This window comes from Camelus ferus, chromosome 13, assembly GCF_009834535.1.
Source record: "Camelus ferus isolate YT-003-E chromosome 13, BCGSAC_Cfer_1.0, whole genome shotgun sequence".
In the NCBI taxonomy this organism is placed as follows: Eukaryota; Metazoa; Chordata; class Mammalia; order Artiodactyla; family Camelidae; genus Camelus; species Camelus ferus.
In genome coordinates this window covers 54,293,492-54,365,580 of record NC_045708.1, presented here as the reverse complement: position 1 = coordinate 54,365,580, position 72,089 = coordinate 54,293,492, and the positions used below count along the sequence as shown (strand labels likewise).

At 34.8% G+C, this 72,089-nt stretch overlaps 1 long non-coding RNA gene across 1 annotated transcript; it reads left to right on the top strand.

Moving 5' to 3' along the window:
* The first annotated feature begins 41,049 nt into the window (after window positions 1-41,049).
* LOC116668171 lies at window positions 41,050-65,700 on the top strand. Its single transcript, XR_004325239.1, has 3 exons — window positions 41,050-41,138; window positions 62,699-62,705; window positions 65,689-65,700. It is a non-coding gene; the product is annotated as an uncharacterized LOC116668171 (long non-coding RNA).
* Window positions 65,701-72,089: the final 6,389 nt, after the last annotated feature.

Sequence of the window (72,089 nt, the reverse complement as noted above, 5' to 3'; positions counted from 1 at the left end):
GATTTGTTGCTCAGATCGTCTATATACTTGATGATTTGTTGTCTGCTTTTTCTATCAGTTACTGAGAGAAGTGTATTAAAGTTCCTACTATGGGCATGTGTATCTCTCTCCTTTTAACAGTGTTAATTGTGTTTTATATTTCTGAAGCTATATTATTACATGCATACAGATTTGATATTCAATATTCTATTCTAATAATAATGATAGGTCCTCTATTCCTCTCAGCCCATTTTTTTCTTAAAGTCTATTCTGTCTAATATTAGTATAGACATACCAGATTTTGTGTGCTTGTGAAGAGGGAAAGGGAATTAGGGTGACTGGAGAATGTGTCTTTCCATATTTTTAATTGGAAATTTCCTATGCATTTATTTGGAAGATTTGTTTCTTGTAAAACGTATATTGTTTTATTTACCTTTTGTGACAATCTTTTTTATATCAAATTCAAATACATTTTATACAAATAGTGACAAAATTTAGTTTATATCCAACAGAAGAATTTCTATTTCTGTTCATCCTTCCTGTTTTATGTACCTTTTCTCTCCTTTCTTCTATTTTTTGGACAACTCAGATATATTTTATTATTCTACGTCTCCCTTTTATTTCATAAAATTATTTATTGTAAAAACGACTTGCAGTGGTTATCCTAGAAGTGAAAACATTCCTCTACGTTTTGCACATTATAATACGTATTAGTGCTTTCATCACTGTCCAGACACGTCTGGGACTCTAGAAACATTTAACTCTGCTTGATCCAACCTAACATTTGTGTTTTCATGTATTCTAATTTTGTGACTATTTTAAATGCCAGAATATAATATTCATTTAAAATTTCCCCTCTTCTTCATCATGTCTGTGGTTCTTTATTGTTTGTAACATTTGTGTGCTTCTCTCTGGATATATTCCCCTCCTACTTGAAGATTTCCTATTAATATTTCTCTATGAGAAGGTATGCTAGACAAAACTTAATTCTCTCTCTCTTAATTTGGATGAGTCTTTTTACACCTTCACCTTTAAAGGATATTTTTGTTTGGTATAAAATTCAAGGTAAGCCTTTATATCCTCTCAGTACATTTGAGATGCCATAATATTATCTTATGGACTGTGTAGAGTTCACTGCAACATCAGCATTTACTTATTGATCCTCTGAACAAAACGTGATTTTTTTTTTCATATGGCTGCTTTTAGGTTTTCCTTTTTCTTTTATAATTACAATAGTGTAATTATAAAATATCTACATGTGCTTTTCATTGAAATCACTCTGCTTCAGATGAATAAGGATTTTTAAATCTGGGCTTGGAATTGTTTTTATATGTTTTGTAAAGTTTTGTCACTATATCTTCAAATTTTGCATCTTTCCCATTCCATGTCTCTTTTCAGGACAACCATTACATATATTTAAAACCTTTAGTCTATCCACATTTGCCATGCATGGTTTCCTCTATTCTTCCACCTGTTTTGGACTCTCTGCTTCATTCTGGATACTATGTAATCACCCATTTACAATTCACTATAGATCTGTTTTGTTGTGCCCAACCTGATATTAAACCCATCTACTGACCTATAAGTTTGGTTACTGAGTTGTTCATACACTTAGTTTCTATTTGATATTTTTATATATTCCAAGTGTCTATGAACATTCTACATTGTAACACCAATGTTCTTGAATATGTTAATCACAGTTGTTTTTAAGTATATCTCTATTAATTTCAGAGTCTCTCTGTTCATTTTAGGTTTCTTTTCCTTTTGATTTTTTTTTTCCTATTGGTATGCCTCACAAGTTTTAAAGGAATGCTGATATGTATGATAAAATTTAGAAGATCTGTATGGTACTTAATTCTTCCAAATACGGAAAAATTTATGGAAAAATGCAGATACTACCTCCTTTACAAGCTGAAAACTTTTTTTTCCTGCAATAATAGTGCATTTTTCATTCAACATTAATTGGTTTCCTATTATCCTTGATCATAGAAACAGGAATATAGCAGGAGCTTTTTGTTTGTTTGTTTTAGAGAACACAGTATTTAGTACAGTAGGTAAACATTTAGGCAATTATTTATCATGGATTATGCCAAGTAATAATAAAGCAATGCAAACAAATATGACAGTGGGGAGTTTAGCTCACTGGGAGGCTCAAATCAGGGATGGAGTGTGCAGAAAATCACTGAGACTTCCTTGAGATTAAAAGAATTTTAATGTATCTTAAACATTTAAATATGAGTTAACTAGGCACATGGAGTGTGTGAAGTTGGGTAGAATGGGAGACTCACTCCAAGCAGAAGTGGCAGCTTGCATAAAGGGAAAGGACTGAGTGGTGTATATGGAGAACCACAAAAGTATAACGTAGGAAGTTGTAATGATGGAGTGTGTGAGAGAACGCCTTCCAAACCATGAAAGACCTTGTGGTCATCTCTCTTTTTCTGGAGTATGTGAATGTGTTCGTGGGAAGCCACTGATGTGATTTAGACAAGGACGTGAAAGGATCAAATCTATGCATTAGAAGAATCTCTGCAAAAGCAAAAGGAAGACGAATTATTAGGAGACAATAGTGAAGGCAAGGATGCTGTTCAGGAAGCTGTTGAAGTAGCATGGTAAAATATTGTAACAGGTGACTATTTAGGATTGGAATAAAAGATAAACAGTTGTAGAAAGTAAGGGAATAAATCAACACTGTGAAAGCCAGCTGCCCTCATGAGAGTTGAATGAATGTGCCTTTCTCCTCAGCTATGTTTTCAGTTTCAGCACTTTGATGGCTTGAAATCTGCCATAGTGGGTATTATCTATCCAAAGATGATTGTCAAACACCAAAAAATCAAGCTCTGGTTTTTTTTTCCCCAGAGAACTAGTTGTTAAGCACTTAAAACACACTGCTGGACAGAGTGAATTAGCAAAACATCTAGATGCAAGCTGTAACACTGGATGATTTAGTATATTTGGAAATTGAAGAAATAGATGAGTCAGATTTGTCTGTCAGGCTTTTCACTTGAGTGAACAGATAGATACTATTTCTATCAACTGAAATACAACCTCAGGGTAAGATTTAGGGCAGAGCACTGAGTTGCAGACGTAGGTGAAAACATTCAAGTCAAGGTGTCCAGCAGGTAATAGGATATATGAAGTTTTGAACCATCACCGTGTTTAGGTAGTTAAAATAACTTTACTAGAGGAGATTGTCGAGGGACAGTGTATGTGTCAGAATTTGAGAAGAAAATTCAAAGAAATTCCAAGTGCTAATGGGTGAGATAAAAAAGAATCCATAAGGAGGCAAAGGTGAAGACTCCTACTGGCATGGGGAGAACCAGCATAAACCATTGTTTCTCTGGGGCTGGGGGAACAGGAGTTTTTTCAAACAGAGGGCATGTCAGCAATGCTAAATGCTGCAGAGATGGCCACTGCAATCCTAAAACTGAAAAAATGTGCATCGAGTTGGATAAGTAGGAGATCACTGTTGACCCAATAAATGAAACTGCAGATTTTGAAGGAGTGAATGGGTGATAATGAAGTGAATATAGTAATTGTGATAAAAGATTTAAGTCTTTCTGAATGGATAGAACAGAAAGATGAAGTAAAAGGAAATTGAAATTCAGTCTAACAATGAACATGACTCATTCAGAGAAACTTAAAGAAAGTTGTAGTTGTCTCTTAGTATCCATGGGGTATTTGTTCCAGAAAAACCTTTGGATACCAAAATCTATAGATACTTAAGTCCTTTATATAAAATGGCATAATATTTGGATATAACCTATGCACATCCTCTTGTGTACTTTAAATCAACTCTAGATTGTTTATAATCCCTAATATAATATAAATGCTATGTAAATGGTTGTAAATACAATGGAAATGCTATGCAAATAGTTGAAGGTACATGGAGATTTCAAATTTTGCTTTTTGGAACTTTCTGGAATTTTTTTTTTTTCAAATATTTTTGAACTGCAGATGGTTGAATCTGTGAATGAGAAATTCCTGAATACAAAGGGCCAACTACAACTGTCCCTGTACTCACTTTACCAGACTTCCGTGAAGTGGGATTATGGAGCATGCTAGTAGTAAAACAGAGAGCTTGGTATCCTATCTGGGAGGCGCTGAGCCTCGGTGGGCTCTCTTTAACTGAGAGCTGTTTTTTGACAGTTACCTGAGAAAATGTATGTTACAATACTTAGTGCAGTCCCCAGAAAAAGTCTATGTATACAAGTTTCTTTTACTGCCTTTGGCAGCACAGTTAGTAACTTTGAATCACAATAGGATCAATGTTTGTAGGTTAAATAAGGCATCTGAATGAGAATGTCAAAGATATATACACACTGGCCGTATAAATTCAGTAAGGTTTCTTATTTTTGCTCACAGTTTGTACTGAAGTTTTAACAATGGGACTTCTGCGTGGCCTTGAACATGAGTCCTGGCCTTGTTCCAAAGTTCTGTTATTTAGGTTGCTATTTTTTTGCTCCATGCAAAAGTTCTGATCTTTGCAATCTACAGGTCGCGAGCTTCCTAGGATCTTCTGCATTTATCCCCAGAAGATAACGTATACTCTGTTTCATGGAGCTCTTCTAAATCTTACCTCTTCTTTAAAATCTGATTCAAGTGCCACTGACTACTGAAAACTTTTTTTCTTGATCTTACCTATTGTCAAAAATTTTTTTTCCCTTTTTCCTCAGCCCTAATCATCTTTACCACTCTTGGAATACCTCATATTTTTGTAACCTCTCTTGAATATTTTCATTTAATTCTTAGTTCAAATTTTTTATGTGTTATAAGTCATCTCTTCACCTGGAACGTATGCTCCTTGTGAGGTTATTTCACTTTGTATCCTTCCAAAGAAGCTTGCCATAGTATCATACTTATGATAAAATTACAATAGTTACCTTTTGAATACTGGTCATCTGTTGAATACTGTATGGTTACTTTAAACACAGAATGTATTTATGCTGCTAGTAAATCTTTTGAAAGTGTTCAGACACTGTGGTCACACAGATACTGTATTAAGGATTTTGAAATAATATACGTAAGAGCAACTTGAATCTCAGTCAGATTCTCACCATGGCAACAGCTGCTCATTTCACAAAGCATGAGACTGATTTCCCTTGTAAGAGCTTAATGCTTAGAGTGTTTTGTTTTGTTTTGTTTTTAAAGCAGAGTTACACACACGTACACACAATAGCCCTATTTAAATAAATTGCAAGTGGGAGACTTTGTGAACTAGTTACGTTTAGGACTCATTTTAGAAACATATTTACCCAAAAAGAAAATTATAGCTAAAATCTTCCTTTGCCTTGACAACAGCTCTCTCTGTATTAAGCTGAGGACAGAGGATGTCAAGTTATCCAATAAAAAAGAATTGTTTAACTAGAGATTTACTTGACTCATGGAGTAAAATGAGAGGATAATTTTCAGGGAGCTAAAATGTTAAGAGTTATCAATGCACCCAAAATTATTAATCCACAGGGATGACCTCTTCTATAACAGGTAAACACTTAAAAGATCACATTTTAGGCTCTCTATGACAGTATCTCATTGAAATTTTTATGTTTGTTTTATTTCACTATAGTTTTGTGGTGGTTACCAACTCAGCCTCAACTTAAAAATCTACATTTACAGGCACTCCTAATAATACTGACTTTCTCATACGCATAAGCATAGTCATTTACACTTTTCTTTCTTTCCTGTGAGATATGGTGTAGCTCTAGCCGCCAGGATCCTCCTGGTGACTTCTTTCCAAACTCTTATTCAGCTCAACTCAGTTGAAACCCATTTGTAAGAATTTCAAAGAGATTAGAGAGAAAGAAAAAGAGTTCTTAGTAAGTAAGCACTGGATATATGGCAAATTTTGCAGGAAGTATGGTGTTTTGAATAAGAAGTACGATTATTTATATAATGCCACTTGAAATAAAATGCACTTGTGTTCTTCAATGGCAAGAAATTGTATTTGAAAGTGTAAAAAGAGATTTTGGTCCCCTGATGTCTTATGGTATTCTAAATTCATATCTAAATGTTACAATATTGCATATGTTTTTCAGCACTAAACTATGTTATTAATGATTGAGTTTTGAATACCTTTTCCTAGAAAACCAGATTTCCATTCATGGTAAAATTAATATATAAGAAATAGATTCCTGGGTTTAGACACAGCTGAAGTCTGCTGGTATTTTGGATACCAAAACGTTTTGCTGTTTTTGTTTTGTCAGTTTCACTGCTGAATTACTATTTTGGGGGAAAAACATGTTTTAAAAGAAGATAAATTTGTGTCCATTTAGTCATTCTAAAATGCAGTTTATTTGTAGCAGAGCATAGAGAATTCAATTAATTGAAGTAAACTTTTATTGCTTCTTCTGGTTCCATGTCCTTGCTCTAGATACTCTGGATTCAAAATGAACCAGAAACGTCCACTTCTTCATAAACAGCTTAGGAATACAGAAATAGAAAAAGGAACTATACTATATAATATGAGGAATGTTATGATAGAAATATGCCTCCCTCAAGTAGGAGTGGATTACTGACCATGGAGCTGACCATACTGACCCTTATAATTCCGGGTGGAGAAGGAGTGACAGAAAGAAAACTCAGAAGGAAAAAGTGACATCTCAGCTAGCCTTAGAATGAATAAAGTTTCCCCTGTGAGAAGCAATGCTTTTTTTTTTCACCCTGTATTAGAAATTTTTAAGTCTCTTGCCTAGTAACTTTCACAGGGCCATAAAACTTGTATATATTATACCCCAAGTTCTTACTATAAAACCAATCCCAGATCCTATTTCTATTCCTTAAAAGATGAAAAAAATTCCATGGAAAAATATTCTTCCAATGGTCTTCTTGTTGTTAGAATGCCTACACAGAGAAACAATCCTAAGAAAGTTACAAATACTCTGAGAGGTGCTTTTTATATCTACCTTCTGTATTATCATTAACAAATAAGTAAAACCCAGAATCCATCAAAAATACTAAATTATGATTACCATTGAATTTTCTCTCACCCAGTACTATATACAGCCAGTGTTACCTTGGAAAAACATCTTCAGTTTGTCCTGTCTTTTCTTCCTCCTCAAATCTCTAATGCCTGCTTCTCTATCTGAACGATAACATAGAACCACATAGAAAATAACTTTGGTAAATTCCAATCAACAGAACAATTTACTCCCCTTTATCTGTGCTTTCTCTCTCATTATCATAGACATATGACCTCGCTCCCTATTTGACACCTACCCATGCCAATTACATTGAATCCCACAACTTGCTTAGACTCCTGAGCACATTTACTGCATTATTGCCTATCTTTCTGCCTCCTCATTACTAATTTCTCTATTGATCACTTTCATCAGCATAACAAATGGCTGTTACTTCTCCTATCTGAAAATATAAAAGTAAAAAAATCTCTTGGGACTGCATATAACTCATCAATTACTGGTTATCTGCTCTCATCAGAAAGAAATCTCCTCAAAAGTCAAATTTATATTTGTTGACTTTTTCATTATTCCATTACTTTGATAATTTGAGATCTACTTGATATAAAATAAAATGTTCATTTCTTAAATATAGGATTTGATGAGCTTGACAAATGGATATATGTATGTGGCAGCTATTCACAACAAGACCTAGGACAGCCCCATCACACTAGAAAATTATCTCAAGTTGCAGTCAATTCAGTCTCCTGGCAAAAACAGTGTAGGACATTATGCACAGGTGAGGAGTAATAATTCTTACATGGAAAATATTGAATCAAGAATTAGTTAGATGTTTTAAAAAAGTACCTAGGTGGAACACCAGACTCTAGTGCATATGACAGGACTTGAAGAGTAAACGTCCACATTTACATCCTTGAGATAGAAAACTAAGAGCTACTCACACATGGGGAAAATACTGATCTGAAAATGGATTTTTAAGTTCAAGTCAAAACCTGACTGTGAGTATGGGTGAAAGCAAGGAAGCTGAAATGAATGTGAGGTTAGTCTACAGCAAAACTTACAGGCAATGATTCTTTGTCTTGCTGTTCTCATTAAAGGCCTAGGCATTGTCTCCACAGGTGTACTTTCAACCTATCCTACAGGTGTACTTGCCTGAATTTTACTAAAGGTACAGAAATACAGTTTTTGGAGAAAAGATATAAGAATTTTTGAAAGGGATTCTAATCAAAAGCAAACAACTTTGTTCTTCAATTAAAATTAGAATCTTCTCTAATTGTTTCTTGCTCTAGGCTTGCATGGATATTCATCAGTCATATGCAAAAATGTACTTTTAGATGACAGTATGTTCTCTTTACAAAGCAGAAAAGGGTCATAAATCTCTTCCAGAAATCAAAATTTAGATATCTTCTCTCTGATTGATTTATAACTGTACATTGTGGCGTGGAAAATAAGGACATCTGTTTACATCAACAGAACAGAGTAGAAAATCTTGAAATAAACCCAAGTATATATGATCGATTTATTTTCAATGTAGTTGCAACATGATACATTGGAGGAAAGACAGGCTTTATAAAAAATGGTGATTTAATAATTGAATATATCTATTCAGAAAAATATAAAGCAAAATAATTTTAAGCCTTAACACACACCATTTAGAAAAAAATTAAATTAAATTTGACCTAAATTTTAAAGTATAATATTTATTTAAAACTCAATGGCAATAAATTGACACAATATTGTAAACTGACTATAATTCAAAACACATATATATATGTGTATATATATATATATACACACACAAAAAGCCTCAATGGCACTAACTTGAAAGATTCAATAATATGGAAAATATTATATGCATTTTTCAAAATAAATTCAAGAAGATTGAAAAACTGTTGAACAATAAACCTGAGAGATAATGAAAGAGGAATTTAGTCACAAGTCCAAGATGAAAAAATAAAATCTGACAATAACACAGATTTTTTGGGCTCACATAATTGGAACCAGTAGAGCTGTATGGGGCTATGAGCATAACCACAGCCTTGGGCCTCCAAGACTCACTTTCTGCCTCTTGCCTCGTCTCTGTCTCTGAGTGTCATCAGCTATGCTTTCTCCGCCTTGTCTTTGTGGCCTGGAACCACGGCTTCTCTATAGGCCCGTTTCTTAGAGCATCAGGATCAATGAAGAAAGGGTGTCTCAGGGCATCTTCCTGAGCACACCTTCTAGATAACCACCAGAGGCTGACATGCCAGCACTGGGTAACACGCCCATCCCTAAACCAATGCCTGGATCTAGGAATATGACTTCTACGATCCTGCCGGTAAATGGTGCCTGCTGATTGTCATGCATAGGAGGAAGTAAATTCTTTCCTCAGAAGAATGATAAAGTCACATATGGGAATCATTACACTGGTCCAAATAAGTTTTATAGGTAGTTTCTTTAAAATAACCAAGGAATATGTCCTTCCTCTTGGATTCCTATTAACTGAGCATTTCCTGTACATTATGTGTCTTAGAGGAAGATAAAACATACCTTTCACTGACCTAAAGAAAAAGCCAGAAACATTTTCCTATCCTTTCTTGATTCAAGGTGTGAATGAAAAATACTGCAAACCATACCAGTAAACAAAGAATGCTGAAGTCATCAGCGGCTGCTGCCACCCCTCAAGGAAGACCAGCCTGCAGCCCGGCCTCTGCAGCCACTCACAATGGTGCACCTTGAGGGGACTCAGAATAAGAAAGGGCAGGACACTGGCCCTAGATAGCGAGGTGCTTGTCAAAGGAATGAATTCAATGAGCCCAAACCTTTGCTTCCTCCCATACACAGAAAAGCACTAAATTCTTTAACGTGAGATGCCTGGTTTTCTTCAGTTAACAAGTAATCTTTTAATGTTTCAACTGCTTGGTCTTTGTGGCAGAACACCTGTATACCCCAGCTCCTCCCCTACCTCTTTGGAGCAGTCCCTCAGAGAGATCTGAGAGGCTGTCATCCTGGGCTCGAAGGGGTTTGAGTCCTCAGAAATGTCCACCAAATAAAACAGAACTCTCAACTTTTAGGCTGTGCATCTATTTCAGTCAACAAAGGGCTCAGGCATGTGAAATAGGCTCCACCAATCAGATCCTTCCAACAGACTTGAATTGGAAATTGTCTATTGGGATTTGTTCCTGGGCATAGGAAAAAAGCCCTCTGGTGGTCATTTCAGTTATAGGAAGATAGGGTCCTGAAGATTTTAGAGAAGGGCTAGTGTCAAAATCCTTTGTCTAGTGCAAAAAGTGTAGGTGGTAGTTAAAGATATAAGGACCCAGTGTTTGCAGGTGGTAGCAGAGATTTCCTAACTGAAACAAGTCTGCTGTATGATTCTGAAAGTTGTTCCTGGATTTTCAATTAAAATCTTATTTCTCTAATTCTCCCAGGGGTCATTGAACTGCCCAGTGACTTTTATTAACTACATTATTTGGTAAAATATGTAGGTACTTAAGAAGTTAGTTTCTGTTTCTTGCAACTATATAATTTCACTAGTACTGGAAATATTTTCTCTGAGTTAGTTCAAAATTTCCACTGTGTGTATTTAAGCTATGATATACCTGTTATTAAAAGTCAGCAATCCTATACACACACACACACGTATGGTAAGTCACAATAATAGAGATGTTAAATGTCAATTTAAATACTAGTAAATTTATCATTTAGTTATTAAATAATGAATATGCTTTGACCAAGTAGAATTTATTCTACAAATACACTGATTGAAAATGGAAAATATATTACTGTATTTCAACATATTAATAGCTAAAAGGTAAGAACACTGTAGAGTTATGGCTATCATTGTGAAAAAATATATTTAAATAAATAGGAATATCTAGTAAGGAAAAGCAAAGTTCTTAAAGATATATATGATGAAAGGTGTTTTTAATTTAATTTCAAAAGCATCAATCTCAAAGATCCATCATTATGGATTAGTGACAAAATAATGAAATTTTCTCTAACACCAAGGAGAAGTCAAGGTTGTCTGCTGTAATCATGACTTTTATCCTATATTCCTCTTTGAATCGAAACCAAATACGATAATACAAGAAGTGGGACTTATAAGAAAGGAAAATAAATTATTATCATTAGTAACAGAAGACTTTACTGTCTTTTGGAAAATCTAGAGAAACAATTCATAACTTTTCAGACTTAATTAGAAAATTCAGTGTTCAGTTAAAATATTTTAAAATCAGTAACAAGATCAAGGAAAACTATGTAAAACAGACTTCTGGCAGATGATGGATTTAACTGAAGACAGTGGGCCTCTACACCTTTCTAAGCTTTAGAAATTCTGGGTAAAATACATATAATGTATTTTTAAATTAATTGGTAAAATTATAAATAAAAAATAGCATTCTAAAATCTCAGAAATAAATTAAAACAAGAATGGTAGAGTGAAAGTTGATGCTTTGTTATAACAAAGTAGATTCAGATCAGATTTAGCCCAGAGGCTTGTGAGCTAAGAGATGTTTACATATCAGGGGGCATGGCAGTCAGAGTCAGGAACATTAGAACTTTTTACCCTCTTAACAGGTTGGAACAAAATAAATCCCACCCAGTAGCCTTCAGAAGCAGCAGGGAGCCTTAACTTTCATAATGGCTTTTGAGAAAAGGAAAAAAATATATAAATAAAATACATATACAAACAACAAGAACAGTATATATCCACACAAAGAAAATAAATCGCAGAAAAATTTCAAAATACCGGTATACCATGAAATTTATAAACTATACAATCATATAAAAAGAACTTAGAGCTATTAAAATTCTGGGTGTCAGCTGATGTAATATGGAAGCATTTTCACAATTTAGAACACGTACAATTCACATAGTAGTAGGACATCCCTACTCACAATTGAAGAAAACTGAAAACATGCATGAAGAAGAGCCACTTAACAGAACAAATGAAATAAGTGTCCCCAAAACACAGGATAGTAAGAGCATCATGAAAGGAACTTTTGAAATAAGTACGCTTAAAATAATTAAAGTGACAAAACTGACAGAACGAAAGAAGAGGATCATTTGATATGACAAAAAGGCAAGTTTTACAAGATCCAAATAGGACTTCTCACAATGAAAAAAAAAAGATGCAGAAATAAAATATTTAGTGGATGGGATAAGAAGTATATCAGACACAATAAAGATCAAGTAAGTGATGTAGAAACAGATGTGGAGAATGATGCAGCATGTGTTACAAAGAGACAAAACATGTATATTATGAAGAAGTGCTCAAGAGACATAGGAGAGACATGGGGAATACTATGAGAATTTCTACATTTGTTCTAATAGGAATAAAAAGATGAAAGGATAAATGGAATAATACACATTCCAAACAAGATTTAATGAGAGATTTCCAGAATTGATTAAAGATTTGAATCTCCAGATTCAGAAGGTGTTACAAATCAAAAGCGGAATAATGACAAGTGAACACAGACAAGTATCATGGAGAAACTGCATATTCCAGAAAAACAAAGAAAAGATACCACAATTTCCTCATCTGTAAAATAGTAATAATAATAATAATAATAACAATAATATTTATCTCATAGGGTTATCGGGGAATTAAATGTTAAAAGAATTAAGTTTGTTAACATATTAAATGTGTTAAGAACAGAGTCTGATTCACAGTATGTATTCAGGAAACATTAGCTATTATAGTTTTGGACTCATAGATTTGCCCCAATTTATTATACATCACTAATACACATTTCCCATAATTATCATATATTTTAAGAATTTTAATTTGTATAATTTCAAATAAGAAAGAGGTATACAAACTTGAAAATATTTATTCCAATACATTCAGTACACCAGGATATTAGTCAGTACTGTTCTTACAATCTATTAGTTTAAACAAAGCTGCAGATGATACTAAAAGGCAACTGGTATCCTATAGTATCTCAGGAAGAGCTGAACACCGGGACCTATGAATGTTTGGATGAGGGACTAAAAGCTGCCAGGAGTTTAGGAATTAGTCTCTCCCCATCTTTCTACTTGAGTCTACAGCACGTTTCTTTTCTATTCCTTTGTACTTATTTTCTTTACCTATTTTCTCTCTACAAACTGGCTTTCTCCAGCTTCTTATACACATGCTTGCCCCGTACTCTTAATTTTACATCAGTTTAGTTCCAGCTACAGAAGCTAACTAACTGCAACTTGGTCCAGATTCCAAATTCCTAGGACAAATAACTGAATTGTCTAAACTTGGTTTAGGAATCTGATTTCCTGCAACCAATTACCAGAAGACTGGGGTTAGAGATTACAAACAACTAAGGGTAGATTCTCATAATAGGAGTCTCTGTGGCCTAGGAAGAAATGATAATACCAGATGCTACAATCAGTACCTTGCCTACAAATCTTAAAAGTCACTCTATTATGTATCACTTCATTACACCATAGAATAATTATTTAAAAAATTTAGTTGGTGAGAATCCATGCTGTTTTAGAAAATTACAATTCTAAAAACAACTGAATTAAGTGTCTAGTAATTATTCTGGCCAATAAATACAGCATTATGTTGAAAAAGTCCTTTTAATTTTAATCATTATTATTTACCCTCTCTATATTAAGATAACATAATCTTAAATTTAATAATTATATGTGTCCTTACATATCTTTTCCAAGTTAAAATGCCTCAGTATTTTAGTTCATTTCTAGATTCAACGGACATGAGCTAACATTTATAAATTCACTAAACAGCAGGCTATGATATCCAAACTTGGCTCCCCACAAAGGCCCCAGGAACTCACTGTTGTACACACGTGTCGTCATGTATGCTTCAATCACTGACCAAAGGGAATATATGTTAATATTATCCAATTTTAATTTTGTTCATGTATCAAAATATATGTTTGTTATGGGGAAAAAAAAAAGACACTATTTTGTGGCCCTAACAGTGTTCCAGTCACCCATCTACATGTTTTACATGCATTAATTCATTCAAACCTCATGACAATTATGTGAGATAGGTTTTATCATCATCTCTGTTTTAAAGATGAGAAAACTGATAAGCAGAGGCATTAAGTAATTTGACTGTGTCTCGCAATAACCAGAGCTAGCGTTCAACAGCAAGCAGTGTTGCTTCAAAATCCTTTTTTACTCTCTCTACTGTGTGTGTGCTCACCGACATGCAAATCCGGATGCAGAGGTGGAGAGGGAGATTCTTACACAGGGTGAAAGAAAAGAAAAGAAAAAGATGAGGGAAGCAAAGGGGAAGGAGAGAGAGTAAAAAGGAGATCGATTTTTTTGTTGGCACACCGAAAACTAGAAAACTTGTTAGGTGGTAGGCACCATCTTGATAGACACCCTGTGAGTTTTTCAGGTTTCCTACAGGATATGTATACTGTGACATAGGGTTTGATTTTTGAAATGAATTGCTCCAAATGGTCCTTTAAAGTATTTTCATTATATATATATCAATGAAAGTATAAATGTAAAAATGGCATTAACTTTTAAATATACGAAAGAAAATATTGTTTATTCTAATTTTTACACTGTGTTCTCTATTCCAGGTTTTATAGCAGTTTTGTTTAGATACATTGATTAAGCATTTATTTCTATTTGGTTATTCTTAGAGACATGATATTGAATTAATAAAAACAGAAAGGGCTATGAGTACAATTTGAGAGTGACACTGAAATATATTGCTTGTCAACAACTTTAAGTTTTTTATTTCCAGACTATTATAATGTTAATTAAGTTTTAACTTGAACTAGAGAAATTGGTATGTGTGTCAGTACTAAATTAATAATGCTGTTTAATACTCATTAAATCAACATGGATGGATCATATCAATTTTGTAATAAGAAAGATTCATTTTAACATATGCAATGTTGAATAGAATATTAGACTCATTCAGATATGACATTATATGATATAAATTATAATTACTATTCAGCCATTTTTATTAATTGGATTGTTCTTAGTGAATTAAATCCAATATTTCTATCAACTCTATTCACATCAAAATATTACCAATATACAAGATTTTCTACAATTCATAATAAGAATCATTTTTTTCAATAAGAAACCAATTCAACACCTGAGATACATAAATACAAATAAATACAACAATTTCAATTTAACTTTGCACCAGGCTATATATTATGCTTCTTGACTTTGCCCAAAGCCATGCACATTTGGCCACGCCAATATTTAGGTAGCAGTTTACAGAAGGAATTCAGAAACTACTACTGTCAGTATGGTTGTTTTCTACAAACAAAAAATGAAGTGTGAATTTGTAAAGAATTGTGTCTTCCAAAGGGAAAGTAAAACTGTAAATAATGCAAATTGGCAGGATTATAGAATATAATGATTCCAAAGAATATTCCGAGTTATAATTGGAAATCATATTGAAGGAAACAGGTTACTCTATTTTATGTGTTGCTAAGTGCTGAATATGTAACTTGTTAAGGAATTAGCTATACCAGAGAAAGTGAAAAATATACTGCAATATTGTAGTCATTTAAGAACCATTATTATACCACAAAGCATATGATGCAGCAGTTGAGGAATAACATTTTTTGATGTTTTCAAAGTCTTAACAACATATAAAGTATCTCTTAGCCTGTGGGTTATTTGACTTTCTGGTTGTATTGGATTTAAGAACATATTCAGTAGGTTTAGATAAGGAAATACCCAAACATAACTCATAACTTTAACATCTAGCAACCTGTCGGATGAACTGGAACTAAAAGTGACAAAAACAAATGCAAGTCTTCAGTTGTTTAGCAAACAACAGAGATAGTTAGGGTGGGGGAGTAACCCTCCTCAGAGGCTAGGCATATAAGGTTTCCTTAGCTAAACATACTTGTTAAAAAAACAAAACAAACAAACAAAAAAACCCGACTGTGCTTCACTTCCATCAATTTTGCTACACTTGGAAACCTTCTATGTTTACAAAAAGTGGTTTCTATTGTCCAGTTATGACTGAGGACAACAAGATATCATTTCCAAAGCAAAATGTAAGCATTTGTGATGTACATGCAGAAGTGAGAATGAGTGGCCTTAAAACCAATCAAATTAACAGAATAGTTTGGGGGAAAGAATGGTTCCACCAAGTTCTGAGACAGAGGAAAAGGAGCAAAAAGGCATCAACTTCCTGAAAGGACACCTAAAGAGCAGATAAAGAGCCTCCAGGTAGTTCCCCTCAGAGTGATTTCCAGAGCTGTTGAGACTGGAGACTTGTTCTAATGAAGAGTTCCCAACATGCGCCATCTTGGACTTTCAGCTAAGGTTTGGAATTCTTTTTCTTTATGTGGCTCTTCACTGAACAGAAATGGCTTTGATCTGGTGTCTTCACCAGGTATAGATTACTCTAATGTTCTATGTGAAAAAGTCATGAAAGAAACTGAAACAAGTATGATGAAAACAATGGGAAATATAACACAACATGCAATGAAGAGAGGAGCAGGGCTGCTATCATCTGTCCTTGGAAGCTCAAAAGTAAACGAAAAAAATCTTAGAGTTTACTTTGTTTTAGCCTTTATTTTTTTAATCACCAGCTCACTTTGTTTGCTAAAATTTGAGTAATACTCTGCTATACATAAAAGATAGTAAAGTCAAATTTCCTCACCAGCACCTGCTGAATTGATTTCAGAATATATTGCTTTAGAAACAGAAAAGCAAAAAAGCCAATTTCAATGTTGACTGAACTCAAGACCACGTAGTCTCTACAAAACTGATTATTTCATACTATTGGTAGAATGACCAATATCATCAAATAGCTTCAAGGCTGGAGGAAAGGAAATTTTTATAAAATAATGACCCTGCAATTAAATTAGGTAATTTCAGTCTATCTGTATTTGAGACTGTGAAAACCTATAATTTCAGGTGAAACATTCAGGGGCTTAACAGAAAATATGCACTTTCCTTCTTTTATATGGTTTAAAAATGGTCAGTGCTATATAAATATGAGCTACTTGGAATGCTTATAGTCATGCAAATCGCAATATTTAATTTTTGAAGTAAACTAAAAATCAAAACTGAAATATGCCTTCATATTGATTTAATTTCTCTCTCAAATGTTAAAACAAAGATCCATTTTACTACACTAATTAATATTTTTATAGAAATTGATCTTTTAATTATTTCACATAGATTAATGAACTTCAGAGACGTGAGTTTTTATCTGTTTGCTGTTTTATGCATTACTTAAAAGTTAGCATAATATAATATCCATCTAATTAAAAAGCAAAATAATATGCACCTTTTATCCACTAGATACTGCCCTAAGTCCTTTGCGTATGTTCTGTGATTTTATTTTTCCAAAAATCATTGGAGGGCCTGGAGAGCTATCAATGTCCCAGACCTTCATCTTAGCCTCTTGATTTATTATATCCTTGGGAGTAGCAATAAAACTGGATACTGTGTAAAATCTCTAATTCACTGAGTCTGATTTGAGACTCCAATTCTTTGTGTGTGATAACAACTATAAGCAATGCTTCTAGGAGCATGCTGCTACATTCTCACACGTGTGCAAAATATTCTCTAGGATATATGCTGTAGCAGTGGCTGCCAGTGCTTTCTCAATATGCCTGTGCCTTCACCCTCTTTATCCATGGGGATCCAACTACCACATTAAAGGCTGATGCATACCTTTGCCTGAGGACTGTCTCTGGCTTTTGAAGCAAGCTTTGCCTCTCAGTAGGTCAGAAGTCTTGGGCAACTCATGGCTAAAGGGAGCAGAACTCAATGACTGGTGGAAGCTGGTGCATAAATGCATCCTGCAGCTTCACCCCAGCTCCACCTGACATGGGATAACCCTAGGCCATGTGCGACTTCACAAGTTACCAGTATAACACTCCAGTTGACTGCAGGATTAAGTTGCTTCATAATTTACTTTTGCATTTTTTTTGTAATTAAGGTAACATTGGTTTATAACATTATGTAAATTTAATGTGTAAAAATTGTATTTTTACTCTGTAAACTCTGTCACGTGTTTGTCTTCAGTTTTCAACTTGTAACAAAAAAGTAAAACAGAAAACTAATTTGTTGAGCTCCTAAGCCTTACAAGAGTGTCGCAGGTCTAGTGTGCCCCCCACCCCCAGCAGTAGTTTGCAGACCCCTGCTCCATATGGTCATATATCTTGCGCCCTCACCTCTCATCTCTTCTGAATCTTTGGTCACATGTCATCATGTTAAGGTTTTTTTCCTCAACAACCTGTTTATACTTGAATTTCTTCTCTCCCTAAATACCATGTACTATTTCTCTCTAATCTATTTTTCATCAAGGAGCATATTACTCTTCAATATTATATCGATATTTATCTTTATATCTGTATCTACCTCTTGTTTTGTTTTCCTTTGCTTAGTTTTGCCTTCCTAATCCAACATACACACATATACACACTAGAATGTGATCAACAAATGAATGAAAGAACGAATGGATTATATTTTACATTTATGAAAGTTTTAGTTTGTTATTTTAAACTCTACTGGATCTTGCCTTTTAAAAGACCATTTGACTATTTATTTCTAACTACTTTCTTCATTTATTAAATAATATATTTGTTTTAATTTACCTTTGAAAATTCCTATATTTGAAATCTTGGGAAAATGACTATGTTGAATATTTTTTTTCCTGTTAATTCTTATTCATGATGCCTTGTTTTTTGAAGTTGTCTGGAGGTTATGTATGTACGTAAGTGTGTGTGAGTATGCAATCACACATACATATGTGGGGCATTTTAACACAGTGCACATTTCATCCAATCTCTATCAGATGGAATTTTGTAAGTCTGTATTGGAAAGTTCACTTGTCTAGAGTATTTGTGTAGCATCTATCAAGCCAATAGGGCAATACTAATCAGTATTAAAATAAATTCTGACCTGAAATTTTCCAGATGACACGTGTAATGTGATTTTTGACCACAAATCTGTATATTGGAGGTTACAACTAAAAGAGAAACTTATTTTTTATTCCGTGCATAGTTCTTTTGTGTTCTACAAATGGTCTTTGCAATTTTCAAGTCATTGAGAGTGTAAATAAATATGTTATTTATTGTCTTCATCTTGTAATGGCATTTTCTGTCTTGTGTTTGGTAATGTTCAAATATGTGCGCATATTTTACAAAACTTAATTTTGAGAAACCTTGAGAGACCTGGAATGCGGATTCTTCACTACAGAAAGTATTTACATTTGCTTTTGCCAAGCTCCACATAGGCACTACCAACTTTAAAATAATTTAATTTCTCAACTTGTTTTTGGGCTACATGAGTAATATAAATTAGAATCATATTCCAGTGTGAGCACAGGCTTAGTGTTTCAAATCCCCGTGGTAAACAATTGTTTTTATTATTTCACCTAGAGATGCCATAGAAGAACAGGTTCCCTCAATGGTTCACTTTGTTTCAATTTATAGCCTTTGTATGTTTGCAGATTATTCTAGGGAAATGGCTGCTTTGCATGATCCAGATTTATGCTTTTACGTCAAATTCAGCTCTCTCCCTTTAAATTGACTCAAGGCCTCTTCTGTTGCTCAGCACACAAATGTTAATTCCCAAGGCTATAATTTCCTGAAATTGGCAATAGTGTCCAAGGAAACCCTAGTGATATTTTTTAACCCTCTGGTGTTACTGTAACATTCTTTTTATTATCTCCCACACAAGGCATTTTCTTATTTTTCTTTTAAGCTCAGCATATTTTTCATTGTTCCTGTAAATTATTTTCCATCTACATGTATAAAATGAAAGGTAATTTCAGAATATCTAGTCTGCCTCACTGCCCCTTGTTCCTTTCCCAAACTCCTTGAGAGATTTCTTTAGCTTCATGATTAAGACGTAATCATTTTTTTTCAGTTGCATTTATTCTTCTTTTTAGCCTATTTAAATTTTTATATCCTATTTTTAACTTCTAAGATTTTTGTAGTTGTTTGTCTTTTATTATAGCAATATTTTGTTTTATGGTTTTAGTATTATCTCAAGTCATTCTAAGTTAATTATACTAAATTCAAAATAGTTTTGGATTTGCTACAATCATTATTTTACTATTATTAGTTTTATTTTTAGAGCACGATATGGTAAAAATAATATTGAGCAGAAGGCACGGAGATTTCAAATATATCCCCTTCCCCTACACATACATAGGCATCTCTATTATCAACATCCCCCACCAGAGTGGTAAATTTGTTACATCTGACACACCATTATAACCCAAAGTCAATTATTTACATTGGACTTCACACTTAGGTACATTCTTTGAGTTTGAACAAATATATAATGACATGAACCCACCACTATAGCATCATATAGAGCATTGTCATGACCATAAAATTCCCCTGTGCTCTACCTATTCACTCTCCCTCCCCCTAATCCCCAACAACCAACAATCACTGATTATTTTTTCACTGTTGTCATAGTTTTGACTTCCCAGAATGTCATACAATTAGAATTATGCAGTGTGTAGCCTTTTCAAATTGGCTTCTTTCACTTAGTAATATATATTTGTCTCTTCCATGTCTTCTAATGGCTTTGATAGCTCATTTCTTTTTAGCACTCATTAATATTACATGATCAGGATGTACTACATTTTATTTATCCATTCACCTACTGAAAGATATCTTGGTTGCTTCCAAGTTTTGACAAGTATGTATAAAGCTGCTATAAATATCTGTGTGCATGTTTCTGTGTAGATATAAGTTTTTAACTCCCTTGGGTAAATACTAAGGGGCGTGATTTCTAGGTTGTACAATAAGAGAATGTTTAGCTTCAAAAGAAACTGCCAAACTGTCTTCCAAAATAGCTGTACCATTTTCCATTCCCATTGGCCATCACTGAGAATTTCTGCGTGACGAATTTCCACATCGTCACCAACATGTTTTCAGTGTTCCTGCTTTGGGCATTCGAAAGAGTGTGTGTTATGGTATCTCACTGTTATTTTAATATGCATTCCTCTAATGACATATGTTGTAAAGCATCTTGATTATTGATTTGTCAACTGTATATCTTCTTCGATGAAGTATCTGTTAAGGTCTTTGGCTCATTTTACATTTCGATTTCTTGTTTTCCTTTATTCAGTTTTTTTTAATTGACTTTTGGTCAGTTAACAATATTGAGTTAGTTTCAGTGTACAGCAAAGTGATTTGGATATATATATGTATATATATAATTTTTTATTTTCTGTTTTAGGGTATTACAAGATATTAAATATAGTTCATTGTGCTATATAGTAAATCCTTGTTAATCTATTTGATGTATGGTAGTGTATATCTGCTAATCCTATATTCCTAATTTGTCCCTCCCCCCTCTTCTTTGGTATCCATAAGTTTGTTTTCTATATCTGTGAGTCTGTTTCTGTTTTGTAAATAAGTTCATTTGTACTATTTTTTAGATTCCACATAGAAATGATATCATATAATATTTTTCTCTGATTAATCTCACTTGGTATGATAATCTCTAGGTACATCAAAGGTGCTACAAATGCTATTATTTCATTCTTCTTTATGGTTGAGTAATATATATATATATATATATATACACACATATATATACATACACACACACACACACACACACACACACACACACTCACACACACATACACACATCCATTCTTTACCCATTCATCTGTCAATGGACATTAGGTTGCTCCCATGTCTTGGCTATTGTAAATAATGCTGCTATGAACATTGGGGTGCATGTATCTTTTTGAATTAGAGTTTTCATCTTTTCCAGATATATGCCCAAGAGTGGGAATGCTGGATTACATGGTAACTCTATTTTTAGTTTCTTAAGGACTCTCCATACTGCTTTCCATACTGACTGAACCAATTTACATCCCTACCAACAGTGTAGGAGGGCTCCCTTTGCTCCAAACCCTCTTTAGCATTATTTGAAGACTTTTTCATGAGGACCATCCTAAACAGTGTAAGTTTTTGTATTTGCGTTTCTCGAATAATTAGTAGTTCTGATTTGCATTTCTCTAATAATTAATGATGTTGAGCATCTTTTCACGTGCCTGTGGGCCATATGTATGCCTTCTTTGGAGAAATGTCTGTTTAGCTCTTCTGCTCATTTTTTGATTGGGTTGTTGCTTTTTGATATTGAGTTGTATGAACTGTTTGTATATTTTGGACTTAAGCCCTTGTCAATAGAATTGTTTGCAAATATTGTCTCCCAGTCTGTAGGTTGACTTTTCATTTTGTTGATGGTTTCTTTTCCTGTGCAAAAGCCTGTAAGTTTGATTAAGCCCCATTTGTTTATTTTTCTTTTTATTTCTCTTGCCTTGGGAGACTGACCTGAGAAAACACTGGTACAATTTATGCCCAATAATGTTTTGCCCATCCTCTCTTGTAGGAGTATTACACTGCTATGTCTTATATTTAGGTCTTTAAGCCATTTTGAGTTTATTTTTGTGTGTGGTGTGAGGGCGTGTTCTAACTTCATTGATTTACATGAAGTTGTCCAGCCTTCCCATCACCATTTGCTGAAGAGACTGTCTTTTCCCCATTATATATTCTTGCCTCCTTTTTCAAAGATTAATTGACTGTAAGTGTGTGGGTTTATTTCTAGGATCTCTATTCTGTTCTATTGATCCATATGTCTGTTTTTGTGCCATTACCACACAGTTTTGATTATTGTAGCTTTGTAGTATTGTATGACGTCTGGAAGGGTTATGCGTCCGGCTTTATTCTGTTTCCTCAGGATTGTTTTGGCAATTCTGGGTCTTTTGTACTTCCATATAAATTTTATGATTATTACAGCGTTTTAAATTGTTAGCTCATCTATTGCCATCTTTAATGACCCATTTTTAGGGTGTTGCTTTTCCTCAAACAATTGGTGTACATTTACATCCCTTTAATTGAAAATTTCTGCTTAACTGTCTGTGAATATGAACTCTCAAAAACAGTCTATGACTATGTTTCTGTGGTCTGTAAAATGTTCAGCCATTAGGGGTATAGGGAGTGTATAAACAGCTAATCATCTACATATGAATATTCTAATCCTCCTTGAGGGATCACTAACAGCTGGGCCAGTGAACTCCCTCTCTGATCCCACTACTCTGCCTTGATCTGGGAATAACAGCATTGGTGGGAAAGAAAGGATGAGACTGTTTATATGGCTTTTCTGAATCCAGTTGCCCATAAGTCATCCTAATTCCTGGATCCCCTCTGCTTCCTTCCTTGTTGGTTTGCTTGTTTGTTTGTTTCATCAAGCTGATAGTTCCTCTGAAATTCTTCTATAACATAAGCTTTCTGTTTTTCAGGGATTTGACAATTATCTAGTCAACAGACTAATATTCTGCTTTTCCAACACTTGTTCTATCATTTCAAGGGATTTGCAGACTGTGCAAGAGTAGCTGTATGTTCTCCATCTCCCATCCTGATCTAAAATGTAAATATATCTTTGACCTATTTTAATTTCACCTGCATTCTATCCTGTACTGCAACACTGAACATTTTACCCCCTTGTCTAGTGTGTATAAGTAGTAAAATATTTTCCTCAGGTTTACAGTCCATTGAGAAGTACATGGAATACATTTTAAAAAATAAAAACATAGAATGCTTTAAATTAAGTTTTCCAGTTAAATACAAATAAGAATCTCTTGGGTTAGATATTATCTTTTGGATGTATTTTCAGTGTTCCCCTTCCCATATCCACTTCTCTTTAGGTTGATAAAGATTTGGGTGTGGGTATAAGCATTTCAGTAGCAGCAGTAGAGAAAGGAGCACACGGTGCTCACATTGTCTTGTGGACCTAACCATGAATCTTTCAGTCTCTGAACTACTGAGAGATCAGTGTGACATGTTGTAACTGGCAATAGGTAATGCCATATTGCACCCATGTCTGAAGACTGTCACCCTCAACATTTACTTCTAGTTTAAACCAATGTGTAACATGGTCCATTTATTGTCACCACTGCCCTTTGCTGGCCCATCTGCCCTGTGGTTACCCACTTATTCCTTCACCTGGGCATGTGACTCTCTGGATCCCTTCAATATAATATGCAGAAAGGAGAGACCAGGAGATTACTCCAGGCTGTCTTGTTGACACCCATGTTGGTATGTGGCCACCCTCCATTGCAGTTTATTCACAGATCACCAAATAGATAGATAGATAGATCAACAGATAGATAAATAGATATATAGATAAATTTCTGCTTAATGCTTCTTCACAAAGTAAATACTGTGCTTTCCAACTCTGGTAAGTTTACCCAGAGAGAGGAATTCAGGACATGCATTTAGAGCTTCTTGCTTCCCCATATCCAATTCATTCTCAGACCGCAGTACACAGAACAAAAGGAGAGGGCTTTCCCCAACATCTTGTAGACAGTCTTTCCACTACATCATACCCTGAATTGTTGCCTCAGTTGGCTTTTAGTACTGAGTGGTCAAGTTGGTCCATTTTTGCTTTTGTAATGAGGCAAGTAGGGACTGAATGTTCCTCTGAATAGAAAATTTAGCTTCTCATTTCAAAGTATAATTCCCATTAGATTAAGATTAATAAAAAAACAAAACATGTGTAGTCCCAGCCCACTGTATTCCCAAAGTGCATTATTTCTGAAAGCACTACTAAGGAAAGCAGAAGAAGCAGGGTAAAATGCCTTTAGCTATGTGCCATGAAAGAGTTACCAGATTTATCAAATAAAAATATAAGATCTTCTCAATTAGAGAAATAAAGATTTGTCTTAATCTTCCCTAATACTTTAAAAACACATTAAGCAAGCTCATAAACAATTATTTTAAAAGACAGTTTGGCTAAAGGGTAAAAATGTTCTTGGTTCTAATCTGTCTCTGTTATCATCTAATTGAATAATATCTTACAGAGAAGAGAGGACTTTGGTTTCTTTACTACTAATTAAAAGGATTATAATCAGATTTTTTTTAAAGTTCTTTTGTATCTTTGAAATACTATGATTCAGCTGATTACTATAAATTGCATAGCATGCTGAATATAGATAAGTTTTAGGGAGCTATAAATATTTTTTTAAAAAAGCAGACTTTAGGTCAAAGTTACAGAAAAGCAAAAGGAATTTGCCATCAACCTTTCCGACCCTCCCTTCAATTGCCATCTGAATAGCACACTTCCTTTCCAGTCATCCCTTTGGACCAAAACTTTTGAACAGTCTTGACCAGAGTTACTTATTGTATCTTTCATTGGATGCTCTCATTTACATTTTCTAAAATAGCCCCAAAAGAACGTGTCAAAGAGACTATCTAATATTACATTAAAATGCCTTATCAGGCACATTAGGAAATTGATACTAATGGCACTTCTCTGGAGAGCTGGAACGGTGTTAATGGTCCAGCACTTGTCACCATTTTGGCAAAGTCTAAAATAGTTTCTAAAGGTCCCTATTGGAAACAAAATATGTTTTTAGAATTTTTCACAAGACTCTGCATTGCTTTTTTAATATATCATGCTTTCTCTATTTTGTAAAATATTCATCATGCAGAAGTTGTATAAAAATAAAAGATTTATACAAGATCAAGTCTTTAAAAATAAAAAAGAATGGCTTGTCAGAGACTTAACTTAAGTGACAAAACCTGAACTGATTTAAAAAAAATCTGAGTCTTATCACATAATACATCCTGAAAAGAGCTATCGAATTATAATGTCAAATGAAGTCCCTTTGCCCTAATAAAATGTCTGCTTTGTATAATCATCCACGAGTGAATTGGGACTTAATGTTTGGAAGTGAATAAAGAAAAAAAAAGTAGTCCTTTGTAGCTTTCATCTGCCATCAATGTACCTGTATAAATCTGCTGGCATTTCAGGATATGATATATCAGGTCAGCACTTGTCCAGTGAATAAAGTGCTCCCACAGTGCAAATTAGAGTTTTGGAAGCAGGGCTTCTCTTTCAATCCATTGGGGCATCATTTAGCACATTGAAGTGGCAGTTTATTAAATAGTATCCCTGTGGCCTACAAGAAAGAACATTCCTCCCACATTTCATAGGCTATTTTCTGGGACTAAAGGGATTTTATGATAAGACTTGGCTCATTTTAGTTACTTCTACTGAATAGGTTAGGATATAATAAAATACCAGAGTAATTATTGTCTATAAATTATAATCAATTATGTAAATGCTTTGCAGGGTAATTATTTTAAGGTCCTTCAAATTATTTATGGTACAGTTAATTAATATAGTAAGCCAAACTGAGTAATTAATAAGCTTTGTTAAAAGATGACCTAGGAATTCATGGAAAATCCAGATTCATGTTGGATTATGATGGCATCATACTAATTGGAAAGTACTAAATCATTTCTCAATTCCGTTTTACATATGATACATGCAGTCCTGATTAAGAGATATACTTAGAAGAAGGTACTGTTGTGTAAGTGGAAACAAATTTTCTAATTACATTATAATAAAAGATTGACTTCCTGACAAAGTGTCCAGTGTCTAATATTTTAGATAGAATTAGTAAAGTCATATTTAATTAACATGATATACTTTTATAAAATATATCTATAACTTACAAAGTTTTGTATACATCATCATTTGAGCAGACAAAAATCACATAAAGTATTATTTAACAATAAAGTATATTGTTGAGTGGACAGAGACTGAATTCAGAAAAGGAACCTTGCACACAGCAGAAGAAAAATAAATCAAGTTTGTCAGTGGAAATGAAAACGCAGATATTCTTTTTCTCTGAGAGAGAGAATCTACTACAATTTTCCCTAAAAAATCCAGTGGTGCTTTTTCGAAGTAAGTTTAAAAATCAGCAGATACCACATGATGCAATTGACAATCCTGGTTTTGCTTTTAAGTTTACTTGAATTTCAGGGGGAAAACAAAGTGAAAATAAACTAAATAAAGAACATTTTTAAAATATGTGTCTACCACAAAAGGTAATACTTCATAGTATGGATTAATTTGAACCCAGATCTTGCTGAGTTGTATTTTTTTTTACTTTAATATGTCTTATATTTGCTATTTTTGTTGTTGCTTTCAAATTTTACTGCATTATGATACAAATACATGATTTGTATGATACAGATAATGAAATACATTGAGACTTTTGAGGCCTTGTAAGTAAACTTGGAAAGAACATTTAGCAATTATGATAAACCTCTGTGTGTATATGGAGTAAAAGGGAGGTTAATTACACAGAATCCTCATGAAGTTACTGAATATTAGAGATAGAAGTGGTTCAGTATCCTTGTCTTGCAGATGAGATAACAAGCCTGAAAGTGACTCAATTAGGGTTCATGAGCTTTAGAGACGGATCTGCAAGTCATCTGAAGTCCAGTCTTAAGTTTTCAATACAGCTTCCTGGGTCATAAACTCTAACTGCAGAAATATTTGCAGACCCTGAGAACGCACAAAGAAATCATTATAGAAAATTTTAGCACATATATACTTAGCACACTCTTTAGATTTTTCATTACTTACAACACAAGTGATTTGACCACTTGAAGATTTAGTTTGCACAGTGAAATTGCAAAAGGATTTATACCAGTAGTATTGTTCAGTCATGGCCCTTGAGGTAATGAGTTATTTTTTTCATTATTTATTCCAAAATTTTACCACGCCTTTGGGGAAATTTAGGATTATTGCAAGAGGTCCTTGAATCCACAGACACGTATGCATTTACTTAAGGAAATGTTAGTGGATGTGCGAGTACTGTAAGAAGTGCAGAGACAGTACAATTACTTTCATGAGTTAACATCATGAGTTATAGTAACATATACATGTGTATACATACACATACGTGCACCCACATGTAAACACCCACACACATATATGCATAGGTAGTCTTGAAAGTTTTGAGAAATACTGAAATCTATAACTGCCATGTACTATAAGTGAGAATTTGCTCTATCGTTTTAGTTTTAATAACTTTGTCTTTTTCCCACTTACCAACATCTGTTATATTTTATATCTATTGTTTTAGTCACAGATTTCTGGCTTGCATCCTATATATTTGTAAATATACTTCAAAGATAGTGGCTGTCATGAGAAGAGTTCTGGATCAAGAGGCAGAAGATGTGAATTTGAATTCTGGAACTTTCAATTTTTGACCACAAGTCATCACTTAACTGTTTTTAACTTATTTTTTCACATCTGAAATTAGTTATAGTAATACCAGTCTATTCATGCATCTTGTCACATCCTTGTTACATCTTTACCACTGTTCCACATCTATATCACCTGGAAATTCCATACCCCCAGTTAGACTATAAATTACTCAAAATCAAGAACAATTTTTCAGTGTTTCCAGGCCAACCAGAGTAGCTACCTCATAGTTTGAGTCAGGAATTTATTGGTCAGATCTGAATAACTGGATATCGTTTGGGAAAGTATAAAGCACTTTGCCCATCAGGGTATTTCCATTTTGCCCCAACTACTCTTTTAGGACATACACTTCTTCAGAGCAGAGATGATTCACTGTGCTTTTTCTATCCGCCTCTCAATTTTGTACATGGACTTGGTAGTAGATATTAAATAAAGTATTTTTTGTAAGTAAGTGAATTTTTATGCATCTAGCACTTGTGTCTCAAGTTGATTCCATGTAAAACAAACCTATTAACTCAGTGTATCTCTTCAACAGCTCTCCTTTAAGTAACATAGTTTTATTAACGTATTTTACTGAAGAAAATCTGCCAAGATGCCCAATACGTACCTAAATTCATGAGCTGAAAACACACACAACCTAAATTTAAAGCCAGGTTTTGTGACTCCTACTTTAAATTCTTTTTAAGGATGAGACTCTGCATATTCCCCCACAGAAAACATACACGGGTCATATTTGCTTCTCTGAAATTCTGGCCTAAGGAAATGCCATATGTTGACTCATATGTCAGAAACAACTTCCTTATTAAAAATTTTAATGTTGAATGTGAAGGTCAAGTCATTTTCCTTCCATGTATAACTAAATGTGTGTCAAGACAATTTTTGCGTTTGTTTACATTAGACTGGCCACTCCTCTCCCTCAGTTCCCAGGACACCTGTAAAAGGATTTCAAAGGCTACAAGTAGAAAATACATTTTGGTGTCCAGTTGCTACCCTTTGCTTCAATTCAGTTGGCATTGAGGATTCAGGCAGCAGCTGTGTCCCTTGGTACTTCCAGGTACTAAATACAAAGAGAACAGACACAATTTTCCATGACTGTTGAATTCAAGAATTCGTGCCATTTACATATGTCACAAATATCGTGTTTTAAAACCCCATGCCAGTACAAGTCTTGTGTTCTAATACATTTGGCTTTTTTGATATCTAAGTAATTTCAAATTCTGTTCTGACTCAAAAGGAGCGCAGAAACTCATCTACCTCCCCCAACATCCCTCCTAAATACATTTACGCCTCTGAATATGCTAAACCGGACCTTAAATTTGCTGCCTATGTATATGAGAATGGAAACCAGATGTCCACTGATAATGGTGTTGCTGATGCCGACACTTTGCTAAATGAAAATTCTTGCAGTGCTGCTGAAGCAGCAGAAAACGTAACGTCTCTTATTTGAATGAGTTTTACCTTTTTGTCTGGAAATTCTGTAGAGCTGAGTAAACTCACAGAGAGATAGAAGTATTCCGGGGCTCAGGAAGACTATAAATAGTTGCATAACAGAATTGAAATTATTCTGATGTGGGGTTATGCAACTTCTCATTCTCTAAGATGACGGCCAAGCAAAGGGTATATAACAAGGTAGACCAACATTAGGAAAGGTATTAGTCAAGGCGTGCTGTAATTTCCTTTGGCCATTGGACTATTTTTTTTTTAATTGTTAAAACAGATATTTAAAATGCTTTATACATCCTGTGAAATACATGGCATGCTGAATCATTTTGACCTTTCTGAATTCATCTCAGCTGGCCAGTCATTTTAGATTCTGCAACAGGTTACTGTATTTTTTTAAATAGGAAGAGAAGGGAATGGTAAACTCAAAATCTTGCTTAGACTATTGAAAAGGTCAACAAACTACTGTGGAGGAATTTAAAAATGAGACAACTGAAATCTGATACCTCGTTTTTGCGACAAAGATGTTTGCAAGAATCGAAAATGTCGCAACATGAAGTCAATTTTCAGGAAGAGACTGGGACCCCGCGCAGACAGAATCCATCCTCACCATGCCATGAGCCTGTGATCTCAACTTTCTGATTAAAGAGCTCCCTGCTTTAAAAAAGCAGCTTTTTTCTGGTCTTTTGTAATTTTTAGGAAAGATGTATTCTGTGAGAACACAGAAGAGAAAGGAGCAAAATTCAATGGTTCTGTATCTGATAATCTCTGGAGACATTTTTAATTGTCACAGCTGGGGTTGGAGGTGCTACAGGCACAGTGGAGAGAGGCCAGGTACACTGCTTAAACATCTTACAATGTACAAATCGGCTCTCTACAACAAAGAATGATCTATCCCCAAATGCTGATAGTTCTGCTATTGAGAAACACAGAGCTACAGTAATGTATAGTTTAGCAATATTTTGATCAATTATATGGCCCTGCATCATGAGAACTCCTATTATGTTAAGTTTGAGTCTAGCAAAATCCTTTATATATGGAGGGTGCACAATAAATGTTTATTAGTGCTGCAGTTTTTATATAAAAGTAGAAAATGCATATAACCAAGAATACACATTCAGGTTTTATAAGCCATGCTTTATGAATTACTTTTGAAACAGCTCTTGTAAAACTACTGTTTTCCCCTTAAATCTGTAAAGTAAAATATTTAATAATTAATGGGCAGGAGGCCAGACTACCAGGTAGCATTGGCGTAAGTGGAGTTTATAGTGAAAATAGAAAGGAAAAAGACAGGGAACTAGACACAACAGACATAAAGCACTTATACCATGCCAGACTATGCGTTTCGTGACACCTCCAATCTATTGTCCTACTGCCACCAAACCCAGCTTCCCGAAAGGGAGAACCAGTCATGCTACCACTTGACTCAATCGTTCAGTGGCTCAACAGAGCCCTGAAAAGAGGTCAGAAAACTTTTCCTGTAAAGACTTGAACAGTAAATATTTTCAGCTTTTCAGAACATGTGGTCTCTTGCAACAATGACTCAACTCTGCAGTTACAGCATAAAAGCAATCATTAGACAACTCGTAAACAAATGATATGGCTGTGTCTCTGTAAACTTCTTACCAAAAGAGGCGAGGCTAGGTTTGATATGAGGGCCATAGTTTGAAGCAACTCTGAACTAAATACCAAAATCTTTTCTATGATACTTATTTTGCCCTTTTCAGTTCTTTGGCTTTATCTCAAATGTCTTTTTTTTTTCCTCCAAAAATACATGTATCCTGTGCTCCAAGAATACAAAGCTGTTAATATTTCTTTGACCACATCAGATTGTTCTTTGCTTTGTGAACTCACAGTGCACCATCACCTGGTAATTGCTCAGGTGTTTGGTCAAAGGTATTCCTACTGAACACTTGGATGAAGCATCACCTTTAAAGCCTTTCCCATCCCCTCCCTCTTGACCCTTTTTCATAGGCTTGATCTCTCTCTGCTGTGCCTCAGTGTACCCTGGATGGATTGTTACTATCTAACTTTAACTACACAACTGACATGTAATTATATATCTCCCCTACACTAGAAATGGTCAAGAAGTGTAAGTAACTAGAACATAACCCCTTGCCTCAACAACACAGACATCTAATGATCGCTTTCGGTACAAAATATATTTTAGCTCAACTTAGATGTGAAAACAATTTTCTGCCAAGGTAGGTTTCTATTGAGTTTTATAATATATAATCATACACAAAATATAGCATCCCTTAAGCTATGTCGTAAAACTAATATATGTAAACCATGGTTAGTCACAATATAAGCAGTTCAGCATTAAGATAATCAAAGTGTTATTTAAAAAATAGAAATCATAGAGACACAGCAGATGAAGATCATGGAAACACACTTTAAAAATCTTAAATAAATAATAAAAAATGGGAAAAATAAAACTCAGAATTATAGTTTAAGGAAGGGAAGGCAAACACTAAAACTAACCATTGGTCCAAGATATTCTCAAGCGGCCAGGTACAGCATTTGGAAGAAAAGTAGCAATCCTTTATTTCCCATTACAATCACAATCACCTTGCCCCTTTACCAACTCACAAATCAGTCTTTTCATCTTACCAGTAAACTGCCACTTCTGTAGCCATGGAAACATTCTAAGTCTCTCACCACGAAAGAAGGGATGCCTCTGAATATACCTTACCTTAATATTCTGGGGACTTTTGAGACTCTTATCACACTGCTTCTGCATTGGATTATCAAGCAGAGATCTAACAGGTCTCCAATTAAAGCAGATCTTAAGGCGGAAACCTGACTTTGTCATTTATTTTAATTATTTGGGATGTGCATTCTCGTTTCTTTTGCTTGTTTGCATTTGTTTGAATTGAAAAGCGTAACTATTGGTAATGTTCTGAGAGGCACGTTTAGAATGTAGCTCTGTAGTGAAGAGCCCTCACCTTCCTGTGCCTGACTTCAAACCATTTAGCAAACAAACGTCTGTTCAGGGAAGAGCTTAAAACTGACGAAGGCAGCAGAGGGTCTGACTGAAGGGAGCTTGTTGGAGGTAAATATGTAACTCTTGGGAAAGTGAGAAATAAAAGAAGAAAGTAGCAGGCCACCAAATGTTTAAAAGTGTAACCCCCGCTGGGCGTGAGAGAGCATTTAGTGATGTGCTCAGATTTGCTGTAACTATGAGAAATGGAACGAAGTTAGAGAAAAGACATTTTGGATGGAATACATGAAAAAGTTCCTGACAGCGAAACTGCTGGATTAGGGAATTATCCCTCAGGGGAAGTGGCAGAAGTCACATCACTTGAATGGCTGAAATCAAGAGAGACAAAACACTACTGAAAGTTATTTATTTGTTGATTCTGCATAGCAATTGTTACAGTCCCTAAGGGAAGTGTTCTATCAAATAGATGAGATTTCTGAGGTTCTCTTCAGTTGTTCTGAGTTTCCGTTTCCCAAACTTTATACCCAGATAACAACAAAAAAATGTGTGTTTTATATCTTATTTCCTATGTAGTTATATTTTAATAATAGCAATGTTATTCTAGACAAAATGTTTTTGGATGTTCTATAAATGCTATGCTCTTTATTTTGTTCCGCTTTATGTGGGGAAAAAATGAAATTTGGTATCATAGCACCTGGGATTTATATCCTTGCCTCAATGCATTAATGTATATACTCAAGCCGCTAAGTCCCTCTGAGGCTTAGGTTCTGAATTCATAACATGGTGCTCAAAAATGATGTAATTTCTGTTAAGTGTTGAGTGAATGACAAAACAATATAAAAACATCATGTGGTAAAGGCTAATTCCATACTGTAGTTAACACTGTTTTTCACCTTCACATTTGAGATTACCATCTCATTTTAAACTGATTCTACAGTGAAGTTTCTTGACCTGGGCTAATACAGCACACTCTGTCTCAGAGTTAGTATTGTGCCTAGCCATACTAAGAGAAGAGGGCACTGGTAATAAAACTCAGTGAAACTCATCCAGAATTGGGTCATCGCTTTAGTGCCTACAGGAGCAGAGCTTTCTGACTCAGTTGGGTAGTTACAGATGTGTGTGTGTGTATGTGTGTGTACAAATACATGCATAACTCACAGCCTTCTTTAACTTCACAAATCACTAGGTTTTCCAAAAAGTGTTGGACTATGTTTTGCAAGTCCTCTCAATTTAAAGATGGGGAAACCTACCTAGAGATTGTTCTGAACATGCCCTTCTTATCAAGTTCTACCTGGAGGAGCAGTGATTCTTCAACAGAGATAGGACAAGTTGTTCCTCAAACAAAATGGCAGGGGGGGAAAAACATGCCTAAGTTCATACATATTATTGAGTGCCTCATAATGCAACTATAAAACTCTACAAACCTATTTGGGGTAATTCTAAAGCGAAAGCCAAGTGCAGACCAACAGGAACTGTGATAACAACATCATTTGGCTAATGTGCTGTTTATGTATACAAAATGCTTTGCAAATGGTAAGGGGAAAATCACCAGCAAAATAGTTTCTTAGAGCATCTTAGTTTTCTAAAGCCATACTTATCTAAAATTGTAACAAAGAACAGCAGGAGGTGGGTGACAATGAAGTCAGTACAAAATGAACGAAGTTTCAGCCAAATGTCAAAATATAAGGAAGGAATTTCTGAGGCAAAAGAAAAAAAATTGTATTGGGAAATGGGAATACAGTAGTTTTATAGAGATCTGGAACTTTAAATTATTCAGAACTGGTACAATCAAAACTAAAACACGTGCACATGTACCATCTGCTTGCCTCCAAAGTGGAGTCTTTGGAGAATTAGTTTCAGCTGCCAGAGTTGCACGAGAGAAAACTGGTCTCTAGTTTATCCGAATCATTACTTGAAAACAGGAACTCAAGAACAGAGAAGAGACTTGGGCCGTCTGGCTCTGTCTCCATGGAGAGATATTCCCTAGAGACTTGAGCAGCTGCGGAAAAATACGAAGATAGGTACAGAGAAAAGAGGCGCAGCCTGCAAAGTCAAATTTAGTCTAGGAGAAGTGTTTTTGGTTCAGAACGTGTTTTAGAGTAGTTATTAGTATTTAAACAGATTTAAACTGCCTCATTTTTTTTCCTAGAGGTAAACTAAGTTTTCTAGTAATATTAGATCATGCTTTTTAAGTCATGCTTAGGCCAGACATTTATTTTTACTCCTCTTCTACTAGCAAGGAAGTAGAATCTAGCATTTTCTGGCCACATCGGAAAGTGAGGAATCAATACACCCGGGAGCTATGAAGTCCCAGTTTGTAGTGAGTATTTAACAGCCCTAGTCCTTTCAGTTGTGACATTAATGGACATGTCTATCTGTTCAGCCTCTGCTTACAGAATAAGCCAATCAAGAAATAATTATTGTGCTTCTACAAGTGAAAGACTATAAAGGAGCATGATTTATAGCTTGTAATTTTAAGAATTTTAAAATCTAAATAGTAGAAATTGAATATACAAGTTTTAAAATTTAAATAACCATGCAACAGATTAGCATCAATTCAGAAGATATCAAAAGACAATGTATGACAAATTATCAGGCAAATCTACATGTTATAGGCCCTGCATGTTCAAAAAAAGATGAAATCATGCCAGTTATAGTGGACATAAAAGACTTCCTAGGGATCAAATTTGAACTGAGTTTATGAAGAAGGTAACAACAGTGAAAATAAACTGTGGGTAATTCAAAAATGGGAAAAAGACTGGCTTTATTCACTAAGGAATATGGCAGAGTAAGTAAAAATAAATGAATGGATGGATAGATGGATGGATGCATGAGTGAATAAACAGATATTACTTTTTCAAATCGATCAGCTCCTTTAGGTAAGACATATAAATGTTGAATAAAATTTATCTTTGAAAATCCTAGACTATTCACACTCTTGTGTCATATGACTGGCAAATAACGATATCAAACATATACATTCACACTCACATTGAAAGTCTTTTTCAAGAATGGAACTGAAAGGTAAGTTCTCTCACAAATTAGTATATTTACTAAAATATCATTTCAAGTAAATTGAGATATTAAACATTAAATTATTCTTGAAACTATATCCAGCTTAAGTAACAGAGACTCTAAGAATATGGACTTCAGTGCATAAAAAACAGTTTCTGATCTCAGTAAATAATATAATTAATACACCAGTATTTTTTTATACTCTCTTCCAGTTGGGAAATTTATATTTGGGAAAATAAAATGATATATTTAGTAGTAATAATTAAAAGCCTAAAGAGTTACAAACACACAGAATCTCCAGGTTCATAATTGTAATTGCTCTTATGAACTGTATGTTTCTTGCATAAGATCTCCAAAAATTATTTAGGGAAGCATTAGTTACAGGTGATTTTTAAGTAAGATATATTTTAGAAAACTCTTCAATACATGAACCTGAATTTGAATCACTGATAAGGTTTAAAAGATATAGAACTTGAACTCGTTTTTTTAAAATTTTATTTTAGATCTTTTTTTTTTTTTTACATAGATATTGTATCAGTGATGAGTAGTGCACTAGAAATGAAAGTGCCAACCTTTCTCTCTACACTTGCCATCAACGTCAATGTGAAGATTTAATGTTCATAAAAGTTAGGTCTAATTATACCTGTCTTGAAAATCATCAAGAGTATTGAACATGACCTTTAAAAAGAAACAACTTAGTCTTTGAATGTTACTTTACATACCCTCAAAACTCTGAATTACATGAATATTGTACATACAGGAAATCTGATTTTGTTCCCAACCTACAACCATCTACCTTTTCTACATCCCAGGATTACTAAACAACATTTTTATTTCTGGTGGCACAAACCAGTTTTTCCATTGGTGAATGTCCAATTCCTACCACCACCTGTGTAGGAAAATTATATCATAGGGACTTTAAGCCTATCAAAAGTTATGGGATTGTAATATAGGCTTGATGTAAAAGAAAATTAGTTGGCCATAGGCGGGAACTCAGACCAGATGGGACAATGGCCTCTTACAATATGGCAATTCCCCTTGGCCTTTGTTCTACCAAACAGACAGTTATCCCAACACAAGCCACTACAATGGTAAAGCAGAGACAGGAGGAGGTTTCAATCATCTTAAAGCCCTGTGGAATCCTTCAGAAAAATTCTGTTTCTTCAAAATAAAATAAAAAGTGCCTTTGATTTTCTTAAGCTCCTTCCAGTTTTACAGAAATATTAATATGTAACATTTGCCTTCATTACAGTCATTAGATAAATGCCAACTTAGTGTTGGAAGAAATGCCTTTTCAGCTGAAATGGAGCCAAGTTGTCTTAGTTAGTTATGTTAAAGAGAATCAAAAATTAATCAGTCTACTATTAGGGCACAGCTGTTTTTTGAAATGTTTCTTTGATTTTCAAGAGTTTATGCTTTAAAGAGTTATTATTAAACATAATGGTTAAGTCTAGAAGTTGAGAGCAAAGCATACTTTAAGCAAGCTGGCACTCACAGGAGAGCAATAACAGCTCCTTCCTTCCAGTTATGACCTTTGAGCAAGTCCTTTCTCATTGCCAGATCCACCAAACGGAGATACTATTTTATGATGAAACAGAAGCCTAGAGGAATCAGGATACACTGAGGGAACTCAAAAGTTAGCTATGTCGGTTTTCCAAAGTTCAAAACCTGCAGGAAATAATTCTACACTCCTAAGTTATTATTAAAATAACAAAATTCATTAGCTGAATGTAATGACATAGTAGTAGTCTTCAAACCAACAATAAATACCTTTTCATAAGCGCTGTGTTTAACTTAATAGCCCTTTTAGCTCAAAGGCAAAGGTTTGTGTCATCCTTAACTGAAGCACACTTATACTGTCTCTTGCTGAGCAGCTAAGAGCAGGTTAATGCACTGCCACAATGGTATATTTTTTAAAACTTTTTTTCCCCCCTCTCAAATGGTTGAAGATAGCATTTGCATCAATGTCATGACACATGGTATAATTGGAGGGTTCTGGGCCATGAATACATATCAAGCTGTTAGACTCTTGATATTTGCTTAAACAGTGTGGGTACTAGAAGCAGAACAGATGCCCTCGTTTCAATGCCAACGCATCACTCCGTCCCCTCAAGCTGCCTTTTGTAATTGTCAGTTCAGTATCCGTATCAGGGTCAGAAACTGTAGAGTTCATTACAGATTTCTTTCCTCCTAATAACCAAGAGTGGAAAAAGGCACGCCTGATTTATTAATTGTTCCACTGTTTAGTCTCCCATTTTAAACTAGATTACTCTTTTCAAAAGCTACACCTATGTCTTTAATATTTATAGCTCAGCATTCGCTACTACATATTGCCTGCAGCGTAAGGTTTTAACATTTTTCACAGCAAGAAACAAAGGTACAAAGGGAACTAGGTGTTGCCCAAAGGAAATGTAAACTGTTCTTTTAACCCTTGAGCAGGTGCATATAAGCATATAATAATTACACTTAAACTTTGTAATTCAACCAATAAATAATTATGCATTTTTATCCTCTTAAATAAACACACCTTTGTCTGCCCTTAATATTTCTGGGTATAGACACTAACAACTAGAATAAGCAAAGATAAAAATATTTATTGCACAGACAGGACCCATAAGGTTCACTGAAACAACAAACTTCCCCTGACATGCGTCTGTCACTGTTGAGTGTTCATATGCATTATCTCATCTGTATCTCATAACGAGCCAGTACAGTTTTAGCATGTATTTTACAAATGAATAAACGGAGACTTAGAAGTTAGGTTTCTGATTGTCAGAGGTTCAGTAAGTGTCAGAGCTAGAGTGTAAACCCAACTTAGTTTCACACAGTGTCCGTGCTGGTAATTAACCAACACTGCTTTGTGACAAGGACATGTTCCCAGACTAGGAATCATGTTATACAGATTCCTGGACCAAACCAACTCATCATGGGTCTTCGTAAAATCACTTTCCCTGAGTGTTTTTCAGAATCTATGTTTGTAAAATAATGAGGTTGGGCTGAATGATCCCTTGGGTCCCATCAATTCTAAAATCCTGTGATGCTATAATAAACTAAACCAATCTTATAAGATCTAATTCACCTATTTTCCTTTCATTCAAAATATGATTTACTTAAAGTCCCATATTCCATTGTGGAATACTATACTCCAAAGTAATGTATTTCCACGCCCTGCTCAGTGCAATTTGAACACTTCATAAGAAGTCACAAAAGCAAACATTTCTGGGTCAGCAGCAGTGGTTGCAAAATCAAATAAGATGCTGAAGTCCATAGAATTCTAAGGGTAAGCATCCAAATGCCAGTTAACAGCTTACTGAGCAAGAATTTCTAAGATTATACTGAAGAATTTAGAAAAATAATTTTGCCATATGAAAATGCTTTCGTCTTTTCTTCTCCATCAGAACAAAGTGCTCGTACTCATATCTAGCTAATACTATTCACATAAGTATTCACATAGTATTCACATAAGTATTTATTCACATAAAGTGAGATACCTCTGTGTGTGTGTGTGTGTGTGTGTGTACTTTATCCAAAGTTATCCAAATATATGTATTTAATATTTTGGTTCACTGTTTTCTGGAGAAAAAGGAGAAAGTGAGGTAGGATATTGTGAATATTAAATTGTTCTTTCTCGTATTAATATCCGATACGTTAAAGCTTATATTTAAAAAGTTTTATGTAATATTTTAAGTCACAAATTCTGCAGTGAGCAAGAAGTATAAAATGAAGGAAAAGCCCATCGGTTTCAAATTTGGGGAAGCAATTTCAAATTTCTGCTGATACTTCCTCCTATAATTACATGACTAGCAAAGAATGTTAATTTTTTTAATATTTTTATTCTTTTAAAACATTTAGTCCTTATCTGTCCCCCATAATACATCTTATGAATCACAATTTAGAAGAATGAAATACTATTTTCATTTACTGAATATATTTTATATATTATCATCCTGTACATTTTTTTTTTTTCAGAAGAGAGTACTGAGAAAAAGACAAGGAGAAAAGAAGGAAATGTTTCCAAAAGAAAATGAAAAAGTGTAGAAAATATTTTGGTTCCTCTAGAGGAGGTGTCATAGGTACTTTTTTTTTTTTTTTTTTTTGAAGAAAGTCCTTGAAAGCACCTTGGATGCTACTATCCCTAGAAACACTGCGTGGGTATGTGTCCCTTTTGGTCTATTGGGAGAAAAGCTACTGAGCTCTCAGAGAGAGGACAGAAACCTAGTAATTAGTTGAGCATGCACTGGGTCATTTTGGTAAGACATTAGGGACTGTGATTAGGCCCTGACTCTAAATAAAACATGGGCCTATGGATTCATTGTAAGAATGTCACTATTTCACAGGACTTATTGTGAGGATTAAAAGGGTTAATATATATAAGAGCCCAGCACAGTGCTGGTATAACAGCGAGTGCTATATAAAAGGAGATTAATAAGAGGAGAAGAATTGAAGAGATGGGAGGAGGACTTCTGGGGGTGGAAACAGAATTTTAATAAAATCTGGGAACTTAATTGTGAAATAATTCCACCCCTGTCCTGAAAAATTTAGAGCTTACTAAATAAGTGAGAAGAGTTATTAAATACAGAGTGAGAAGGTAAATAACAGTGTTAAATATGGGGTAATATGGGAGGTATCCTCAATCTAGGTTTAGGGAATCAGGAGACACTCCCCCCTTCTCTATATGTAAATACATAGATACATTTTTATGTGTTATATGTACATACATACTAAATTTTTATTTATCCACTCATCCATTGACTGGCACTTGAGTTGCTTCCACATTTTGGATATTGTAAATAGTGCTGCTGTGAGCATGGTTGTACAAACACCTTTTCAAAGCCTTTCTTTATTCCTGTGGGCATATACAGAGAAGTAGAACAGCTGAATCATACGGTAATTCTGTTTTTAATTTTTTTGAGAAAGGGCCATAGTTTTCCCTAGTGGTTCTACCAATTCAAATCCATACTTTAAATGCATGAGGATTTAAATTTCTCCACGTCCTTACCAACATGTCATTTTCTATTTTTTAAATATTATTACTACTTTGTTTTATTTTTGATAATAGCTATCCTAATTGGTGTGAAGTGGTATCTCATTGTGGTTTTGGTTAACTTTCCTTAGATGATTAGTGATGCTGATCTCTTTTCATGTGTTCTTGGCCATTTTTAATATCTTCTCTGGAAAAATATTTAAGTTCTTTGTCCATTTTCCAAATAGGCTGTTTTTGTTGTTGTTGAGTTGCACTAGTTTTTTATATACATATATTATATATGATGGATATTAACTCTGTCTCATGTAAGGCTTGCAGATATTTTCTCCCATTTAATGGGTTTCCTTTCCACTTTGTTTATAGTGTCTTTTATGCATAAAGTTTTTAGTTTTGAATGTAGACCCAATTGTCTATTTTTCCTTAGTTCTCTGTGCTTTTTGTGTCATATTCAGAATTTCGTTGCCAGAATTTCGTTGCCATAAAGCTTTCCTGCTATTTTTTCCTAAGAGTTTTATAGTTTTATCTCTTACAGTTAGTTCTTTGATGCATTTTCTGTTAATTTTTATATATAGTATCACATAAGGATTTAACTTTATTATTTTGCATGTGGATATACAGTTTTCCCAACACTATTGAAAAGTCTTATCATTCTCCTACAGTCTTGGTACCTTTTTCATTAATTGTAACACATACATATGATGGTTTATTTCTGGCCTCTCTATCATATTCATTGGTCTGTAATTCTGTTTTTATTCAAGTAGTGCACTTTTTTAATTACTGTGGCTTTACTGTACAATTTCAAATCAGGAAGCATGAGATCTCCAACTTTGTTCTCCTTTTTCAAGAATGTTTTAGCTGTTCAGGGTCCCTTGAGGTTCCATGTTAGTATTAGAAAGGCTTGCTCTATTTCTGAAAAAAAAATCATTGGGATTTTGGTAAGAATTGCATTGACTTTGTAGATCACTTTGGGCAATATTAACATCTTAACAATATTATGTTTTCCAAACCACGAACACAGAATGTCTTTTCATTTATTGGTGTCTTCTCTCTTTCTCTCAGCAATGCTTTGTAAGTTGTATTATACAATTCTTTGGCTTCCTTCATTAAGTTTATTCCTAAGTGATTTACTCTTTGTGAATGAAATGATCATTTTTTTCATATGGTTTGTTGTCTGTATAAAGAAATGCAAATGATTTTTGATCATTAATTTTGTATCCTGCAACTTTACTCACTTTCTTAGTTCTAACCATTTTGTGTGTGTGTGTGTATGTGTATGTGTATGGAATCTTCAGGGTTTTCTACATATAAATCATGTCTGTAAACACACAATTTTGCTTCCTTTTTTCCAATTTGGATGTCTAGTTCTTTTCCTATCCTAATTGTTGTGGTTAGGACTTCCTGTAGTATGAAGAATAGAAGTGGTGAAAATCAACATCCTTGATTTGTTCCTAATCTTAGAGGAAAAATGTGTAGTCTTTTGTCATTGAGTATAATGCTGAGTATGGGTTTATACATATGGCTTTTATTATGCTGAGATATTTCCCCTCTATTTCTAGTTCTTTGCCCATATTCTCTGAGAATATTCAAAACAGATGTTTTAAAGTCTTTGTCTAGTAGTTCAATTACTGTGTTTTTCAATAATGGTTTCTGAAAATTTATTTGTTCCTTTGAATATCCATGTTTTCCTTTTTCCTTTTGTACCTTGTAATTTTTTTGTTGAAAATCAAGAATTTGAAAAATCAGCTACCTCTCCCAGTCTTTGAAGACTGGCTCTATGCCAGAGGAGATTTTCACTAATTAGGGACGTATTTGAGCCTCAGAATCATCTTGGCATTAAGACTTAAGGTCCTCTTAGGACCTTTCTGGGCACATCTTCCCCGGGCCTGTGTATGTCCCTGTTTCCCATTCTCCTCTAAAGATGGCTGCTTTTCAATTTGTTTATTTCTGTAAGAATATCACCCTTGTTTCTTCTTGTGGTCTTAGCTGTTATATTGCATTCCTCAATCAGTAATATCCTGCCCCAGAAATCTGCTTGTCTGCAGTCATCCTGTAGCTTCATGAGCCTTTTCTTACCACTGCTTTTGGGGGTCTGAACTGCCACTTAGGTCTCCCTAAGAGACCAGTCCCTTAGACAGCCACCAGATAAGTTATAATGCAGCAAATTAGGTCTGTTCTGCTCTTTCTGGTTTATAGAAAGTAACTGAAGGCAGAGCTGCCACTTCCTTCAGACACACCAAGGCCACACTGTACCAGGGAGGAGGTGGGACAAGGGTGAGTAAAAACATTCCCAAATTTTCCTTTTGAATTTTTTTTCCCCTTGATTAAGCATCCACTTGGTTGCTGGAGATATTTGGCTGGTTTCCAGAGTTTCTGTAAAGATTTTTAACCAGTCTCTAATTGTTTTTTAATGTTTCCTTGAAGGAACAAGGTCCTGGATCTTTCTAGTCCTCTGTGTTACAGATGTCACTCTCCCAGAAAATAAATAAATACATTATATGTATTTGACCATTTCTTTTACGTTGGGAGACTTATTTTCTTTATATTATTTTTCACCCATTCATTCATTGATTATACATGTATATTTTATAATTGTATGTATCTCAGTATTTGTCATATACTACTACAGCTTACAGCTACTGGGGACATAATATTAAATATAATAGTCAAAATTCCCTGATTTCCTGAAACTTGCCTTCTACTTAATTTAAAATTATGTACAATACTACAATAGGTCAGAAAGTGATAACTGCTAAGAAGAAAAATAAACCAAGGAAGTGGGTAGGAGGTACCAGAGAACAGTGTAGTTTCAAATAGGGCATTAGTCACAGGTCCAAAATAAAGCTGTTCCTTGAGTTAAAAACTGGAGAAAGTGAGGCAGAACTGTGAGGATGTATGAAGAGAACACATCTCAGGCAGAGAGATGACCTTGTGTAAAATCCCTCAGCGAAGTGCAAGTCTGGCGTGTTTCAAGAAAAGCAAGATAGCAAATGATGTTGAGGCCAAGCGAGCAAGGAGCAAAAAGCAAGCGATAAGAAATGACTAGAAACTGTAGAGCCTTTTAAATACTATCTAAAGGTTTTGGCTTTACTTCAGCTGTAAATGATTGGAGAGCTCTCAAGCAAGGGGCATGAAATGATTTGAACTACATTTTAAATGAATCACCCAGGCTGCTCTGTTAAGATTAGATTCTAAGGTGGTAAATGCATTAGCAGAGACATCAATTAGAAGGTCATGTAAATAATACTATATAGATAGAACAGCAATAAAGCCCATCGTGTTTGCAGTGCAGGAAATGAAAAGTGGACTGTTTTCTTGATACATTTTGAAGAAATAGCTAAAAATGTCTTACTAAGGAATTGGTTATGGGAGTAAGAAAATGGAAGACGTCAAGTATAACTCTACGGATTTGCCCTGTGTCATTTGAAGAATGGAATCACCATTAACTACAATGGGAAAAGATACATGATAGACAGGTGTGAAAGGGGGAAAGGGAAGATCGAACGTTTAGTTTGGAACTTGTTAAAAATAAAAATGCCTATTGAAAATTCAACAGGAGAGAGGAGGGAATTGGACTCGTGAGTGTGGAGTTCAAAAGTGAAATAAGAACTTGAAATATCAGCATAAGAAGCATTAAAACAGAGATGATATTTAATCCATAAGACTATTTGGAATTACCATGCACAGATAGAGAAGTAAAAAGGTTAGCTTGAATGGAAAACAGGAAAGGAACTTGAGATGGAGCGGTTAAAGAGGTAGAAGAAAACAGAAGAACATAATGTGCGGAAAGTGTTTCCAAGAGGAATACTGACTGTGTCAAATGTTGATAAGAAGTTAAGTCCAATAAGGTTTGAAAACCAGCCATTGTACAGAGCAAAGGGAGTTCACTGGTGATTTGTCAGGAGCAGAACAGAGAAGCAGATTCTGCCTGAAGAGGAGTTGGAGACAACAAGGATAGACAACTTTCTTAAGGAGCCTTGTGATAAAGAAAAGGAGATACTTAGTTCAGTAACTGGTTGAGGTTTACAGTAACTGTAAACCATCCTTTACAGACTAAAAAAATGTTATTATTAGAGACAGCGGAAGGTTGCCATGATGGTGTTCTTGAAGAAGCAAGGAAAGATAATACCCACTACATTATCGGAAGAATTGGCCCTCAGTATGAGAAGAACAATGATTTAACCTCACAGTTAAAAAAATCAGTTTGACTATTGTATTGAGAAAAAACTGTAGAGAGGCAAGGGGATGAAGCAAAGGAATTTGTGTATTAGTCAGTTTTTACTAGCTTACTTTAAGCAAAACTCTCAAATCTCAGTGCTTACACAAGAAATATTTATTGCTCACTCATGTTACCTGTTGGCTAGTCTCAGCTATGGCTCTGTTTCCCTGAGTCTTGTTCACCTTAGGATCCAGATAAAAGAGCTCCCCCATACCTGGGACATGCCATTCTCCTTGCAGAGGGGGAAAAAAGATATGCTATTGGTACAAAATATCTCTTTAAGCTGCTCTCAGGAATGCCTGACATCCCCATGCATTTCATTAGCCAAGGCACTAAAAGTAATAATTTGAAGACCCCAGTGCAAAATTAATATTTGAGATCTCTTGTTCAAAAATTATTAGGCATTTTAAGAATAGCAGAGCATTAAACCAAATGAAGGTCACAAACTCATTAAGTTGGCCCTGACTGCAAGTTACATTGAAATGGGCATGTCAGAATAATACTCTCAAAGAACAGGGCAGTAAATATGTGGATAATTCGGAATAAAAATAATACCATCTGCTGCAATTTAATAGATGGCTACTGATGCAGTCCAACTGAGTATGCTGGCTCAAACCGGGTGATCATAGTAGAGGATGAAAAATGTTAGTTTCTGGAAGACTTTGAGAGTTGTACTTGATGTATTAGAAGGAGAAGTATTAAGGATGACTCCAGGTTTCCTAATGAATTACTGAAAGACTTGAGGTGTCAGTAACTGAGATGGGGAAGACTGTAGGTGGTGTAGTAAAAAATCGAGTTTGATTTTGGGTGTGATTACTTCAAGTAATGTATTAGATATTCAAGTAGAGATACCAAGAAAAAAATTGAATATACTACAACTGGAATTTTTGAGAGAGATCTGTGTTAGAGAAATGCATTTGGAAGTCACAAGCCAACAGCTGAAATTAAAATTCACCTTTGAGTCACCAAGATAATAAGCATAGATAGAAAAAATTAAAAAAAAAACAGTAGTTAGAAAGCCTTCTTGTACTTTAATATTTAAGGCTCAGGAAAATGAGGAATAGCTTGCAAAGTGTGACAGAGAGCAACCAATCAAGTAGGAGAAACCACTGTAGTGACTCTGATACAATGCAAGCCATGTAAAGAAAATGTATCACAGAGAATCAAGTGTGTCCAATGCTGCTGCTAACAGATGTAGTAAGAAGGGGACTGACAAATGAATTTAGCAATGTGGATGTTGTCAGTCCCCATAACAAAAGCAATTTAAGTGGATTGATGGGAGCAAAAGCCAGACTGCCATTGCAGAATCTAAGAAAGGAGAGGAATTGGACACAGTGAAAAGACAACTCTTCAATAGTTTTGTTTTGAAGAAAAAAAATTCTGACATATCTTCCTTAGTCTCAGACATGTTGACTAAGTTATAACCATATATTATGGAAAAGTTTCACATTCCTGACAGCTTTGCCTTCCAAGATAGCCATGAAGAACAAGGATATCTAAAACTCTTTTACACTGAGATAAGCCATGAAAAATAGAAATAATTTGGTTTTTTCCCTTATTAAAAGCAGAAAAATGTATTTTTAAACCCAAACTGACTCAAATATTATCTAAAAAGACTTGTTTACAATACAAGTTTTGAATAATAAGCATTGCTTCTTTTTTTTCCTGAGATCCAATTCTCCTGAAAAATTGGACGTTTTGATACATGCTTTACTATGAGTTAGTCTAAGAGTTTCTTCTTTTTGACAGCTCCAAAGTGGAGAAAAAAATAAAAATAGAGAAAGAGATGGAGCGGAAATTGGGATTGGAAGAATCCTTTTGATTGTTTCCTTTTCTTTATTTTTTTTTTCAAATGAGAGAAATAAGCACATGTTTGCATATTTATAAAAATGAGAGTGAAAAACAGATGACATATAAGGGAGAAAGAAGAATTAAAATTTTGGAGCCATGTCCTTAACTAAATAAAAAGCGATGAGAGAACAAAAGAGGAACTGGCTTTAGATGGGACTAAAAAATTTCATCTATGACAATGGTTCTCAGAAAGAGAGACCATCCACTTACCCGCTTATCCTTGCCAAAGAACATCTGGAATGCCTTGAGACATTTTGGATGTTCACTACTGGGTTGGGAGTTTCCAATAGCATTTAATGGGCAGAGGCCAGGGATGCTGCTAAACACCCCACAATACACAGGACAGCTCCCACAGAAAGTATTATCCAGGCCAAAATGTCAATAGCCCCAAGGCTGAGAAATCCTAACCTATGGTAAGAGAAGGAGAGGTGAAGTGTGTGGGTGCAGAGTCTGGTAGACGGTTATATGTGGGAGTGAAGACTCTAGTAAATTCAGTGTCTCAACGCAGTAGAAACCAAGGTCATCAGCTTAAAAACACAAAAAAGACTGGGGAGGCAGAGAGTTGAATTTAACTATATTCATGAATTTTGGATTGAATTATATTCATGAATTTTCATTATCAAGCAAATTCAAAGAAGTGAGAGAAAGGTACAAGAAACTTGAGACACTTCGCCAGGAATTGATTACAATGATTAACCACAGAATTTAATCTGGGTGAAGAAGGGGGTTGAGAGAGTACATGAAAGAGGAACAATGAAGATGTGGTATGGCTAATGGACTGGAGGTTTAGCAGGCTGGATCAGGTAAGAGGGATAAGCAAGCCCGGATGATGAAGTGGTCATCAGAAAAGGAACATGTTAAATTAAGATTCTGTAAGTGATGCATTTCTACCTGAGAGGTGTAGAAGTGGAAGGGAAGGTTGCTAATGGGAGAAAGACTAAAAGGTTAAGGCATTGTAGCATCATTTGCATATACGTTGAAATTGCTAACGATTCAGATGGGGTAGTTTTTTAAAAAGTGACTGTGAATACGTAGATACCTGTTATTGAGAAGAGAGGGGAATGAATCTGAAATAACAGCTAATTTGAGGGGTGATATAATATGATGACATGAAATATAAAGCAAAAAAGTGTTAGCAAAGACCAGCCTGAGAACCAAAATAGGGTTTGAAGACTCTACCTCCTTTCAACCTACAAGTAAATGGCTGAGAGAAACTAAAAAGCCACCACCTAAGAGGGTGCAGAGAACTCTTGCCTTATTGCAGAGTTAGTTTTCCTCAGGAGCAAAACAGCGGTTGGAAGTTTCAGAAATAGTTGGAGGATATGGCAGATTTTACTAATAATGGACCACGAATTCTGTAGTGCCCAGTGGAAGGATTTTATAAGCCTTGGAAAGACAGGAGAGAATAGAGAGTTGGGGATGAGTGGTGCATAACCTGGGAGCCTGAGGGTTCTTGTTGTAGCAGATACAAGCAATGGTAATAATACAGTGTGGTTAATCCCAGAGGACCCACAGGGGTAGTAATGACTGGATGGTGAATATTAGGGTCTAGGAATGGGTGAGTTTCTAGGGACTCCCTCTGTATTCCTGAAGAACGGGGAAGAAGGCCTGGGAGAAGGGTGGTCATAGTTCCCACACTCTGGTTTCCTGCTGACCCATGTAGGGAGAGGCATTTTCACTCTCAGTGTATGCGATCCTTGCTGATTGCAGTTGACGGACTTAATGACTACTGGAGAAACTCTAACTAAAATTCCCTTCCCAATTCTCCCTTATTGAATAAACAAATAAATTCCTTACATACTGATAAGTAAAGGACAAATGATCCCACAAGAGAAAGGATGATAGATAATAAAGTATGTGGTTAAAGCTTGGAAATGGAGTAATTTGTGTAGCTGGGATGTAAATGTGGGTTTGTGTCTGGTTTCACCTTTTCCTGGTTGTCCGGCTTGGAGGATGCTACTACATAAACTGTCTACAAATCTTCAGTAAAATGGGGATAAAAATCTTACTTATCATACAGGGGTATTTTGAAGACTAAGTAAGATGACTCACAAAATATTCTTAGCACAGAGCCAGGCACATGACAAACACAAAGTAATGTAGTTCACTTTACTTACCTATATATGTTGATTTAGAAAAGAGAAAATGACCCGTAAACTTAAGATGCTCAACCTTATGTCAAACTATAATAAGATACAAATTTTCAACCTATCCCACTGACAAAACATTTAAAAACTTAGAGAGCATCCTATTTTCCAGTGATTATATGGTAAAATGGGCACTCCCATATATTACTGGTGATAGGTAGATTTGGCATCGCCTTTTTGGAAAATAATCCGTCAACATTCATATATATTCAAAGTGTGTATATTCTTAAATCCATCAATCCAAAATTTAGGAATCTGACCAATGGAAATGAAGGCAACAGAATGTCAGGATTCATACAGAAGATTGTTTATCTTCGCTAACACTCATAAAATGAAAACGTACTCTGTTCCAAGGTGACAAGCAGTGTGTCCTTCTTCAGAGCAGCTGTAGGTTAGCAGCAGCAGGGAAGAGGACCACTGGTTTGTCAGCAACAGTGGCAGGAAAAGGAGCCAAGGCCAGAGCGACAGCAGGTCAGGAGCTGGCAATACCAGGAGCAACTCCAGAGGGAAGTGGGGCCTGAAGCAGCCTCATTAAACCTGGTGCTGTCGAGTCATGTAAGAGAGAAGCAGACCACAGTTTCCAAAACCAAGCCCTGCCTGGATTGAAATCCCTGCTGTGCCACATTCTGCTGCTAACTGACTTCAGGCAAGTAATGTAACATCACTGTGCCCTGGACATCTCATGTGTAACCTGGGGAGAAGCAGAGGGCCCATCTCAGAGGGTCTTTATGAGAATAAAATGAGGTAATATTTTAAGTGTTTATTATAATACCTGGTATATATTAACCACTAGGTAAATGTTGGTTACATTAAAAAATAAATAAAATAAGTTCCAGAAGTACTAGAGGGAGATAGTGTTTCTTCTCTCCTTCTGGTTGGACACATCTTCTCAGAATGAAAAAGTGTGACTTTGGAATTTACCATCAGCAGAACAAGAACAGCTGAAATTAGAGCAGACTACAGTCTAATAGATTACAATGCAGGTCCTCAAATGGCTTGTTATCCCATTAACAATGAGACACACTATGAATTAAAATAATAATACCTACCAGCTATAGAGAACTGGGCCAAATATTTCACCTGTATTATCTAATCTACACAACAACCATATAAGGTAGCTATTATTATCCACATTTGATAAATGAGGAAACAGACCAAGCAAGATAAGTCAACAAACTGTCCAAAGTCAACCACATAATAAACCAGTAGCCAAGATTCAGTCTGCATTCAGCCTAATTCCAAAGTTTTAACCTCTCACCACCGTATACTTTCTCCAGGATATGGCTCAGTCTGCGAACACTGAGAGTTTTACAAGGTCATCCCACTATTGTGCAATATGACCAGTGCTCCACTGGGAGTTTTGTGGACAGAAACACAAAGATAGGTATATTGCGAAGATTTGTAGCTGTAAAGGAATCAGTTCTGATTTTAAAAGTAATATACACAAAATCAGCCAAAGTTTAAAAAAAATAAAAAGAAATTTAAAAGGAAAAGCTCTGTCATATGGTAGAAAGATGTGATCTTTTGGAAAACAGCATCATTGACAAAATGCTGGAGACCAATTAAATGGTCAAGAATCACAACATCAGGACTGAGCTTGTCCCTGTTTCATGGATCACTAATCCATGTCAGGCAGGTTTAATTAAAGAGGAAGAGTCAGGTGATTTCTAGCTGTCTTTCTACATCATTTTAACTACTTTTAAGCGTCCAGATTGTAATAAAATCAGGTTTGAACCGACATTATATCCATTCCCGTGTGCCCTCTGCTTATTTCCCAGGGAAGTCTGAGTGATCTCATTAGCTTTTCCTGAGGTGACAGATCAGTATCACACACACGTTTAAGCCTGCACTTCTAAATACTCAGTATAATTAGTAGAACAGATTATACTTATTAAACTTCATTTTCACTGATTGTCTTTGTAAGATTAAGGTGTTAAATATCATATTTAAATATACAAGTGTAATACTATGGTGGCTATCATTTCAAAAGCTATTTAACACCTTTATATTTACCTGAGAAATACATAAGTCGTCTAGATTACCAAATGGATCCCCAAAATAATTGGGTTACCGTATGAGTTTAAAATGCTAATGTTATTCCACAAAAAATTACCTACAGAATTTAAAATCTATGCTCACTATCCTTATCTTACTCTTTATGACAAGTTCCTTAAACATCATGTGTACTATTATCTTACGATTTTTATGAAGACTCTATTAACCCTTGATTAGGAATATGTATGTATTTTTTTATATAGTTTATAAATCAGTTATTACACTAAACTAGCATGTCAAGGCAATTGAAAAAAAAAGTTCTTGACTTGTCTTCTTTTTTTGACCATAATTATGACTACCAAGTACTTATTTTGGCATTATCTTTTACCATAGACTATACCTAGAACTATTCCTTGCAAGTCATGTTCTATTTTTAGTACTTATCCATGTATATAGATTGAAAAATATTTATTAGATTGTCATGTCTCTTTTTTTTTTTTTTTACTTAAGAGACATCAGATGTCAGCCTGCGGATTCTGATCTGAAGACAGAATTATATCAACTATTTTTCATATTTCATTCTACTTTAATGAGAGATTGAAGGGAAGTTCAGCGAGAGAGAGAGAGAGGGAACAAATACTCCTGCCCGAATATAATTTAAAAGAAAACAAGCCCTTCTTTTGGTTACTTTGTGCCAAACATCATATTAAATACTGGAATATCAAAGAAGGAAAGTGCATGGTTCCTTTTTCCTATAGAATTCTATTCCAGAAGGAAGAATAACATAATGTAAACTATATGAATAACAGTAATAAGTTTACATACGGAAGAATAAGTATCTCCTATCTGGGTTATTGTGGTTGTTTAGTTTTAGTTCTCCTAATTTAACAAGACAATAAAAATATTTTTTAAATGCAGCTGTGTGTGTACTAGCAATGAAAGCTGAGAAAACATGAAAAATTTGGGAGGAGGGAATAGGAGATAAGAATGAATATATCATATGTGTTTGTATAACTCTGCAAAGAGGCATGGCAGGAGATAATGTGTTGGTAAAGTGCATATCAAATTAGACTTCCACACCCAATCTATTGAGAATACGCTACAACGTTTTTATCTTAATTAGATTTCTGAGAAAACAAGTATCTGCATCCTCTTGCACTACACTACCAAATTGTTTTTGATGTCCCAAATATCTTGAGACATTTATGACAGTCTCCCCTTTATAAAAAGAAAGTTAATGCTTATTTATGTACTAACAGGCAAAGAATGAATTATAGCTTTATTAATTTATTTGTTTGTTTTTGAAAAGAAATTTTCTTCCATCCAATTTTCATGTCATATACGAGATGGATAATAAACAATTCCTTGCCCCACCCACATTGTATTTGAAATCTATAATATCAGAAATCCAGTAGATTGTCTTAACCAGCCAAGCTAAACATTCCAGGGCACTTTTTAACATGCTGTACTGATGAAGCAAGACTATTAAATTTATTCAGCCATGAACAAGTCTTTGATTATCACACACCTCAACTACTTTATGTGTTGGCCACAAGAAAAATAAAAAATCGAAAGTGAAATGTGATTAGTTCCTGACGAATTGAAATTTCTTTAATAGACATTGAATGGGGAAAATTTATATTAATAGTAACAATCAAGTTTTTAATCTTTCTCATTGGGAGTAGTATTCAATAAATGTACCTGATAACATGATAACATTCTTATGTGAATAGAGGCTTATGGAAAAGAGGAATTATTGCTTCTGTATTGTTTGTTCCATTAAGGGGCATGTGAATTATATAACAGGAAAACTTATAAATAACCATGCCAATTATAGTTTTTCTTTTAAGCTGTGTCTGCAGTTGCATACCTAATATTTGTCAATAAGTTGAGCATAAAGATGTGGAAAGTAATAAATTATAAGATTTTTAAGTGATTTTGCAACTGAAGCTTAACAAAGGATTGCTAAAAAAGCTGAGTTAAAGGGGAGAAAACACATAATTCAGTTGGGTGAGACATGATTATACCATGCTTAAGCCATTGTCAGCATCTGGAAAAATATGGGGAAGTTTAAAAAGGCTCGATAATTACAGCGTCACCTAGTTTTGGCAGCCCTATAATATTCATTTTTCCTGTTTTTTTAGACAGATGCAGAATTCTATAGTGTTGAAATTGAATGTCAAATTAAAAAAAAATCTGTCAGTGCTCGTATACCATACACAAATTTTTTTTTTACAGACGAGTTATTACAACTTCATGTTTTGCTTCTCTGTTTTCACAGTTATTTCACACATACTTTTTGTGAGTAGCTGTAAATGATGAAGCATGGAAATTTCACAGGACTCACTAAGAGGTGTGAAATCAAGTTTGAGATGTTGAACATTGTTAATTTATTTGTATCATTGGTAAAGGTAGGACAGCACAATTAGGATAAAAACATACGTCAAGCAAGGTGGGGGACAGATATCAAGACTTACTGACACCAACCTGTCTCCTCTTCTCAGACCTATGCCACTTTTCTGGTATCAATCAAACACACAAACAAAACCTAGCAGTACAATTAATAACGTAGACTTGCAGGAAGCTTACAGTCTAGTTAAAAGATAATATTCTTAAACATATCCATGGAAGCTCCAGTATAAACTAATGGGAGAAAATTATTTGAGCGCAGAGTAAATTTTCATCTCTTCCACATTCTAGCCTTGAGTCCCTTAGACTTCTCTGTGTGGAGCAGTTGAGAAATGACTTCTCAGCCTTTCTGAATCTACCTCTCTCTATATCTAAGATAGATAGGTAGATATTATATTAATACTACTTATATTTTTTCACATTAAATATTTTAAATATATATTTCATACAGTGTGTGTACGTGTGTGTGTGTGTGTGTGTGTGTGTGTGTGTATACATATATAATATCTCTGAAGATTTGGAGATATTTCTCCACTCAATTTTCTTTTTTTATAGGTTTAAAGTATCACTATAACTCTCTTTGGGGCACAAACTTTATTTAAACTTTATCATTATAGAATCTTTCCTATAAAAAATTAACATCTCTCAGAGTGCCCATAGTATAATGAACATATGATAAACATTAGCTCCTACTACTATGTCTTATTGTGGTTACATTTAATTCCATGAACATCTTTCCTGAAAATACAAAGTATTTATCTCACTTCAAATGAGTAATTTATCATTAACAGTTTTCTACTTCAACAGTTTCCTACTTTATTAGGGGAATAAACAGGACAGTCAGACAACTTGATATAATGTTCCCGTTCTTGATTAGTTCAGATTTTCTATCTGCCTTTACAAAAGCTTACTATATGAGCATAAAGATAGAAATACAATGGGAAAAGCATGGTGCCTGAAAAAGTTCTAGGAGTTAGAATCAAAACAAAAGGGAAAAGAAGAACTTGTCTTAGTCAAAAGAATACAAAAGTTTTATGATAGTCTTGTCCAATTCTTCAGTTTCTCTTTATGACACTCACTCAAGTTTAGATGCAAGGGAATCAGAAAATTGCAGCGTGTCATCTTTGAGAATAATGTAAAAGTCAACTAGTTCAAGCTTTACAAAGAAGAGGACACATTAGTGAGGCAAGGGACTTACCCAAGATCATCTAGTGAATTCAAAATTTAATGAACATATTATGTATAATGAGAAAAGGGCATAGAAATAAGATTCAAATCTTTAGATCTTTTATATCTGAAAACAATGGCTATTTTGGTTTATTCTTTAACACTCATGAAAGCAGAGGCATTATGAATTTTATTCTTAATTTTCACCACATACTGAAAACATACTAAAATACTTATGCCATATACTAAGGTGCCTATAAGATCAATGAAATTAACATACATTTATCACCACCAACTTTAAAGACGATTTCTTTAAGTTCATTTCTCAAACTATTTTTCCTCTTATTCTGCCTATTTGTTTGAAGAGTTATTAAACAATAAAATAGCCCAACAATTGTAAACATAAGAGAATGTATATGAGGGAGGTATTTTTTCTAGAAATTGTATAATTCACTTCTAAGTAAGTAAAATATTATTTTGTTAAATTTTCCACTAATCACTTTTTAAAAAATCCAATATTTATTTTGTTCTGAAAAATGCAGGGTTTTTTGTTGTGGCATGTCATCAAAGATAAAAAAAAAAAAAACTACAGCATTAAACTGTGCAGAAGTCTTGATTTGAGATAAACAGAACAAAAGAACTCTGGTATGAGCAAAAAGCATAGTAAATCACTAATATAATATATAAATAACAATTGTTATTTTATTTAAGTGTGAACTACTCTCCCACATTTCAGAAAATGGCTGAAATATATTTATATGTTTTAATTGCTATTTATTGAAAGCCAAGTCATGATCCTTTTAAGTAAATAAAAGGAGAAAATTATGAGCAATTGTGAGCCACAAAAATCTATGTATCTAGAAAAAGAAAACCTCTGCGGGAGAATCTGGCTGCAGAATATTGTCCAGTCAGCAGAGTTTTGTACATAAAGATGAGTGATTATACGTAACTATTACAGCACAGTGGGTGATATTTCAGTATTAGGTGAGATGGTATTTATTTTCAGTCCATTCCATCACCACAATAATTTAATGGTCCTTTCCCTCCTTTCTTCTCTCTGTTGAACTGAATTTAAGTTAATCTGTAATTTTATCTATTGCAGTGGGGAAAAAAATGTGTCCTTTTATAACTGCATCTTTGAATAAACATAAAGTATGGTTCATGAACCACCAGCAGCAGCATCACTTGGGAATTAGAAAAGCAAATTCATGCAGTACCCCAGACTTTCAGAATGATAAACCCTGTGCGTGGTGGGGCCCTCAGCAGTCCATGTTTTACTAAGTCCTTCACATGGTTCTGCATACGGCACCACGCTGATAGAGATGAATGATAACAAACATCATCCGAACTCAGAGGTTGCCTATGGAATGTGATTTGAAAACTGACAGTCCTCGAAGTCCATAAATTTAACATACTTTTGTCAGATGTTTGAAATTGCACCCTCAAAAATGCATAAATCCTTGGAAGTGGTGGTAGTCTAAACTGCCATTATCCCTCCTTTTTTATTAGTTAGGGGACATACAACTCATCTATTTTTACTCAAGGTCCACTTCTACATTATTCTTCTTCACACTAGGCTCTGGAAGATGGCCAATGATCAAGTAACCACCAGACCCAGTGGCTCACTTAGTCTCATACCCCTTTACCTGTCTGTGCAATCTCTTTGGTGCCAAAGCCCGTGATATTAAACATTACGAAATGCAGCCATTCACCTGTAATTGTCGCTTGGAATTGCTGACCCTAATCACGTTAACACATTCTTTCAACTTAGCTCGGTGATGTTACTCTATACTGGTTTCTTGCTCTCTATGCTTTGATGATTTCTTCTAACTTACAAAAATGGACTTCTCTATTAATCATTAGCTCTCTCCTTTTATTGCCATATATGACCATATATATATATATATGGCTAGGGTTGTAACTAATTCCATCTTGTAAATTCTTTTCCTATGTTCCTAGGTTTCGCTGGAAAACCCGGAGACCATAATAGAAATAGAGAAGTCTCTTAACTGTGACATGCATACCTTAGGAAGTATTTGACGTGATTTTAGGTTGATATAAATAGGTAAGTCCAAAGTCATGAATTCCTAAATTTTGTTTGCTGAGAACACAAAGACAATAGTCCATGGTGAGCTGAAGTAAAGAATCAGTGGAGAGAGAAAGAAATATCCTGGGAGGCTGTAGGTAAACAAATTGCATAAAGTTAATTTGAATGAATAGCTTAATTTTTATTTCTTCTTAGTTCTTTGAATATTTGTATCTTTCTCCCAACTGAGTATATTATAATTTCTAGCATCATCTTTGGTAACTAACACATATTAAGTCATATCTAAGCATGTTTTGATATTTAATTTTATTATGAGTAATTACCCTTTTTTAATGAATTCTTTGATTAAATTGTTTCCACTGGGCACGTAGCTAAGAAGAGGTTTGATAGTGTCAGGGTGAACAGGAAATAGAAGTTTAGAACCAAAGATAGACAGGGCCTGGCAGAAGATGACATTCTTAGTAGAAGGCTCCTGGATCTCTATAATAAGGCAACACATTATCAAAGAAAGATGGTAAAGTGATGAGAGAGGTCAGTGACATTGCCCGACTTATTTTAATATAGCCTACCTGTGACAGGCTTACAATTCATTAAAGAAGGCGCTCTACATAGACACACGTGCACACACACACACACAACTTATAATGGCAAAAGATTCCAAGCTTATCCTAGGAAAATATGGTTTTATGATCAAGGCTCCTTCCTGAAGGCTAACTCCTTTATAATAGCCCCATAATCTCTAACGTCTATCCATGGCAGAGCCTAGCAGGCCCTCAGGACTGGCAGAACAGCCAGACCAAATGCAAATCACTACCCTAAGCATAAAGGCAGGAGGGACCCCAAGCATCTAGCACTTCCAGTTCAGGTAGAAAAGGACAGCAGGGCATGTCCTTGAACAGAGTACTAATCACTGGCACAGGGCAACCTGGGAACACATAAGATGAATGAAATTAGTTACTAAGCTGATGAAGTGGACTGCAGGGTCGGAGAGCCACCATCCCAATGACAGAGCTGGGGAGGGAGATGGGACTATAGGGACCTAGTGAGGACCGTTCTTACTTACCTAGTGTGTAAATAAAGGTCTTAAAAGAACCCCTGATAGATCCATTTGCTTCTTTTCTGACTCAGTACCACACTTAGGACTCCCTCTGAATTGATAAGACAGAATCTATTAGAGTTTCAAGCATTTCAATGAAAGAAATAAATAAAAAGAATAATTAAGTTGTTACTTGATAAATGAAGGGAAAGATTTCAAGTGGCATCAAATTGCAGAATGTCTTCCAAGGCAAACACAAGAGCTATTTACTTTGAGTTGCAAGTTCAAATATATACGCACACAGTAAGGAGGCCTGCCTAAGAGCAATGAGTGCATCATTTATTCAAACATAATTGAAGTAAATTAAGCTGGATGGAAAATTTTGGATCTTTCGCAGCTCAATCCTGATAGAAACCAGGTATTTTCTCAAAATGAAACTGTCTAAAATAGGCATCTGTTTGTTTTCTGCTATTTACAGTGTGAGGCTCTATCTGTATTTCTTATTCCTAAACAATAAAACCATCTAAGTATCTAAGAGCCAGATTATTCTCTGACTTCTAGGTAAATTACTCCAGGATCTTAAGGGGCCAGGGAAAGTGGGATGATGGAGCTTGTCACTGATAAACAGGTATCTTTACACAAACATGTGAAATTTCAGAGGTGAAACCAGGGATTACACACTCCCATCCTGTACCATCCATGAGCCCCCTCCTGTGCCATTCAGCTTCTCTTTCCTGTTACATATCTGTCAATAGGCAAGCCAAAGCCTCAAAATATCTTGGTAACCATGGAGGTTTAGGTTTCCTAGATAGGAGACCCAGCCTGGTCTTCTGTGACACTGCTAAAACTGAATGCATTTTAGCAAACACCTGCGCATAATACAGAAGTGAAACTGATTTCTCATTAACATTTCACTTCATTCAAAAATGCATTTCATATATTCTCACTGACGAGTGGAGCCATTGCTTTTGTGAAACGCAGTACAGTTCAGAACATTTTCATCTTTTGTGTGTGTCAAGTACACGTTATACCAGTAGGCGTCTGCTCTTGCCACTGAAGTACAGAACTCAATTTGTGGAGGTATTCTCATACATCTTAATTTTTTCTTTTGTAACCCTTCTACTACAAAGAAAATTAAGCTTTGAGAAAATACTATTTGTTCTCATATTTACATGTACATATGCCTACACACACACACACACACACACACACACACGTGCACAAACACACAAAGAGGCAACCCATACGTTGCAAGAAAGCAGAAGCTCTGCATATAATATATTCTATTACAGAATTGTATTTTTAACCGGACAATAATGGAAAAAGCAATTGAAAACTGAGAAATTCCGTTTGTTTTAACTCAGGACGCCAAAAGAGCTTCACTAGCAGCTGATTTAAAGAAAAAATCAGTATAAGCATTTTCAGCCCATTACAAACAGAAACAGCTGCATTGCCAACCCCTCCGAGATACAGCTGATAATGAAAATGTTACAGACCTTTAAGTGGAGCATCTCTGCCAGACAAGGTTATAATAGTGAACTTACATTAGGGAAGAAAGCATTCAGTATTTATGATTTGCAATTTTAGCTTGTGTTTAAAGTAGTACAGGAGGATTCATGAGGGATTTAATGTTCTAGGAAATCTATTTGGTCAGTACTGTAAGATTTTATGACCTTTCATTAAGAGTGGAAAGTTTAACTGTACAGAGTCTGCACTGAATGCAAATCATGCTATTTTGTGCTGCCTGTCCTCTGAAGATCTCTAATGCTACAGATGAAAGAGGCAGTTAGAAAAGCCTTGGATTTGAAAGGAGCTGGCATCAGAGGCTATAAATACAATATTCATCAGAAGGCTTCAGAGGACAAAGCTTTAAATGAAAAACCTAGAGAATTGTTTATACTTTTAAGATTTATACTTTGTAGAAACCAAAAGAAATTTAGGATGATGTAGTTTAACATCAAAAATGTTTCTCTAGTGAAGAATATTTCTTAAAAATTAGGAAAATGGTTAAATTAAATTGGTTAAGTTAAATTTCAGGAAAATGTTTAAACCAAATTCATGCATGAAGCCATAATTTATTCTGCAACCATTCTCAAGATACGCATCACAAAATTTATGGGAGTCATCAACATCATTCAACTAGCATTTAGGTTCAAATGAATTCTCCGTGAATAAATACAGTAATCAAGGAGTTTTCACATTGTTTTTCTATTTTAATTCTCGTAGTATCTTGTGGTTGTTTTGGTAGCAGATCCATTTTACAGATGAGAAACTGAAGTTCATAGATTAATTTGACCTGCATTCCATAGTCCACATCTGGACTTCATTTGTAGTGGGTTTTTCTCCCTGTTACACTATGCTATCTTTTTTAAGCAAATATGCCCCAGGTTGTATTTTTAGTTTTTGAAGATTTCTCTTTAATATGATTCAAATATTTTTCCTTTCTTTTCTAGTGAACCTGAGCAAGTTTTGCAAATCCAAAACCCAAGATAATTAATCTGTATCCATTGAAGAGTCAGTTTAGCCAAAGAAGGGTGGGGAATGCATTCTCATAATTGCCATCTTCAAGGGAACATCTGTAAGATGCCCAAAAAAAAAGCAAGTCATCCCCAAACAAAACACAACACAAATAGCAAAAAACCTACTCTAAGGTGTTAAAAGGTAGAAAAATAGTTTTACTTAGGACAGGAAGGACTGGAAGATGTTCTTGAATTGTTCTAGTGTTTTATTTCTGGTTCTAGGTGTTTTCCACAAGCATGTTTCCTTTGTAAAAATGAAGCTGTAGACATCAGTGTTAGACTATCTTACGTGTTGGCATATTTCTGGCTTTAGCAATCTGGTCTTTTTTTATATTCTGATTACTTCATGACTATGATTATCTTGTCCAAAGCTGGTAACTAGACTTTTCTTTTCTTCTTTTAGAATCTCAGTCACCAAACATGGCTTTAGAAAATGATCCTGATATATTTTTCCTGGACCATGTTGGATAAGAGACAGTAAGAAACCAAATAAACATTAAAATATTGTTTCAGCTTTATTAGTAGCAAATTTGGAATAGGGAAATTAGTATAGACCATAATCAAAATTTGAATGTTCTATTATTTTCCCAGCTAGTCACTCACTCTTTATACAAAACAGACTTTGACTCCCACATCTAAGTGAAATGGGTCTGAAGAATCTTTGGCAGAATGACAGGGTACCAACTGCCAGCTTCAAACCTTATCAGGTCTGAAAATAAGATTGCAGGGAGGAAACAATCTTTCAGTCTTGTCTTGAGAGGCAGATCCTGGGTTCAGTTACAATTACATTTATCATGAAGGGTAAAGCGCTCACTGCCCATGTGGCAGGCAAGAAAGGAATGATTAAGCCAATTGTTTCAGCTAAATTTGTATAGTTTTTTTAATTCATAATTACTAACTTGATAACTCAATTATTCTTCTGTAGGGGAAAGAAAGACTGTAGAAGAGAATGAAGAGATTTACTGAGTATAGTAAAATATGCACCCCTCAATAGAAACATAAGAAATGAATAATTGTCACCCTTGTCCTAAACTCTTGTTTGAAATTTCTCTGCTGTTACACCACAACTGAAGCTTTCACAGCACTCATTATGACATCTCCATTCTTCATTTTATTGCTGGGAAATAATACTCATGAATTTTTACAAAGTATAGCATAATGCTTACTATTGTTCCTATTGTATTGCCAAATACCTATTAAACTATGGATAAATTATCAATCAGCTTTATATAAATTGCTTAATTCTCCATGTTGGGAGAATAGACCAACTCACTGGACAATTCTATTCTTATTTTCAGACAGTAGAGTTCTCATTATGTTGCTTTTCCCCAAAGTATACCAAACTATTTTATCCTATTCAGAATCCTATCTGGACCAGAACTGGCATTTAGAAAGTATGATGAACCTTTCTTAACAGAGCATGGATGGAACAAGACTTTATTGAAACACTGAACCTTCGTTCCAGAGCAAAAGGATATATATGGCCTTTAGAGCCTGTTGAGAAGAAATTGTTTAATTTCTTTTTAGAAATAAAATCTTTTTGGAATGAGTTTCTGATGTACCCTTCTAATAAATCTTAATGTAAAATATTTTAAATCTCATCTGTTGCTCACACATATCTATCAGTCTTTTATGTGCCAGGGAGATGAAAAACAAACAAACCCTCTACCATAGAAGACCATGTAAGTTAGAGGTGAAAAAGATACAAAAAATACTAAATTATAGCACATACTGACATTGCTACAGTTGAGATTCATACAGGGCTTCCATGGAAGCCTAGAAGAATAAGCACTTCAACCCTTCTGGAGAAATTAAGAAAAGCTTCAGAAGAAGCAATTTTTGTACAAAGGGTGAAGCAATATTTTATACTGCAAATGGGAGAAGGTGAGGAGAACATTACCAGCAGAGTGGAGAATACCAATAAAATTATAGGTTTATATCCAGTCTGTTGCCCATACATATATTCATTCAGTGAATATTTACTTAGTCCCTATAATGTGCCACAACTTCTAGGTTCTGAGAATCCACCTGGAAATCATAAACAGTGTTCCTGCCTTCACACTGCTTATATTCTAGTAGAGGAGACAGAAAGTAAATCAGTAATCTGTTAAATGTGTGATATCATTTCAGATAATGATGTGTTATAATGATAAATCAAAGTAAGTGAGTAGAGTGAGGCAAAAGATGAGGAGAGGGGTTATTTAAGGCAACTCTGAAGAGACTTCCATGAGAAGAGAGAAATCAAGGATGACCATTAGGTCTTAGATTGAGAAGGGTGGATATGGTATCACTCACTCTGATACAGAACCTTTTATTGGCAAGAGTCAGGAGTGTGTGTGGGGGTGTGTGTGTGGGGGTGTGTGTGTGTGGGGGGGGCACATACGTGTCTACATGTGTGGTGTGGTTGAGAGAATGAGAAGTCTGTCTTGAACATGCTGAGTTTTAGATGTCAGGTTATGAGAAGACAGTTCCATGCATCCTTCTGTTTCTCAGTGGAGGTCACAGCCCGGATGTAAATTTGTGAGCAATCAGTGTAGAGGTGATATGAAATCCATGAGACTGGAGGAGATCACAGCATGTTTTGTGCAGGTAGGCCACAGTATAAGAATAGAACTGAGCAACTGAGACTCCAACATTGCAGTATTGAGGCGTATCTATCCTGCAAAGGGCACTAAGGGTGGACAAAAATGTAGGAAAAACATGTGAAGACTGTACTGTCCTAGAAGGAAATTGAAGAAAGTGTCTCAAGCAAAAAGAGTAATAAAAGTGAAAATGCCACAGCGAGATTAACTAAATTAGAAATTCTTAAGAGCTGGGATTGTCAAGATGAAATTGGCAAATTTGACCAAAGTGATTTAGTGACATCTGATTAAACTGCATTGAGGAAATAAAGGACAATGAGGAATTTGAACCATAGTCTTGACACGTCTTTTAAAAAAATTTAATAGCAGCTGAGGCAGAAATAGATGATTGTAAGGGTTGGGGGGTGGGAAGGGCCATGTGAGCTTGAACTAGTTAAAGCACCTTAAGAAATGGAGAGTAATAAGATTTTGTGTGCCTGAGGCAAAGAAAAGTCTTGATCACAGGCAATGAGAAAGACTGAAGTGAGAAGGTTGAGGTAAAAATTTGTTTAAATTATTTTAAAAAGAATAAGGCAAGAAAAATGAGGTACAGGGTCATACCCAGGTATGGCCAGAGGCAAAGATCAAAGTTTTAGTGTGAAAACAGATGTTTAATACTAAGGAGAAAGTTCAGACAAAGGAAGTGTCTCTTCCCCCCACCAACATGTTCTGTACCTGTCACATAGTAGGAATAAACTTTCTGTTGAATGATGAAATATGTGTGTACTGAGAGTGGGAGACTACTGACAGATATTTCATTAATACTAAGAAGTTAAAGCAGGATGCCAAGCACTGAAATGCAAGTGGAACTTGCAGGTGAAATAGAAAAAGCACGGTGAACACAAGGTGTCAATTTTCCGCATAACTAAGGCATTCATTACATCTCCTCTAAGTGGCAAGTTAATGGGATTTTTTTATATTTTATTTTTCTTTCTTTTTTCTTTTCAACTTGGAACATTTTTCCAAAATGAAATGACATCTCATGAAGACTACTGAATATGTTAGAGAGGTGAAAGTTGAGTAGGTCTCTTGTGTGAAAGGAGCAGATTGGAGCCCCTGCCTTCACAGGGCTGCCCGCTTGTCTCCTGAAGATGGTCCTCAGGGACATGCCAAAGGAACCCAAAACACTGAGAACATTTTTTTAACATTTAAGTTATAATGCAATGAAACTGTATTCTATATATGAACTTTCTGAAGCAAGGACATTGTGTCTAATGCAACATGCTCTTATTTATCTGAAAGAAAATAAATTATTAGATAAAACAGATCAAAAAAAGACATAGTGAATTTACATGAATAGTTGATTAAGACTATCTTGTTCCCACAGCCACTGAGCAGGACAATACTTGTAAATGAGATATTAAATAGATATTAAACATGGTGTTCTTTTGAGGGGGTTGTATTAGGTTTGTTTATTTATTTAATGGAGGTACTGGGGCTTGAACCCAGAACCTCGTGCATGCTAAGCATACACGCTACCACTGAGCTATACCCTGCCCACCCCAAAAGTGGTGTTCTTAATAGACCCTGACTCATCTCTTCCCCAGAGGAAATCTCTCCGTTTTCTGAACACATTTCTTCCTTTCCCTATTTCCTTCTAAGGACATTTCTCATTTTCTATTATCTATCACTGCTATTCTTATATTCTCACATGTTTCCTCTTAAGACTGGAGTCATTTCAAGAGAAAGAATTATAATCCACAGGACACATTCAATTATCTTTTGTTGATTGAATAAGCACAACTTCTAGGGCCCAATCAAGAAGTATGGACAGAGAGAAATTCCTGATTATGTTATGAAGAAAATTTTCCGTATGTCAGGTGGCAAGGAGATAAACTTTTTGGTTGACTTAATATCCTTTATATTGCATAATTTAATGCAAAACTAGGAGAATAATTGAACTCTCCTGATACTTCCAAATATTTTATTAGAAAATTCAACAGTACATTTAATAGTTTATAATAAGATTCAGAGATTAACAGCATAAGAAGAAATTAATAACTGATTCACTAATATCAGAAACACCTGGAAGCTTGTTCTGATCAATTTTCCTTAATCTAATAAGTGTGAGCAGTGGTTGTTTCAGCAACATTAATTTTGTAGCAGCCCTTTTTGGGGCATCAGTTGCTCACACTTCATAAGAAAGGGTACACTGAAATATTTCCAATGGAATCTGGTAGGATGAGTAGCCCACACACTCTTTGTAAAAAAAAGTGGTGGCTAGATGATAGCAGACATTCTTGTCCAGTTTCTGTTCTCAAAGGAAATGTTTTCACATTTTAAAATAAATACGAACTTGCTACAATTTTTGATACTCTTGCTATAATTCTGTAGAGAAGAAAGTTCCCTTAGAACTTCCACTGAAGGAAAATTGCTAAGAGTATTTTATTATGAATGGGTGTTCAATTTTATTTTATAACTTTTCTGAATCAATTGAAATAATCAATTTTTTCCTTTTGTTAAGTGAATAGGGATTGTACTGATTCACACTTGAACACAGCACCCATAACAAACTGAAGTGGGAGGAAAGGGGACAGGGCACTGCCACTGAAGAATGACCCAGCCACTGAGGACAGAACAAACTGGTTACAAGCAAGATGGCAAAAGACTCGGCCTCCAGTAGACCTTGAGCCTCATGGCACACCTACAGGCGCCATGACAGTTCCTAGGCTGACCAGAAAAGGTCAAAACGTGGGCGGGGGAGCATTTCCTGGAAATCCTCACCCCTTCCTCAAAGTAGTTGGAATAATCCTCCTACTCATTAGCATGTGAAATTGCCAAGCCCATACAACCTAACAACTCCCGCACCTTGTGGTCACTCTCGATGGCTCTGTTGCTCCCGCTCTGTCGTGCTCACCTTCTGAGATGGCCCACACTCTGTCTATGGAGTGTGTGTCTCCTAAGCCATTTTCCCTTCTGAGTGCACTCTGTCCACGGAATGTGTATCTCTGTAAATAAACTTACTTTCATTTTACTATCCCTTGCTCTTGAATTCTTTCCTGTACGAGGCAAGAACCTATTCTCCCCCAACAAAATGGAATAGATTCAGCTTGTCTATGTCTGATTATCATTTTTATATATTCCAGATTAATTTTGTTGACTTTTTAAAGGATTTTTGCACCTATGTTCATAAATGTAAAAAACCTATAATTTTTCATTCTAACACTCATGTTAGATGTTTTTTTGATATTGATACTGAGCGTGACCCTGTGGGCCCCACCCCCTGCCTCTTGTTTATAGTAAACCTGACATCCCCCAGGCCTCCCCGAGTCACAGAAGAGCAGGCTCAAGCAGTTGATGAGGACAAGCCTGCAGGCACTGGGGGATGGCAATGACTCTGACCTCCTATCTCAGTGATTAACTGAGATTACTCCATTTCCCTTTAAAACTGTCATGGCTGAACAGAATCTTTGGAGATGAATTTTGGGGGGATGCTGGGTCCACCAGATTGCAGGCATTCTGATTAAAAGCAACTCTTCTTTTTGTTACCAAAGCTGGGGCCCTTAGGCTCATACCCTGGTCTCTCCCTCAAATAGAAACCAATTACTCTTATCTAAGTGTCAGAAGGCAGCTGCAGAGAAGGAACAAGAACTGGTTAGAACTGGTAGAGTCCAAGATGGTGGCGGATTTGACTTCCAGTGAACCTGAGCCTCACTGTATGCTTATCATAATGTATTAGCATGCTAAGTGACACACTGGCCAGCACCATGACAGTTGATGATTGCCATGACAACAACCAGAAAAACCTGTACAAGGACTGAAAAGCCCATAGAAGGACAGATTGGCTCCAGCACACCTGAAATGAGGACATGATGGCAGAAACCTCTCATAAAAACCTATGTGGCCTGACCAAGGCTGGAGCTGTCTCTACCGGCCATCTTGGCTGACGGCTCCCCACTCTAGCTCTTTCTTTCCCTACTTGAGTGCTTTTCTTCTCTTATCCCTGCTCGACCAGTTTCCTTCCTTTCCCTCTTTTGAGAAATAAAGCAGTTTCGCTCTGTCCCTCTGCCTTTGCTGTGAATTCTTTCCAGCTGGCAGGCAAGGACCCACACTTTGGTGGGCCTCCTAATTTAGGGGTCTCACTATCCACTAACAATATCATGGTTATACTTGACTCACAAAATACATTTGGGAATGTTTAATCCTTTTTTTCTTTCCTGTTGAAGAGTTTGTGTAAAGTTTTTCCTTTACTTTGGTGGAATTCACTGAGGTAGTCAGCCATCCAGGCCTGGAGTTTTCTTGAGGAAAAGATTGTGATTACAGATTCAGTTTTTTCCATAGTAATAAGAACAATCAGGTTTTTTCATGTTTGTTTTGGTATGTTTCATTTTTATAAATATTTGTCCATTATGTTTAGTAATCAGTTACTGGAATGGAGTTGTTTATGATAGTTTTATCTTTACCATCCTTCTAAACTTCTGAAAGTTGTATTATATCCCTTTTTCACTTATAATATTAATTATTTTGTCACCCCTCTTTTATGAATTGTTGCCAGCAATTGATCAATTTTATTGGGTCTTTCAAAGAATCAACTCTGTGTTATGTTGTTCCCTTAGATATTATATTGATTCTTTAATTCATTAATTTCTGCTTTTTATTATTTTCTTTCTTTTAACTCCTTTGATCTACTATGTTTTCTAAAGTTTGTGACTGGATACTTATAATTTATTTACACATATATATTTTTATTGATTGATTGATTTTTAAACATGTGAGTATTACCTAATTTTTTTGTTTTATTTATTTCTACCTTTAATGTGTTGTGATCAGAGAAAGCCATTTATATGATTCCATTTTTTGGTATTTGTTGAGACTTTCTTGATGAACTAGCACATGGTCTTTTGTAAATGATAACTATTTTTACCTACCTCACAAATTATATAGCATTTTTGCTGTATATATCAGTCGTATAAATAGTAAGCAAAAAATTAACTTTTACATTTAATATTCACTTAGATTTATCTTCCATCAGAGATCATTTTCCTCTTCCCAAGATGTCTTCCATTTTAATTTTATTTTATGCCAATTTCAAGGTAATGAATCCTATTAGTTTTCTTTTTCTGAGATTGACTTTATTTCACTTTCTCTCTTGATGGAAATATTGGCTGGATAAAGGATTCCAGTTTGGTAATTATATTCTTCTGGTATGTTGAAGATACAGGTTTCTGATTTCCATTATTTCTGCAGAATATTTATCTGTTATTCTTGCCCCCTTGAAGAAAATCAGTATTTCTCTAACCACTTTTAAGATTCTCAATTTATTTGGCTTTCAGCATTTGTACTAAGGTTGTTTAGAAAGAGTTCCTCACTTTTGTTATTTAGAACGCCTAAGATTTCTGGAATGCAAGTTTTAATGTAGTTATCATTTATAAATTTCCAAGTCCTCATCAATATGAATTTTTCTTTTGTGCCATCTCTCTTTTCCTTCTGAGACTTCAGTTATACTTCTGTTAAATTTTCTTTTTGTGTAATTTATGGCTCTAACATTCTCTTCCTAAATTTCTGTCCTTTTATTTTTATCTAATTTCCAGTTTAATAATTCTCTCCTCAGTTTTCTCTAGTCTATATCTAAGCCATACACTAAACTCTTAATTTAGAAGATTTTAATTTTTAGCTCTAAGATCCATTTGCTGCTGCTTCTTTAGAATTTTTTGTTATCTGATAAAGTCTTATTCATGGTTATTTTAAAGTCTGTGTCTGGTATCTCCAATACTCTTGCAGACTATAGACTTCAGAATATTGTAAATTAAATAACAAAAACTTAGAAGAAAGGAAATATTTAAAAATCAGAAATTAATGAAATAAAAAGCCAATATAATATTGAAAGGAACAATATAGCCCCAAATTGACTCTTTTAAAAAGATCAATAAAATTCATTAATTCCTAGCAAGATACCTGTGTATCTGTTTCTGTTATTTTGCTTCTTTTGTTATTACCTTGTATTTTCTTGACTTTTCATGTGACTGACATTTTGTTTGTTTGCCAGACATTATAAACGCAAAATTATAATTAAAAAAAAAGTTTTCTGGTTAGGATAATGCCTTCTTTCAAAGAGGATATATATTTGCTGCTTGTAGATACCTGGAATCAAGGGTAACCTTAATCCACTATCAGGGACTAAGATGATTTAAAGCTAAGTTTCTGACTTTCCTAAGACCAGGTCGTTCCATTACACCATTGATATTTTCTTGTTTCCCCCACAGTACCTTCAAAATGTCCATCTTTATATATTTATCCTTTCTAATTTTTCCCAGTGGGGGATTTGGTCTCCTGTTCCTAGAAGCAAAAACTATAATTCAGGATTAAAAAAAGAATAGATCATCTACTTAGGTCAAAATTATACTAACTGGTTTATTCCAGAATCTTCCAATGCCTTCTTTACAAAACAGGGCATTCGTCATCATTTGATCATGGTTGGTTCCCTTCAAGAAAGGCTTTTGGTGTCTCTGAGCCACCTGAGGGGCTATCCTCAGTTCTTAATTCCTATACATGTTTTTTTTTAATCAACAATATGGACAGTTTCAGGGAAATTTCAAGATCAAAAAGATTTCCAGATTTTTCAATGCTAAGCTAACATTTTATTTCCTGTAGAATTGAAGCCCAATTGTTATGTTATACCACCTTCTAAAATATTCATTATTTAAATAAGATTTTCCTGCCAAGATAAAGAATAAAAATACCTTATTACTAAAAAAGGACAATCTGTGCTTTTATATAATAGGTTGCATTTATCCTAATTTCTTTAAAGTTCCTCAGTTGATATGCAACTAAATTTAAACTAAATGGAGAGATTTTGACAAGCTTATATCATTGAGGTAGTGAATGGTGTGAAAATAATCATGGTAATTTTCGATAATGACAGTTCTAGAATTATTCACACTTTATGAAAAACTATCATGGTTCCAGTACCTTACCATGAAACTACCCAACAAAATATCCTAAACACATTGCTCATTGATTTATTAGGCAATTTTAACATATTTTTCCTAAAATTGTTTTGTATTTGAGATATGCGCTAATAAATGAGCAGTATCTGTTTGAAAAATGTGTGCCATGTTTAATAGAAAATATTGTCTATAAAAACAAAATAGACCCTAAGTAAAATTTTTTTAAATTATCTTTATCTCATAAAAATGACAGTCCAGGGGCTTCTTAGTATTTATATCTTTATATGTTACCTAAAATATCACTTAAATATTGGCCAGTGAAAGGAAGAAAGTTGCTCTAGTAGAAACATACTAGACAAAAAAATAGTCCTGGAATATTCCATCTTAACTATAAGTTTGCATGCTCTGAGAAAATATGGGGCATTTTTTCTCTCAAAAATAATCTTCTTTACAGTGAATTTCCAAGTGATGGAGATGTCTTACAATGTAACTTCACTGTTAGGTGCAGTGCACAATAGATAATGGGGGTGGGTGGGTGAACAACATAGGCCTGGAACAAGACGTTTCTGCCAAACTACCAGAATATTAATATCCTAAATCACCATGGCAGCTTCACTAGTGCACTAAAGAACTACATTTCCTGGCAAGTCCATTGACCTCAGACTAGGAACATGCTTTTTTTTTTTTTAAATGAGCTTAAGATTTTCATGATTATGTAAATTATCATTATTCTAAGATCAATACTCTGCATACAAGCACAAGTAGATCAAAATTTAAGCACCTCATTTCCCAGATTACTTCATGAAATTATGAGCTATTATCATGAGCTATTAATACAGTCTAATAGAAGTTATTGCTAACAAACGTAACAGGGGAATTATTTTGTCAAAATATTTTCGGAAACATGAGAATTGATAAAGGGGTTTATTTACAATAAAATTTCTAAAGCTTGTAAAATGCTAATCTGTATTCTGAATATCCAAAGAATACAGTATTTAACTTTCTGCTAGTGTTTATCCTTCTTCCTCCCTTGGAATGTTAATTAATGGGACTTGTTTGGAAAAGATCAGAAACCACCATGCTTTCCTATTACAGGCCTACTTCTTCAGTATCAGAGGCCTGGATATAGGTTTATATGAAAGGAGATTTGAATTAGACTTCCTTGTCTTCTATCCCGTATATTTATTGAAAATAGTACTTGGAAGATGATTAAAATATCCCACCAGCATAGACCCAACATTTCATTTTCCAAAAGTAGATAAATTCATTTTGAGACACTTACTCTGTTGAGGACTTTAGGTGGAGATAAGTGAGGCAGCTCAAAGGGAGCTTTTCCTTTTCTTAGGTTTGAGATTATTCTCCTTGCTTTGAAAATGTTTTCCCTCAGTGATTGGAGCATTTCTCAGAGACATTTCTAGAGACCTATTTTGTGGAGCCGTTGGGAGAAGTTGGGACATATGAAATGAAAGGAGAGAAGCGTGTGGCCCTAGCATACAATGGTAACAAAAAACCAAACCAACAAGAAACCTGGAGTTCTCACACACACACACACACACACGCACACACTCACAAATATATATGTATCCTGAAAAAGTAGAGGGAAATGAGGTTTCTGGTTCAATAATAGTACCAGGTTTCTATTTTCACGTAACTCTTCAATGTATTTATTACTCATTTTGTACAAGTTTTTGGTCATTTTTCCATATATTTAATTGACTGATATGTTTCAGGGACGTTATACTAGACACTGTGCTAGATGCCAAGAATATAATAAATAACTATTAAGTTCATAGTTTTCTATACAAAACAAATAACTAACAAACAGTAAGTACATCATTGATAATAATAGGGTGCCCTGAGAGAAAATCATATGATGCATCCAGGTTAGACTCAGGATTTTGAGAAGATGCCTAAAGAAATAAAGTATGAGCTGATATTTGAAAGATAAGTAGAATTTTATGGCTCAAGGAGAGTAGGAAATATGAGTTTTCCAGACAGAGATTAGCATAGGCATAGGCTCATGTCTAGAAAAAGTTTGACTCCTTGGGAAGCAGAAATAATGTTCCATTATGTAGTAATAAACACACAGTGTGCAGAATTTTAAAAAGTAGTCACATTCTCTGGTCAATAAAATGCATGGTAAAGGTTTTAGTGTACCACACTCTTTGCAAATTACTTTAAAATCCATCAAAAAAAAATCAATGAATAAGTAGAGGAATGGATAGAAGAATAGATACATCATAAAGCAACTAGAACAAAATGTTAATTGAAAAATACAGGTATTGGTGTATGGGTGTTCATTGTATAATTCATTTGATTTCTTTGTATGTTTGAAAATTGTGTAAGATGTTAAAAAAAAAGAAATTATATTAACACACATGGTTGAAGGAATTTAAGGTAAGAAAGAATGCACTGGTTGAACTCCAACTGGTTGACCTCCAAGGTGCTTTTAATTTCTTACTATTCTAAGAATAAAAATATCACGAACTCAGTTTTATTTAAAAATATAGTTATCCTTCACCAGTGCAACTTAACTACTGGACAGAGCTTCTGAGTTTGAAAGAACTATATAAATTGGCAATGCATATTCCATTTTCTCAAGGACTTATAAATTAGTCATTTCAGCTATCCATTAGTCCCAGAGCTGTCCAAGAATTGTCCAGTGATTATGTTCAATAGTTGGGGAAGAAAATCACTGAAACTGAAGGATTTTGTTCCATCTAATTTGTTCAGCACATTTTTAACGGAAATAATTCAGACTGTAAAATATTTCCACTTTCCATTGCTCAGTGTGGTTTCAAGACCGTAAATGCAGTTTTAAAGAAATAAAAATGGGCATAGTATTTTTATTATTTTTGATTCAGTCCTTGAGCTAGGACCTTTACCTTCATTATTATATTTAATTTACAAATGCTCATAAGATTAATATT